Source organism: Neomonachus schauinslandi, chromosome 1 (genome assembly GCF_002201575.2).
Source record: "Neomonachus schauinslandi chromosome 1, ASM220157v2, whole genome shotgun sequence".
Lineage (NCBI taxonomy): Eukaryota > Metazoa > Chordata > Mammalia > Carnivora > Phocidae > Neomonachus > Neomonachus schauinslandi.
The window spans coordinates 199,009,227-199,080,957 of record NC_058403.1 but is presented as its reverse complement, the minus strand read 5'-3'; the positions used below and the strand labels follow the sequence as shown (position 1 = coordinate 199,080,957).

The 71,731-nt window shown below is 45.5% G+C and overlaps 2 protein-coding genes across 2 annotated transcripts; one reads left to right on the top strand and one right to left on the bottom strand.

The window, feature by feature from the left end:
• Window positions 1-15,968: 15,968 nt before the first annotated feature.
• RTP3 (receptor transporter protein 3) lies at window positions 15,969-20,337 on the top strand. Its single transcript, XM_021686985.1, has 4 exons — window positions 15,969-16,034; window positions 16,894-17,054; window positions 19,518-19,960; window positions 20,057-20,337. Exons 1-4 carry the CDS (start codon window positions 15,969-15,971, stop codon window positions 20,335-20,337), a joined length of 951 nt encoding a protein of 316 aa, XP_021542660.1.
• Window positions 20,338-25,318: 4,981 nt separating this feature from the next.
• Window positions 25,319-49,586, bottom strand: LRRC2 (leucine rich repeat containing 2). Its single transcript, XM_021687073.1, has 8 exons — window positions 49,462-49,586; window positions 40,896-41,103; window positions 39,040-39,196; window positions 38,152-38,288; window positions 34,212-34,357; window positions 32,426-32,581; window positions 27,749-27,885; window positions 25,319-25,368 (listed from the first exon to the last, which is right to left on the bottom strand). The coding sequence occupies exons 1-8, from the start codon at window positions 49,584-49,586 to the stop codon at window positions 25,319-25,321; spliced, it is 1,116 nt and encodes a 371-aa protein (XP_021542748.1).
• Between the last annotated feature and the right edge of the window lie 22,145 nt (window positions 49,587-71,731).

Below are 71,731 nucleotides of genomic sequence, written 5' to 3'. Positions count from 1 at the left end.
TTCAGTGTGGCTATGTCACACGTTTGTACAAAGGTTGTGTCAATCATAAGGTAGAGCCGGGATGCACCCTTCAGCATCCTTCAGAGTGAGCAAGATTACTTTAGAGTAAGCTTTCTCGGTAGAGGGCGCTGGAGGGACGTGACAGGAGGAAGGAGCCATGATGCTGTTTGCAGTGTGAGGCCGGGGAAGGGCGCGATGGATGTGAGGAAGGGCATCCAGGCTCCAACTTGACAGCCTGGGTCTGGTGCTAATGCTTTCAGCAGCCCTCTAACACAAAGCCTGAAGCCCCGTGCAGCCTGCGTGCCCTGCTGGCCTGCTGTGCGCTGGCGCCCAGACTCCCTCTCCAAGGCTCCGCGTGGCCTGCACACAGTGGCCTGTGGCCCCAAGGGTCATACGCTCACCTGCAGCCCTGTGTACAAGCCTCCATGTGGCCATGCACTCAGAAGGCCTCTTGTCCCCGCTGGTGCCCAGGGAACACTGGGCTGACCACACCTTCTCCAAGGAGACCTGAGCCCTTCCAAGTGTGTCCTTCCTTGAGCTCTCCTTTGGCTCTGCAGCACCATATAGAGTGGCCTTACACCTCTAGTCTTGTAGTCTAGTTCATATTTCTGTATCAGCCCCTCTGCTACCCTAGGAGCACTCCCGCTGGGAGAGAAGTTTGGCCTCAGACTCAAAGGAATGTGTCCTAATTTAATAAAGCAGCCTAATGATGGCACCTTGGGACCAAAGCCAGTGGGATGAGAAATGCAGACTCGGGCTGGTGGTCTGGGCCCCTGGGCTGGTGGCAGGAGCAGCCGGGCTGGGTAACCTCCCACTCCCAAACCCCAGCCTTAAGCGTTCACTTGGAGCTCAGCCATGGGGGCACTGAGCAGGGATCCCTCCTGGGTGCCTCTTCCTGGATTGACATGTGTTGGTGAGAGTGTGTCTGATGTTCCCGGACCAGGTGAGCTTCTCTTTGGCAGGCTGGTCTCAGGGACAGGCTAAGCACAGCCTCCACCATCACGGGGCAGGACCCAAAAGGAAACCAGGCTCAGAGAGAACCCAGTGTCACAAATAAGCTTTCTCTCACTTGAGTCCCTTGTGTTCTCTGTTCCCTATGCTAGCCATGGCACCCTTTGCTCAGAGATGCTCTTGCAGCATTTGGAAGGGTGCGTGCTCCCTCCCAAGCCCGAGATGGAAACACTGCCCAGGGCCATAGCAGGGGCAACTCGTGACCCCAACACAGCCATGGGCTCTCCAAAGACCCTGAAGAAAGGCCTGAGTCAGGGCAAGGGGACCAGGGACCTGCCAAAAAGCATAGGTTTGAGTCCTCAAAGAGACTCTGTAATCCCTCCCTCATCTGATGTCTTTGTACTTTTAATCTATTATAAAATACTTGGGACACATATGAACACGAAAAGATTGAATAATCAGACTACTTGCAGCTTAAGAAACGGAATATCATCAATAGAGACAATGCCCCCACGGGCCCCTCCTTGATTGCCTCAACCCTCCCTTATATTTATGAATCTTCTTATGCTTAAGTGTAGGTGAGTGATTGCCTATGTGGCATAGAGTACCGTGCTATGGTTCTGTTCTTCATATAAGTGGTATCATACTATATTATTCTTCAGCAACCTGAATTCTTTGCTCAACACTATGATTGGGAGATACGTCCATGTTGATATAGGTAGCTCTGGTTCAAAGTTCAGCAAGCCTCTTCCTGTAAAGAGCCAGATAATATATATTACAGGCTTTATGAAGCCAGAGGCAAAATGGAGGGTATTATGTATTTATATGTAACAAGAAGGAAGCCAAATTTCCACAAAACTTTTATCGATGAAATTCAAAATATAATAATAATTGAATAAAAATTGTAATATAGGTCTAATAACAAGAAGACTGAAATTCTTTTTGATTAACATCCAAGTTAATGTTCCCTATCTATTGCAACTCTTCATCTTTATAGACTATTCTTGGTTCTTCGGTTGTACAAAAACAGGTGATGGGCCAGAGTTGGCTGCAGGTGATAGTTTGCTGACCCCTACTCTAGTTCATTCATTTGTACTGCTGTATAAAATTCCATTGGATGGGGGCACCTGGGTGGCTCAGTCAGTTAAGCGTCTGCCTTCAGCTCAGGTCATGATCTCAGAGTCCCGGGATCGAGCCCCGCGTCGGGCTCCCTGCTCAGTGGGGAGTCTGTTTCTTCCTCTCCCTCTGTTCCTCCCCCTCCTCGTGCTCGCTCTCAAATAGATAAATAAAATCTTTTTAAAAATAAATAAATATGGAGCGCCTGGGTGGCTCAGTCAGTTAAGTGTCTGCCGTCGGCTCAGGTCATGATCCTGGAGTCCTGGGATAGAGCCCCAAGTAGGGCTCTCTGCTCAGTAGGGAGTCTGCTTCTCCCTCTCCCTCTGCCTCTCCTGCCCCGGCTTGTTCTCTCTCTTTCTCTCTCTCAAATAAATGGATAAGTCTTCAAAAAAAATTAAATAAATACATATATCACACATACATAAAAATGCCATTGGATGACTCTAAAAAAATTCATTTATTTATTCACAGGGGATGGAGTTCCAGTTGTTTTGATATTAAAATGATATTTTTATAAATAATCTAGTTCATATCTGTGCACTGCATATATAAGTGATTTCTGGGTAGTATACATAGAAGTAGAATTGCCAATCGTTGAATAGGGCATGTGGATCTTTAATACTGAACTGCTCTCCAAGGTGCGTGTACTAATTTCCACAAAGATCGGCAGTGTATATATATACCTGATGGGCCACGTGCTTATAAACACTTGGTATATCAATGTTTCAGGTTTTGCAAATCTGGCTGGCATGTGATGCTTTGACTTTAATTTTCATTTCTGGATTACAGGTGAGGTTGAATATTTTTACAATTGTTCATTGATCTTTCATACTTTCTCATCTGTAAATTGCCTATTCATACCATTTGCCCACTTTTTTATTGAGTTGTTTATATTTTTCTCATTGATTTGTGGAAGTTCTTCATATATCGATTAACTCCTTTGTTCAAATGTGTTGACAATGCCTTCTTCCATTTTGTGGATTTTTCCCATTTTTAAGAGTATCTTTTGAGGAAAAAAGTTTTGTTAAATGTATAGCTCTTTTTTGTGTGTCTTGTTTAAGTATGTACTTGAAAAAATTTTGAAATTTTCTCTTCATATTTAGGTTCTTAATTATAGGAAATTAAGGGATTTGAATTTATTGGGTAGCACACTGTCCTGGAAAAATGGATTGATGGCTCCACCTTTTCCTAATAATCTTCAGGGCTGTCTCTCTCATATCATATCTCTAGGTATGGGTGGGGCCACTTCTGGGGTTGTTTATTCTGTTTAATTAGGTAACTTGTACACATTGCTTTGATTTACTAGTTGTGTGTGTGTGTGTGTTTTAAGATTTTATTTATTTATGACAGAGAGAGAGACAGCGAGAGAGGGAACACAAGCAGGGGGAGTGGGAGAGGGAGAAGCAGACTTCCCGCTGAGCAGAGAGCCCGATGTGGGGCTCGATCCCAGGATCCTGGGGGATCACGACCTGAGCCAAAGGCAGACGCTTAACGACTGAGCCACCCAGGAGCCCATAGTTTTGTGTGTTTTAATTAAATGTTGATACCTAGTAGAGAGAATTCCTACCCCAACTAGATCTTCTTTAAAATGGTCTTATAGTTATTTTGGCTCTTGCTTCTATACAAATTTTAGAATCAAACTTGTGAAGTTCTATGAAAAGTCCTGTAGGAGTTTTTATTGAAACTGCATTGAGCTTTTAGATTAATTTGGAAAATACTGACATTTTTATACAGATATATCTGACCTGTGCACATGGTATAGTTCTCCTGGGGGGGGGGGGGGGGGGATATTAGGGTCTTTTTAAAATGTCTTTTATAAAATTATAGGATTTTTCCATAAAATTTTTCAACATCTTTTGTTAGATTATTCCTAGTTCCCTTAATTTTTATTGTTATTGCTATTGTAAATGTCACTTAAAAATTTTTTGTTTGTTTTCTAATTGTTTGTTGTTGGTGTATAGAAATGCACATAATTTTGGTCTCTGCATCCTGTATGTAGAAACCTTGTTGAACTCTTAATAATTCTCATCATTTACCTATAGATTCCTTGGGGATTTTTTCCCCTACCTATGTAAACAATCATACTGTCTGTGAATAATTGCAGTTTTTCTTTCTCCCTTCCCAATCCCTATAGCCATTTTGTTAACAACTTTTGGGCTGCATTACAATGTTGTATTACAACACTGAATAGAGGTTCCCATGTTAAATGGCAGTGTACTTGTCTCATTTCTGAATTTTTAAGGGTAAACTTCTATTGTTTCTCCTTGTGGAATGATTTTGCTGTAGGGTTTTATTAGATACTCTATCAAACAAAGTAATTCCCTTCTATTCCTAGTTTGCTAAGATTTGATTTTTTTTTCTTTTTATCTTCCATGGATGTTGGATTTTACCTAATACGGTTTTTTTTTTTTTTAAGATTTTATTTATTTATTTGAGAGAGAGAGAAAGCATGAGGTGGGGAGGGCCAGAGGGAGAAGCAGACTCCTCGCTGAGCAAGGAGCCTGATGCGGGACTCGATCCCGGGACTCCAGGATCATGACCTGAGCCGAAGGCAGTCGCTTAACCAACTGAGCCACCCAGGCGCCCCCTAGTACTGTTTTTTATTGGTTTTTTTATTTACTTTTATTTTTTTAAGATTTTATTTATTTATTTGAGAGAGAGAGCACAAGCCAGGGGGTGGACAGCAGAGGGTGAGGGAGAAGCAGGCTCCCCGCTGAGTAGGGAGGCCGACCTGGGGCTTGATCCCAGGTCCCCAGGATTATGTGACCTGAACTGAAGGCAGATGCTTAACCAGCTGAGCCACCCAGGCACCCCTATTTGTTTTTTTTTAATCTATTTTGAAGATTGTATGTTAATATAGTGAGTTACAATAATAACTTTCTGTTAAGACACTCTTGCATTCATAGCATAAATTCAACTTGGTCAAGATACATTTTAAAATACATTGCTAGATTGCCTTTGCTGGGTTTTTTTGTTATTCTATGTGTTGGGTTTTTTTTTAACATATATGTTAAGTTCTTAGATGACGTTGGCCTACAATTTGTCTTCCTGATTGTTTTTTTGAATCAAGGTTATACTGTGCTAATAAAATGAGTTATCAAGCATGACTTCTTTTTCTATACATGTAAAAATATTGTGTAAGGTTAGAATTATCTTTTCCTTGAATGTTTTATAGCACTCACCTAGAAAACAAACCTAGATCACAACCTAGACCCAGTTTTTATAGCTTTCTTTAATAATTACAGGTATATTAAGATGTTAATTATGTTTCATAATTTTAACAAGTTATTCATTGCCTCTATTTCTCTTATTTTATTTATTTTAGGTAATATTAATTTATTTTATTTAAATTTATCATAAAGATCTCCAAAGTAGGAAGATGAAACATATATTTGTCCCACATGTAACTGAAAAAGAATCAATATGGAAAATATATTTTTAAAATCCCAACAAACCAATAAAAAAAGATAAACAACTCAGTTTTTAAAATGAGGAAAAGACGTGACCAAGTACTTCAGAAATGAGAATATCTAAATTGTCGATCAACATTATGAAAAGATACTCGATTTCAACAATAATCAGGAAAACATAAATTTAAATCATAGTGAAATATTTTTACATTACCACTAGAAAGGTTAAATTTTAAAATAATGACAATATCAAGTATTGGTGAGTAATGGAGTAATTGAAGTGCTCATAAACTTTCCCAAACTGGGATATCTCCTGAGGGTTAATATATGCATACTCTATGACCACACATTTCCATTTTTAGTTATACACCCAACAAAAAGGCACATAAAGGCACAAAAAAAATATGGCTAAATATATGGAAAGTTTCATTATCATAAGCAAAAACTGGAAACAACTCACACAGGTAACAACAGTAGTGTGGATAAAAACATTGTAGTTTTCATTCAATGGAATATACAGGATTGAAAATCAATAAATTACTGTAGCATGAAACAGCATGGATGAATCTCACATATATACTATTGGGTAAAAGAAGTGTTAAAACATAAACTGAAGCACATTAAAATTTTTCAAGAATTTATTTCAGCATACACCAGTTGGTGTCAGGCAGCCCCAGACCAAAAGTGGCTAGGTGTGCTCCACCCACAGGAGCTAGGGAACAAGTTTTTATAGAGAAGAAACTCAGAAGCTAAGCGAGGAAATCATTTGATTGGCTATAGCTTATACAGTAGCCTTATTTGGGAAAGTCTGGTTTGGCTGTGATTGGTTGTTCTTAAGTTTCATTTTCTCGGGTTCCAACGCATTGATTCTGACCTAGGTTTCAGTTTGCTTACATAAGCTACCAAGGCATTAGAACCACCTCCATCTAATGGCCTTATTTAATTAACAGAAGCAAAACAAAAAAATACATATAGGTTGATTCTGTTTACGTGACATTGTTAAAAGACAAATTTTAAAAATAGAGCTGCAGACACAGGTGGTAATTATTACACCAAAGTTAGAGGAGAGTGGTCACTTCTAGAGAAGAAGAGAGAGTTTTGATGAGAAGGGACACCTGGGGGGCTTCTAGAATGATGGTGTCAACCTTCAAAATTTAACAAAGAAGGTTACCAAGCAGCAAATGAGTTTATTCAGGAATAGCAGAAGAATCACAATTCAGGAGTTGCAAACTATGGTGAAAAGGCAAGTCCAGAGAACAAAGGAGGAGAATGTCCATTTAGAGGAGGAAAGAGGGATTTGGGGAGGGACTGGTTTGAACAAAAGTTCATTGGAGGGAAAGGAGAGCTGGAAGTGGTGGTGACCTCTCATTGGCTGCAGGCAAGCACAGCTCGCTCTTTCTGGGCGATGAAGAAATATTCCTTCGTGCTGGTCTACTAGGCTGTGAGGGGTGGTAGCGCATGAGCGCTCTCCCTTCCGGACACATTTTTTTTTTTTTTAAGTAGATTTCATGCCCAACGTGGAGCGCGAACTCATGACCCTGAGATCAAGAGTCCCCCATCTAGAACCCTCCTACACTGTTGGTGGGAATGCAAGCTGGTGCAGCCACTCTGGAAAACTGTATGGAGGTTCCTCAAAAAGTTGAAAATAGAGCTACCATATGATCCAGCAATTGCACTACTGGGTATTTACCCCAAAGATACAAAAGTAGGGATCCAAAGGGGTACGTGCACCCCGATGTTTATAGCAGCAATGTCCACAATAGCCAAACTGTGGAAAGAGCCAAGATGTCCATCGACAGATGAATGGATAAAGAAGATGTGGTATATATATAGAATGGAATATTATGCAGCCATCAAAAGGAATGAGATCTTGCCATTTGCAACGACATGGATGGAACTGGAGGGTATTATGTTGAGTGAAATAAGTCAAACAGAGAAAGACATGTATCATATGATCTCACTGATATGAGGAATTCCTAATTGCAGGAAACAAACTGAGGGTTGCTGGAGTGGGGGGTGGGGTGGGAAGGATGGGGTGACTGGGTGATAGACACTGGGGAGGGTATGTGCTCTGGTAAGCGCTGTGAATTGTGCAAGACTGTTGAATCTCAGATCTGTACCTCTGAAACAAATAATGCAATATATGTTAAGAAAAAAAAAAAGAGGAAGAAGAAGGTAGCGGGAGGGGAAGAATGAAGCAGGGGAAATCGGAGGGGTAGACGAACCATGAGAGACGATGGACTCTGAAAAACAAACAGGGTTCTAGAGGGGAGGGGGGTGGGAGGATGGGTTAGCCTGGTGATGGGTATTGAGGAGGGCACATTCTGCATGGAGCACTGGGTGTTATGCACAAACAATGAATCATGGAACACTTCATCTAAAACTAATGATGTAATGTATGGGGATTAACATAAGAATAAACAAAATTAAAAAAAAAAAAAAAGAGTCCCCCATCTACCGGACTGAGCCAGGCGCGCCCCACCCCCCCCACTGCTGACTCAATTTTGAATAAGATTTCCTTTATGCACTTTCACAATAGCAATATTCAATTTTTTGAACTTAGTAGTATTTATACAAGTATTTGCTTTATAATTACTCATTATGCTGGTATATATGTCTTATTCTTCTGTCTGTATATTGCATAAAACATTTAAGTCAAACTCTTAGAAGCCAGGCTAGACAGGTATGAATGGCATAAAGATATGTCCTCATACCTATTTTCTTAAAATACGGTCTAAACAAGGGGTACATTTTAGCTGTATTTAGGACAACAACAGTGACTGCAGGTTCACAAAGATTTAAAATAGGATGAACGAAATATGTCAGAGATGAAGGTAGACTGACTTTCCAGTAGCCAATAACAGTGGACTGGGGAGTGTGGTGGTGACCGGTGGCCCATCCCCAGTTCGCTAGTTCCATACCTAACGAAACACTGTAAAATACCTTTCACTCGCTCTGCGGTGTTTTATTCCTTCTCCAGCCAGCCAGGAACATGGTTAAATCCCCTTTATTTAACCCTAATAGTTCTCATTTTCATTTAAAAAATCGTGAAAAATTGGTTATTTTGTGGAATATTCATCTCTTCAGAACATTCGTTCTACTTCAAGACAATTGACTGGAACTGGAAATGCTCCGTTTGGGGCGAGAGTGGGATTAATATCAAGGAGCTATTTAAATCCTGGGCGTCACTCACTCCAGCCTGTAACCAGTGGGACTGCAGGGGGCCCGGGGCGCCCCCACTGCAGGTCACTTCATCGCTGCCTTCTCCTTTTTTCCCTTTTTCCCTTCGCCATGAAGCTGGAACTATATTTTGTGGGATGGGAGGACACAAACACTCAAACTTGAATAACTAGAAATACTACGTGTGAGGGTTTTGTTCCTTTACGGAGCTTCTGGGTCTAATCTCATCAGCGTACAGTTCAAACGGAAGGGTCCTGCTCTTCTCACTCGTCTGACCTTGGCCCTGTGGCCGAGCAGCACTTTCCCGCAGCTATCATTTTGGTCCCCGCCTCTCCGCCCCTCGCCCCGCCCCCGCCCCCGCCCCAGCACACTTCCGGCCCCGCCCAGCCGGCGCCCCCAAAACACTTCCGGCCCGACCCCAGCCGGCTCGCTTTCTCGCGAGACTTGTAGCTTCCCGCCCACCTCGTCCGCCCTTGTCCGCGGCCAGCCGGGATCTCTCCTGGAGTGACCGCGAGGGACGCGAAGTGCCCCCCCTCGCCCCGCCGCCCCAACGAAAGTAGTCAACATTTAGCAGTCCAAAGCCAGCACCAGGCCCCCCCCCCATTTAAATTTAAATTTCAGATGAGCAGGGATCAACTTTTAGTATAAGATACTAATTGTAGTGTAAAATTCGCTAAGAATCTTTGTTATTCATTGTTATTGAAATTGGAATTTAACTGAAGTTCAAATCCAAGTAAAACTGTGTTTCATCTGGCAACCCCACTTGGGATCCGTGAAACCAGAAGCCAGCGACCCGGCTGCCTTGCTGCTTGGTGCTCCACTGAGGGTGCCCTCTGTGCACCAGCCTTCCTAACACCCCTTTGTGGGTGCCTGTTGGGAGGCGGGGTGGGGCACCAATGTGAGAGTTTACTAAAAATGTGTATTTTTAAAACAATAACTATTCTCCCAACAAACAACAGCCCAGGGCCAGATGGCTTCCCAGGGGAGATCTACCAAACATTTAAAGAATTGATACCTAGGGGGCGCCTGGGTGCTCAGTCATTAAGCGTCTGCCTTTCTCTCAGGTCATGATCCCAGGGTCCTGGGATTGAGCCCTGCATTGCGCTCCGTGCTCCACAGGAAGTCTGCTTCTCCCTCTCTCACTCCCCCCTGCTTGTGTTCCTGCTCTCATGCTCTCTGTCAAATAAATAAAATCTTTAAAAATAAATAAATAAAAATAAAGAATTAATACCTATTCTTCTGAAACTGTTCCAAAAAAAAAAAGAAGAAGAAAGAAATGGAAGGAGAACTTCCAAACTCATTTTATGAGGCCACCATTACCTTGATCCCAAAACCAGACAAAGACCCCATCAAAAAGGAGAACTACAGACCAATATCCCTGATAAACATGGATGCAAAAATTCTCAGCAAAATACTAGCCAATAGGATCCAACAGTACATGAAAGGGATTATTCACCACGACCAAGTGGGATTTATTCCTGGGCTGCAAGTGTGGTTCAACATCTGCAAATCAATCAATGTGATACAATACATTAATAAAAGAAAGAACAAGAACCATGTGATACTCTCAATAGATGCAGAAAAAGCATTTGACAAAGTACAGCATCCTTTCTTGATTAAAAGTCTTCACAGTGTAGGGATAGAGGGTACATATCTCAATATCATAAAAGCTATCTACAAAAAGCCCACAGCGAATATCATTCTCAATGGGGAAAAACCGAGAGCTTTCCTCCTAAGGTCAGGAGCACGGCAGGGATGTCCACTATCACCACTGCTATTCAACACAGTACTAGAAGTACTAGCCACAGCAATCAGACAACAAAAAGAAATAAAAGACATCCGAATCAGCAAAGAGGAAGTCAAACTCTCACTCTTCGCAGATGATGTGATATTTTATGTGGAAAACCCAAAAGACTCCACCCCAAAACTGCTAGAACTCATACAGGAATTCAGTAAAGTGGCAGGATATAAAATCAATGCACAGAAATCCGTTGCATTTCTATATACCAACAACAAGACAGAAGAAAGAGAAATTAAGGAGTCGATCCCATTTACAATTGCACCCCAAACCATAAGATACCTAGGAATAAATCTAACCAAAGAGGCAAAGAATCTGTACTCAGAAAACTATAAAATACTCATGAAATAAATTGAGAAAGACACAAAGAAATGGAAAAACGTTCCATGCTCATGGATTAGAAGATCAAATATTGTGAACATGTCTGTGCTACCTAGAGCAATCTACACATTTAATGCAATCTCTATCAAAATACCATCAACTTTTTTCAAAGAAATGGAACAAATAATCCTAAAATTTGTCTGGAACCAGAAAAGACCCCGAATAGCCAGAGGAATGTTGAAAAAGAAAAGCAAAGCTGGCGGCATCACAATTCCGGACTTCCAGCTCTATTACAAAGCTGTAATCATCAAGACAGTGTGGTACTGGCACAAAAACAGACACATAGATCAATGGAACAGAATAGAGAGCCCAGAAATGGACCCTCAACTCTCTGGTCAACTAATCCTTGACAAAGCAGGAAAGAACGTCCAATGGAAAAAAGACAGTCTCTTCAACAAATGGTGTTGGGAAAATTGGACAGCCACATGCAGAAGAATGAAACGGGACCATTTCCTTACACCACACACAAAAATAGACTCAAAATGGATGAAAGACCTAAATGTGAGACACGAATCCATCTAAATCCTTGAGGAGAACACAGGCAGCAACCTCTTCGACCTCAGCCGCAGCAACTTCTTCCTAGATACATCGCCAAAGGCAAAGGAAGCAAGGACAAAAATGAACTATTGAGACTTCATCAAGATAAAAAGCTTTTGCACAGCAAAGGAAATAGTCAACAAAACCAAAAGATAACTGACAGAATGGGAGAAGATATTTGCAAATGACATAACAGATAAAAGGCTAGTATCCAAAATCTATAAAGAACTTATCAAACTCAACACCCAAAGAACAAATAATCTAATCAAGAAATGGGCAGAAGACATGAACAGACATTCCTGCAAAGAAAACATCCAAATGGCCAATAGACACATGAAAAAGTCCTCAGCATCACTCGGCATCAGGGAAGTACAAATCATGAGAGGGGACTGCATTTTCCTTTGTCTACCCAGTGGGTAGCAGCCTTCTGGTGGGTTTCCCTGCTTTGTCCTTGCAGCAGGCTTCTGTTGGGTCTCTCTGCTTTGTTCTTGACCCACCAGGCACGTCCATTCAGTCCTTAGCTCATTGCAGAGACAGCAGAGAGCCTGAGTGGACAGGTCAGACGGCAGAGATCACACAATGTGAAATCAGACCTTCTCATTCTCGTACCCAAAACTCTTCACTGGTTTCCCATCGCACTAGGAATAAAATCCTACAAGACCCTGCAGCCCTCAGCTGCATCTCCAACCTCATATACTCCTTTTCCGCTCACCTGATTCTGGCCACCCTGGTTTCCCTGCTTCTCCACGGACACACGAGACCCACTTCCACCTCTGGGCTTTCACACGGGCTGTCCCCTCTGATCTGAATGTGCCTCTACCCCGTATATGCTTGGCCCATTCCTTCACTTCAGACAGGTCTTGGTTCGAATGTCATCTCATGTGGCAGCCTTTGCTTGTTTATTGGGTCATTGTCGGTCTCCCCAGCTGAATAAAACATAAGCTCTGTGAGGGTACTCTTCGTTTTACTTGCCGCTGTAGCCCTAGTGTCTGGAGCACAGAAACTGACACTAATATTTTTTTAATAAATGGAGGAACATCCTAATGATGTCTGTTGGTGTCTTTTCCTCAACCACACAGTGAATGAGTGATTGAGGCTCCTAGTGGTGTCTGTCGGCACCTCATGGCATCACACAGATGATTTCTTTCCTGTTGGATTGATGCAGAGACTGCAGAAACATGACATCTCATTTTTTGGATCATCCTCCTCTTCCCAATTTCTACACAATGGAACATCACAGGACTGAGCCCGGGAACCTCTTCATTCTCTATATCAGCTTCATTCTCTATATCAGCTCTCACTGCTGGGAGAGACCCAGGAGCACCACAGGGGAAAGGGATGATAAGGGACTGCCAGAAGGGGCCAGACTGCCTTTGGCACAGGACTTGGAAAGCACTGAGCTGAGGATGGAGCGGACTTGTTTTCCTGGAATATATCCACCACTCCCCAGGGTCCAGGCAATTTGGTACATTGGAGTAAAAAGAAACTGCAGTCTGAAATGGCTGGATTTACAGTCCCGGTGCGTTCGATCAGTGATAACCACCCGTCCAGAAGGCTGGCTGGGAAAAGAATGACACTTCGATCTTTGGGTCACAGACAAGACAGGGGCTAGCAGACGGCCTGGAGATCTGGCAGGGTCTAATACTAGAGCTAACTGCACTAGTCATTAGCACTTTCTGAACAAAAACTGGGTAATAGGTGAGGGCAAGGCACAGAAGTGGTTTAGTTTCACCAAGCCACTTCTCCCCATGGAAGGATGGGAGGGAAGATAAACCACAGGGTAGACAAAGGAAAATGCAGCCCCCTCTCATGATTTGCAGTTATGGTCCATAAAGTTGCCAAGAACACTGAAATAGCAAAATACTGAACCATCGCTCCCCGGGGAAATGCAGACTTAGTTCCTGCCAGCCTCTAGGTCAGCTGAGCAATCCATAACCTTGTGTTGTTTCTGTTTAAAGACACCTTATGTAGTAAGTCATGTTCATGTATTAACATTGAACTTGCAGGCAGCAGCACTAGAACTCATGCCTGAATGAAGCTTATCGAACGCACATTCTCTCCGGAAGGCACATCCCAGCCTGCTCACCACTAGGCACCCTAGACCGAGCACTAGGCTTTGGGGCCACTTGAAACAACAAGATCGCCAACAAAAAACACAAAAAAATCTGACACACATTGCACAAATAGACCTGAAAAGGACACTTGTTTTCAGCACAGGAGCTGAAACGAGAAGGCAGAGTGTTGTCCAAGCTCAGCTGGGCCTGTCCCAAGCTTTCACACAAGGCCCTCCCCACCCCCTCCCCCCACCCCCCCCCCGCGGCACAGCCAGACCCCAGCCAGTGTTCAGAAAGAGTGACAGCAAGTGTCCCTGACCCTGTTGCGAGGAGAATGGCCTCTGGGTTAGAAGCTGGGTATGAGGAGGGCCGTGCGTGGCCATTGCCCACCAGGAAGGGAGGGAGAGAACCCTGGCCAGGTAGAGGCAGGGAGGAGAGCTTGTCTGTCTGCACGTAAATTCCCATTTCCAGAGTGCAGGGGTTTCTGTGAGAGTCACTGTTCCAAGTGAGGTCCTAGGAATTGTTTTTGTCAAGCTTCAGGGACCAGTGTTGGCTTCCTTCCAGGCCCTTCTCGGCACTAGGCATGCCTAGTAGCCCTCCACATAAAACGTGGCATTTCATCTTCAAAAGGCCTGAAATGACTTGTCCACTGTCACACAGCAGGTCAGAGCCCCAGACCAAAGACCCCCTGACCTCCAGCTCCATTCTGTCCCTTGTCCCCTCACCCCCTTTATAAATCTCCTCTGCAGGTGCAGTGAGGCCAGGAAGGAGCTTGCCCGGGAGGCTCCAGGAAACCCCTCCCTCCTCAGCCCACCCAAGCTTTCCTTTTCCTCCCTCCCTCCCCTTCCTCTCTCCCACCCCATCCACCCCCTCTCCTCCTCTGGGAGCCCACTGCCCAGACCGCCAGTGTCCGACCCAGCTGGTGGAGGCGACTGGGCAGCCCTAGAACCACTTCCCCCAAAACAGCGTCTGTAAGCTTTGCTGATCCCACCACAGCGCTGCGGGGGAGGGACACCCCTGGCTCTGGGTCTGTGATTGCCGACTAGGACCTGCCCACCTTGTCCTTCCCTTCAGCCTCCTGGAGTGGTGACCACAGTAACCCGGCCTTGGAATCACTTGAGGAATTTTTAAGAGCTCTGACGCCCAGACCAATTCAATGCGAACTCCATGGCTGGTCTGAGGAATACGAATCTCCAGCTATCTTCAGCCCTGCCGAGCTCCTGTGCTATTTCCTAGGCCTTGGCATCCCCGCCCCCACCCCAGAAACCCAGAATTCTCTGGAAGATCAGGTAAATGATGTTACTCATGATAGTTAGAGGGAACACATTTAGCCTATGTTAATTAATTAATTAATCTCTTAGAGCGGGGAGGGACAGGGGGCGAGGGAGGGAGAGAATCTGAAGCAGGCTCCATGGCCCAGGGCAGATTCCAATGGAGGGCTTGATCTCTCAACCCTGAGATCATGACATGAGCCGGAATCAAGAGTCTATCGCTTAACCCACTGAGCCACCCAAACGACCCTAGCCTATGTTAATTTAAATGTGACAAACCTTCTCACATTCTTTAATGCTTGCGTTCAAATACTTATATCATTTAAGAAGGCAGAGTCTTCCAATTAGAATATTCTTAGTAGAGCGAGGGGCTAAAAGTAACCTTTACATGACAAAGAAACACTGAGCTATCTGGGGATCTTCAAGGATCCCCTTGCACACTTGCTTTCGAGGGTTGGTTTTTTTCTTTAAGATTTTATTTATTTGTTTATTTTAGAGAGAGAGAGCGCAAGTGGGGGAAAGGGCAGGGGGGAGAGAATCTGAAGCTGACTCCGCGCTGAGCACGGAGCCTGACACGGGGTTGGATCTCAAAACCCTAAGATCATGACCTGAACCGAAACCAAAGAGTCCGAGGTTCAACGGACTGAGCCACCCAGGCGCCCTGCCAAGGGTGGTTTTAACAACGCAGAACTGCCTATGACATTTTCACACAAGATCTCATACCAGGCCAGAAAGTAAGACAGGCTCTTGTCTCAACACCCTCTGCTCTCCACTTGCTCTGAACCAGCTCTGCGATGCAGAAGAGCATTGGCATTTGCACAACCACGGGCGGGGAGGGAGCAAGCTTGCTCACCTGGCTGAGATTTCTTTCCAGGTGCAGCTAGGAGGCTGGTGCGGCCAGCTCAGGGGGGCGTGCAACATGGAGCATGCGCTGTTGGGCCCTGGAACCTGGGCAGGAGCGCTGGGAGCAAAGGCAGGGGCTCTCCTCCTTGGGGTGGCCGTGAGCACAGGGCGCAGGGCTGGGACAGCAGGAGTCTAAGAGGATGGCATGGAGCGAGGGGCTGTGGCTTAGGGTGTAGGGGCGGATATGGGCTTGGGGGAAGATCAGCTGGGCAGGGCTGAGGCTGGTAGAAGGCAGGGGTGGCCTGTGAGGGTCCAAATGCCATGCGAACATGCAGCGTGCGGGTGGGGGCTTCCACCTCTGGAAAGACGCCCCTGCCCCAGCTGCAGCATGGAGAGTGGCCCGAGAGGCACGGAGGCAGTTGGGGGGATGCCAGGGCAGCAGGCCGCCGAGGGTGGGGCTTTCCTCTTGGGCAGCAGTTGGTCAGGGGCGCAGGTCAGTGGCAGGCTGTCTGCGGAGGGGGTCGTGGCATGCAGACACCTAGAATCTTGCCCGCCCTCCCCGGGCCGTTGCCTGCCCCTGCTCTTCTCTCCTTCCTTTTCAAGCCTCTCCTCAAGGAAGTGGATTCAGGTGTGGCCACTGGCTGCTCACCCACATGGGGACTGACCTTGCAGCCTCATCCGGGCACTCGGGCTGTGTCAGCTTTGGTTTCTAATGGGTGGAGGACAAGGTTCAGGAGTCTCCTTGGACAGCTTGGGGGCTGTAAGATCCAGTCATACAGAGACCCGCCTGAACGGGAAACAGAGAGCCCAGGACAGGGACGCAGGGAGCAGGGAGGGCCCATGATGGCCCTGTCCTTCTTTGCATCTGCATCTCTCCTCCCCAGTCACGAGCACAGCAGCCCAGTGGATAAGGACTTCCAAGTGTTAGAGCAGAAAAAGCACCTGCAGCCTCTCTCCACCATTTCCAGAGGCTTCAGAGGTAAAGGATGTATTCCAGGTTAAAGGCAGGTAATCAGCAGAGCCAGACTGAGATCCACTCCTGAGACCCAATCCAGAGTCTGGAGCTTTCCCGTGGTCATATTTTGTTGGATGAAACCATGCATTCTGTGTCTTTGGAAATTCCCTGTGGAGGAGGCTAGCGCTGTCCTCTGAACTGGGAGCCAGATTCAACTGACCTTTGTCCCTGAGGCAAAGGCCTGGTCCATGGGCCCAGGTCAGGTACACAAAGGGAGAGCAGGTCCCAGTCCCTGTTCTTTAAAGCAGGAAACCTCATGTTCTGCTATAGACCCGTCAGAGTCTCCAGGAGATCCCGATGCATGCAGCTCACCACATAGCATACGACGAGTACATAGCATACGACAAGTCGGGACATGGAGCTATGGAAGCAAATGTTCCAGGAATTAATTCAGGAAGTGAAGCCATGGCACAAATGGACCCTGACAGTAGACAAAGACCTTCTTCCCAGCAGCCTGAAGCCAGGATGGTTACAGTACCAGCAGAGGGCTTTTGCCAGGTGAGTGGGGAAAGGGATGGTATGTATTCCAGAAAATTCGTTACTGTGTTCCTTGCTCCTTTTCTTGTTTTATCCCATGCTTGCGCATGGAAGACTACCGGAAGTACGGTACCCATCATGCAAGACGTTTTAGCTTTGGTAAAGGGTTTTTTTCTTTATCACAGTGAACCCCAAACAGTAGCAGGACTGGGCACTGGTGTGGGCTGCATAGGGGTTGGGGGGGAGCAGTGAGGAAGAGGGAAGGGGAGCAGCTGAAGGAGAGCTGGGTGGGCAAAGTTCCCGCCTCAGAGGACCTGGGGCTCACTATGGAGCCCAGGAGGGAGAGGTCCCGTGGGCTGAGGAGGCCCCTCCAGGAGAGGGCAGAGGTTAGGGTGGTTGAGCAACATGCAGCAGTCTTGCTCCCTCTGCTCTGTGCTGATGGATCCTTTTAAACTAAGACTCTTGGAAGTCATCCAAAGCCTTACCCTTTTTCCCAGGTGGGAAAGCAGAGCCCCAAGGGTCAGGGGGTGGGGCTGCCCTCCTGCACAGGGGGTGGGGGCCTGAGACTCTCTCCTGGGACTGGGGCAGGGCCTCGGTGCCTGCCCACTGCCCTCCTCTCTGGGGGAGGGTCTGGGCAGAGGAAGCAGAGGTCTCCTCTCCTTGTGGCCCATGGCTTTCCCGGGCCAGGAGCTGGCACCAGGAGCGTCCAAGCAAAATCTCAGTCCCCCCCTTCTTTTGTGAGAACCTTGAACTCTGAGCTGGCAATGAACAGAGCAATATGACCCAGAGGGAGGGCCAGGGGAAGCAGCTCAGGAGAGCAGAGCCCAGGGCCCTGTGCACCACCGACTCCGAATGACCCCAGTAAGGCCATCTCACTCATGGTGGTCAGAACCTCTTGGCCTCTTCCCTTCATTTCATGGCCATGTTCACCCTGTGAGGTGCGGCCAGAATCAAAACGCAAGAAGGAAACCTTGACTGGCTCATTTTTCCCAGCCCCCTCCAATTCACCATCCCAGATTAGTCGAGGCTTGGCTGCTAGAACAGATAAACCTCGAAATATCAATGATTTGACCCAACACGTGGTCCCCATGTCACCGAGGCAGAGGAAGAGTAGCTGGAGGGTTTTCCAAGAGCTTCTGTGCCCGATCTGGAAATAACACGTCACTGCCCACATCCCATTGGGCAACCAGTCATATTGCCCAACCTAACTGCGAGGGGGTTGGGAAGTGGGCGGGAGTGCATGGGTAATTTGTCCCTGCCATACTGTAGCTTCTGCCTCTCCCATAATCCCTGTCCTGGGTGCAGCCATGTTCTTGTGTGCCTTCTTCCCCTCTCTCCATCATATCCTGACATATATCTGTCCAAATATGTGAGCTCAGGAAATTGCCCTCTTCCCTGCAGAGATGAGGTGTCATTCCCTTGTACCCTGAGGCTAGGTGCACACAGAATATGAAGTTTTCCGGGCTACCTTGAGCAATGAATTGGGTTGGAGGGGGAGCAAAAGGAGAGAAAGCTGGACACAGTGATCTCCCTAAAATACTGGCAGATTGGGGGCCCCTGGGCAACAGGGCAAAGCAATGCTTTTCCTCCAGACACTAGACCTGCCCTGATCTGTGGCTCTACGACTTACTGTCTTAGTCTGTTTGGGTGGCAATAAAATAAATAAGATAAAATGAAATGAAATTTAAAAAAAAAAAATACACCAGACTGGGCAGCTTATGCACAACAGAAATGTATTGCTCATAGTTCTAGAGGCTGGAAATCCAAGATCAGGGTGCCAGCTAGTCTGGTGAAAGCCCTCTTCCGGGTTGTGGACTTCTCCTGTATCCTCACATCGTGGAAGGAGCTAGGGGGCTCTATGGGATCTCTTTGATAAGGGTACTAATCACATTCACATGGGCTCCACCCTCATGACCTAAGCACCTCCCAAAGGCCTTCTAACATCATCACCTTTGGAGGTTCGGATTCCGATATGTGAATTTGGGGGGAAACACAAACTTTCAGATGGTAGCACCTACCAACACCCACTTGTACCACCTGTGGATTTCAGTTCGGAGCTCTTGGGGGATGATTTAATAGCTGCTGTTGCCCCTGTAGCCTCTGACCCACTTCAATCTACGTTTGAAGAAGCCTTGGTTTGGGGTTAGGAGACCTGAGGTCTAGTCCTGCTTCTTACACCCACCAAGTCTCTGCACATGATGGGTTCCAGCACGCGCCGCATCTCTAGAACCATCGTGTAGGACTTAGAAGGTCCCTTCCAGCACCAACAGCTTGTGATCTGCTATTTTCATGACAGACACCTGTGGGTCACAGGGCACGTTGGTGGCACAGTGGAGACAGGGGCTCGCTAATTTCTTCCCCGACTAACCTCGACCCCAGTCAAGTCACGTCTCTCTGTGGTTGGGCGCCCCTTCCTCCCTCTGGCCCAGCCCACACCTCGGCCATCCTGGGCCAAGCTGAGGGTCTCGTCTTCTGTCCCCGCAGGTTCCAGTGCTCCCTGTGCTCTCGCAGTTGGGCCTCTGCTCAAGTTCAGGTCCTTTTCCACATGCACAAGAGTGGGGGGGAACCCAGGGGCAAGGTGAAGATGAGGGTCTTTGCCCAGAGATGTCAGAGGTGCAATCAGTCTCCATTCGAGGTTCCCGAGTTCACAAAAGAGAACATCTCAAGGATCCTGAACAACCTGGTGTTCCGAATTCTGAAGAAATGCTACAGAGAAGGATTTAGGTCCATGGAGACGATACCTACCATCAAGGAAATCTCTCTTGAAGGGCCGCATGACAGTAACAACTGCGAGGCATGTCTGTCGGGCTTTTGTGCTCAGAGTGGGTCAGGTGAGGCCCTGCAGTCACCAGTGTTGCCGTCACTTCCTGCCGTTAGCTCACCTGCCCTTGGGACCGCCATCCCCATGCCCTCTCCCACTAGGAGTGGCGCCCCAGTGGACACAGTGAAGGGGAACACCAGAGCGGACGCGGTGAAGGGGAACACCCCCGCAGACACGGGGAAGGGGAACACCAGAGCGGAAGCAGTGAGGGAGAACGCCATGGGAAACAAGGGAAAGGCTTTACCCCAACCCTGGTATACTGTGTCCACAAAGGCTGCGATCCTCCCCACCCACTGGAGCCCGAGACCAAACACCCACCACCACGTGGAGAGGAGAATCCAGGTCAGCACCTGGAGTGAGGTGCCCTGTTGCCACACAGTCCAGAATCTCAGGTGCAGGAACTTTAACGCTTGCTGCTGTTTTTTCATTCTGATCATTGTCGTGGTGATTATCGTAGAGACCATTCAGTGGACCTCCACATGATGCCAGGTTCAAAGTCATGTAGTACTGTCCCACGGATAGGAAATACGCAGAAGAGGTAAATCCAGAGACAGGAAGTAGCCTGGTGACTGCCTGGGGCTGCGGGGAAGGGCATTAATCGGTATGGGGCTTTTTGTGGGTAGAGGGTGGGTGGTGATGAAAATGTTTGGCACAAGTTGGAGGGGGTGGTTGTACAATACTGTGAATGCAGTAAATGCCATTGAATTGTTCATTTTAAAGTGGTTGATTTCATGTGATTTTTAAGGGTTAATGTTAATTTCAATTCAATGCAGTTTTGTGTAAAGGACGCTGACATTCTGCTCATTCTCGGGAAAACTGAGACCGAAGCCTTTATGGCTCACAGAACTATTTGGAAATCTCACGAGACCTGTGGATTCTCTCTCCCCACAGAAGCTTGCACAGACCCGGTGACGTCAGCCTGTGGAAGCATTTGCCATGGTTTTCATTAGGTTGAAAGCCTGGGTCTCAAAGCAGTGTTCTCCACAGCAGGGTCCGTGCAGCTCAGGGCTGCGGCAGGACCATTCACCCACGTCGGGGAGATAGCCTTCAAACTCTATTTCATGTTTCTTTGTACTTTACTATTTCTTGTTGCACAGTTTATAATGTGCGTTACTGTACTAGTAAAATGGTATTGTGACACAATGTGTAATTAAATAAATATACACCCATCTGGAGTGCGCACTCAGTTTCTCATTGACTTTTCACTTTTTCATTTTCAGAATTGAAACTCTATACCCATTAAACAACTTGCATTTTCTCCCTCCCCCTCCTCCCTACTAATGCCCATTCTTCTTTCTGTCTGTATGGATAGGACTACCCTGAGGACCTCATAGAGGTGGACTCATACAGTATTTGTCTTTTTGTCACTAGTTTATTTCACTTAGCATAATGTCCTCAAGTTTCATTCATGTTGTAGCGTGTGATGGGAGTTCCTTCCTTTTTAAGGCTGAAGAACATCCCATGGTATGTATATACCACGTTTTGTCTACCCATCTGTAGACATCTGGGAGGCTTCCAGCTCTTGGCTATTATGACTAGTACTGCTAGGAACACAGGTGTACCATTAGCTCTTTGAGACCCTACTTTCAACATACTCAGAAGTAGAATTGCTGGACCATATGGTGATTCTACTTTTAATTTTTGGAGGAACTGCCATGCTATTTTCCATAGCAATTGCATCATCTTATACTCCCACCAACAGGGACAAGGGTTCCAATTTCTCCATATCCTCACCAACAATTATTTTCTGGGTTTTTTTGTTTTAATAATAGCTACACCAAAGGGTGTGAGGTGATACCTCACTGTATCTTTGATTTGGATATCTAGAAAATGCAATTCTTTATGATGCACACTTCCTCTTTTGAGGCAATATCTGAAATAATATTTGTACATCTCAGCACAGATGGAAGTATTGGGAACACAAGAGAAATGTGTGGGTAAATTTTTCACAGATTTGCTATTCGTTTTCTAGTATTGGGCGCAGTCTGTCTATCTATTTAGCAAACTCCAGAAACTTAACATTTAATAGTGGACAAGATAGTTTCAAACACATGCCTAAGGAACAAGGGTGCACAGCAGCCCATAAGGAGCTGGAAGCCGAGTGACCAGTGAGGTAGGGAGGACACGCTGGGTTGTTAATATAAAAAGGGGTTCTTAGTAGAAGACAAGTCATAAAATGTTAAAGATAGAATCAGCCTTGGGCGCCTGGGTGGCTCAGTCGTTAAGCGGCTGCCTTCGGCTCGGGTCGTGATCCCAGAGTCTTGGGATCGAGTCCCACATCAGGCTCCCTGCTCAGCGGGAAGCCTGCTTCTCCCTCTCCCACTCCTCCTGCTGTGTTTCTGCTCTCGCTGTCTCTGTCTCTGTCAAATAAATAAATAAAATCTTTAAAAAAAAATCATTAAAAAAAAAAAAGAATCAGCCTTAGAAATGTCTTCTCCAGCTCTATTTTTTACAGGTAGGTAAAAGGTGAAGTGATTTTCCCAAGATTATACGGTGCGTTAGTAAAAGAGCTGGACTTGCAGTCCTGGCTCCCCAAGTCCCAGTGCCGATCAGCTTCCAGAAAAGACTGGAATGCGTGTGCATGCGTGCGTGCGTGCACATTTGCACAATAAAGAGATGGCAAATACAGGGAGATTAGAAACATCTGTTGATATCTCCAGACAGACTCTACAGTACTCAAAGATAGGCAAGGATGGGTGGAATGATTTGGAGTATGTCAATAAGGAAAACAAACTAGAAAATGGAATTTAGATCATTGGGACATTAAGGGAAGTGGATGTTGAACCATTTGTGAACTCAATGAAGACTGGAGTCAAGAACTTTAATTTCGGGAAAGAATTGGAAAGTTCTTTAAAATTCCAAGAAATGTTATTACATGATCAAAAGTTACTCTAATAACACATACTGCTACCGACAAGTAGGGTGGGAGAAGCTAGGCAAATTGGTGCCCCTATGAATCAGGACGTGGGAAATGAGAATCGCATAAACCTACACCCACCACAACACAACACCTCAAAGTAGGCTTCCTTCCCACTCAGGAGTAGTGAGAGATTCAAGAGATGGCATTGAGGTGAGAAGGAAGGGACACAAAGAAGGAAAGACAGTAAATGATTTCTGGAGGTTACTGTTTGCCATCATCATTAAGTTACCCTAAACTGGTGTTTGGCAAGCATGCCTAATGGTCATTCTAGAAAGCTCCAGTTAAGAAATGTGGTGTGGTCCTTGCTGGTAATTAAAATGTACTACTCGATGATTTCACCTGTGTCTCTGCCCCTTAAAAATCCAACGTCTGAAAAATGGGTATAATAATAAGCTTTTGGAACCAGAACATTTTTCTTCTAGGAATTACATTTTGTTCTTTTATTCATATTGCTTTAATGCTCATACATATATCCTGCTATGGAAATTCCTTTTCCAAATTATGAATCAGTCCATATGCATCATGTAAAATTTTCAAATCTCTATGATATTTCCACTGAGATGCCCTATAATCGTGCTGCATTTTTACATTTACATGAATAAATTAAATAATATCTCTACAAATGTTATATTCAAACAATATATTTGGTATGGGATATAATGTAACATGAAACAATTATGTATTATATACTTTGCAATACTTTTTCCTTTGTTTATATGTAGCACCAAAACCAGGTTTTTGCACAAAAGACTGGTTTTATTGAAACAAATTTTACATTATTCATGGACAATTTGTGTGAAAGCCCCTATTTGCCCCCTTTTAAGATTTATTTTCCATTTGGCTATATATAATGTATACCTTGGCATGAAATGAAATTTCAAAATCATTCAAGTAGTACAACTAATAAATTTCAATTCCATTTTTGAGGAGTTAAAAAGAAAAATGCAATTGTTTGAGGTTCAATTGAAGTGACTTCTCATTTTCCTACTCTTTTCATCTCTTAACCTACTTCTCAGAGTTTGTTTTTAACTTGAAGCAATCCTCCGCTGAAGCATTACCATATGGTTTTAGAATGTTCTGCCTTTTTTGCATCTGTTGAGGATAAAACACTGGGAATTATGATTAAATCTATCAAGACAAAATATGGAGGGTGTCAATAGGGGCCCCTCTGGGGACAGACTGTTCTTCAGATAAGAGAAAATAAAAATCACTCTTCCTTTCTTCCAAAAAACCCAACTGGCTAGACTTGTGTGTCCAATATGGCAGCCACCTGTGGCAATCTAAATTTAAATTTAATTAAAAATCCTTAATTAATTAAAAGTTCTTCACTTATACCAGTCATTATTCAAGTAGTCAAAACCACATGTGTCTGATGGTCACTACATTTGGACAGCACAGTTAAAGAACATTTCCATCACTGCAGAAAATTCTATTGGATGGCACTGAACTAGACCATGTAGGAGTCGATTCATATAGGAGTATACGTAAATATATGCACTTTTTCCTTCTTAGTCATAAAAGCTACTTGTTAAAGCTTATCTTCAACTCACAGTCTTGTTTCCTTTAGCTCAAAATAGTGGTATAAAAATAGACATTTGTACAATTTCTCCAAATCATATGATGTGGTATAAGAGTCCAAAGCCTTATCATGAATCCCATCCTTGCCAACAAAAAAACAGTCTCATGAGCTCCCTGTGGACTGCAGCATTGTGGCCTGGGCAGAGTTTTCCTGTAGCACCTGTCAGGAAAGCTTTCCTAGGCACTCCTCATCCGTAATGGACAAGTAGTCATCCCTGCTACCTTGTAAAGCCACCTTGGAGGAGGAGGAGTCCCTAAGGGTACTGCCTCTACTCCCTGCTCTAAGATGCATCCTGGGACCCCCGAGGTACCCACTCAGAACAGGAGGACCATCCATGCAGGCCACGTAAGGCTTCCCAGGACCAGCCAGGACCACTATGCCTCTGTGAGGACTCCCAGCGCACCATCTGAGTATCCTGTGCCCAATGCATGGGCAGACAATCCAGCTCTTCTTCCTACCTTCAATGCCCAAATTATACCTAAAGTCTTACAAAATACAATTAAAATATATGAAAACAGCAGTTTGTATAAACCCAAGGAAAGCTTTTCTTAGTAAAAGAAATAATTCATTAAAACTCTTGCAAAATAAAATAAAATCTCATTTGGCTAGCCCCATATAAATGCTCTTTTTACAATCCTTTTATCCCTGGATTCCTAAAAACAGTGTAATCAACTTCAGATTTTGGTCTCTAAGTTATAATTTAAAAAAATAACACATTTTCTAAAATATTAAATGTGCATTCTTTGGAAACAAGTATATGCAAATGAACTTTTATATATAAACCCACTTATCAATTCTCCAGTCCACGGAGAGAACTATTTGCAAATGTGAAATCTGAAAATCATTTTTCCTAACTATGACTGTGGTTTCTAGACTTTGTCCTTAAGCGCAAACCATTATTCCACAACACCAAGATTTATAGCTCCACAGCACAGGGAGATTCTGCAGTCTTCTAATGGATGGCATCAAAGCTGAAGGCTAAAAGATACTTTGGTGGTATAGCTGGGAACAGATTCTGTAACAAAAGAAACAAAGATACTCAACCATTACCCATTTTATCACAAAGTGTAGCTACAAAACATGGCTCATGTTAACACACAAAATACTACCACTTCCTATGTTAAACTATGGAGATAAATGGATTTATCTATCACCATTAAGCCAGCTTTCACAAATGTTTAGTCATGCTTTAGAAATATTTAGATCTGGGGCGCCTGGGTGGCTCAGTTGGTTAAGCGACTGCCTTTGGCTCAGGTCATGATCCTGGAGTCCCGGGATGGAGTCCCGCATCGGACTCCCTGCTCAGCAGGGAGTCTGCTTCTCCCTCTGACCCGCCCCCCTCTCATGCTCTCTCTCTCTGTCTCATTCTCTCTCTCTCAAATAAATAAATAAAATCTTTAAAAAAAAAAAAGAAATATTTAGATCTAAGATAGAATTATTAACCCTCATTCTTTTGCAATCATTCCAACAAAGTGACACAGCTACATCAGGATCTGAGAAACTGTATGACCCTAAAATAATAAAAATTGACAAAACAGAAATAGATGGCCAAGGACCTGAGACAGCAGGTAAGACCCCAGGTGGAAGGGAAAATGGTTTATAAGCAAAGTTTGGGCTATTCCTAAACCAAGCATGATCTTAGTAAGGACCCCTTTACTCAGTCTTGCTCTTCTCACTGTTTACTGCCCACTCTCCCTTCACAGCCAAATTTTGTCAAAGGATGGTCTATAACAATGGCTCTCAAGGTGAGGCTCCCAGGTCCAAGGTGTCAACATCACCTGGGACCTTGTTAGAAATGCACATTCTAGGTCCTACCCCAGAGCTGCTGAGTCAAAATCTCTGAGGGCGGGGACTGCAGGTGATTCTTAGGGTCACTAACACTTGAGAACCAGCAAAGGGTTTCACTTGCTCATCATTCCTGAATCACATGAGTTTGGAGGTCCACGTGACTCACTAAAGCTACTTTTTTTTCCCCTTAGCTATGGACGCTGGTCAAAACCAGCTGAGTATTTGGAAATATCATATGAACCAATATAAATACATGAAAGACAGAATTATTATAATTATTTAGAAATAAGTGAATGAGTTCAAAAGCTATCATCACTAAAGTTAACCTTACAGAGCAAATTATTTTATCACTGACCAACAGATCCAAAGCTAACTACCTATTTTCTCTAATTCTCTCTTGCATTTTTAAACAATAGCTCTAAAATGTAATTATGAATAAATCTATAAAATACAACAATAAAGGTTTTCACAAGAGGAAACTTATACAACCCAAAGATAAATTTTGACAAGATAAATGGTTCTATTTGTTTCATGTTTCATATAAATTTCTCATTTATTTCATACTATTTCAGCATTCAAGATTGGGGATAGCCGAATGGATTGGAGGTAACTGCATAGGTAACTGCTTAATTTAGTTGAAAAAAAATTTTTAATTTGCCAAATAAATGGTATTTTTCATTGATGTCATGAAACCCCTGAATATCTGAATGTGACCAATCATCCTTAGTCTAGAATGTACAACCATAGCCAGGAAGGAGGTGGTTAGAAGAAAAAAGGGTGCTTATGGCTTCTTCCTGTGTTTGTGTGCTTACAGCAGAAGGAAGGGCTTCTATCTTCCAGAACACTGGGAACAGCCCCTGGGGAAATAGCTTCCCGCCCTTTCCTGAGGTCCTGTGACCTCCCCCTGCTCCTGGGTATTATCACCACCCTGTGGGAAACCAAAGCTAAAGGGATCTAGGTACTAGTCTGCCACCTTGTGTTTTTCCTTTTGTGATTTTTATATAAGTGGACCTTGATTTATGTAAGAAACAACTTTTTCTAAAGTTGAATTTAAATGGATTTTGAAATGGAATCTTATTTTCCCATTAACCGGGATACTCTTTTGTCAATGTCATTTTGTTAAAAACTCATGTACAGTTAGTAATGCAACGTCCCAAGTGTATGTTTCCAGGCCTCTCTGTCAAATAGTTGGTGATGTATCAAGTATTCAAGTACACTAGAAAAATTTGATATTAAAAAAAATTATATGTATATATATTTGGTACTTGGAAAAATAATCAATTAACCAATTAACTTTTTATCATTGTGATTCATGTCAATAAATGTGTTGCATGAGTACATGGAATTCCGTATATTTATTTAAAAGAATTTTTTTTAAAGATTTTATTTATTTATTTATTTATTTATTTATTTATTTGAAGAGAGAGAGCCGGGAGAGGGGCAGAGGGAGAGAGATAAGCAGACTCCGCACTAAAGCGTGGAGCCCAGTTGCAGGGCTTGATCTCAGGACCCCAAGATCATGATCTGAGCGGAAATCAAGAGTCGGGTGCTTAACTGACTGAGCCACCCAGGTGCCCCTAAAATAATTTTAAATAAGATTAACGTACCTCTTTCTTTAACATCTTCGATATAAGCTTTCAAAAATTCTTTATCAAAGCATTGACGATCTCGTTCACTTTCCATCACTTCAACACCATCTTGACACGGGGTATTATCAAGAGGATTATCCATAAGGCTTACAAATCTATTCAAGAAAATATGGACAATATCACATTTTCACCTGTACATATTTAACCACAGAATTCGTCTCATAAGAAGTCAACCTCTGGGGTGCCTGGGTGGCTCAGTCGTTAAGCGTCTGCCTTCGGCTCAGGTCATGATCCCAGCGTCCTGGGATCGAGCCCCGCATCGGGCTCCCTGCTCGGTGGGAAGCCTGCTTCTCCCTCTCCCTCTCCCCCCGCTTGTGTTCCTGCTCTCACTATCTCTCTCTGTCAAATAAATAAATAAAATCTTAAAAAAAAAAAAAAAGAAGTCAACCTCTGTGGTATTAAATCTCAAGTTCTTACTCATCCTTGAAGGTCACAGATGACCGCATAATATTAGCATCACCAGTGGAACTGGTCCATGGGATAATCCAACAGGATTATGGAATCAGTCCTGCTCAGAGGTCTGCTGAGGGAATGAGAGCCACTCAGCCACAAACGGAGGACAGCGGGCAGGAGGCCCTGAGGTGGACACACCAACACTTGCTCTTCAGAGCAAGTCAGACCCTTCACACTGGATCGTGTCCTACTATGTTTGATATTACTCCCAATGAATGATATCAAACTCTAAGATGAGGTGGGGTTAAATTATAAAGAAGTCAGATGGTCAATATCCTTGCAACGGAAAAGATGGATACTCCTACCAAAAAAAAGAAGCTCAAGGACAGAAACTAAAATGACATTTGATCTCCTGTCCTCACCATTTTGAAAGATGTTTTGGTGTGAAAGGCAATGTAATTATTTCAATTCAAACTTGGAAATCCCTCGAATAGTCTCTGGCTGCAAGTGTGGGCCCTTGCTGGCTTGGGTGGTATCGTTCTTATTGGTTTGTGGAAGCTCTATACACGTGGAAGATAAAGCCCACCTGTCCTATTTTTGTAACATATATTTCCCAGTTCTTTTTCCTTGTAATTTTATTTAATGTCTAAATGCGGAGAAAGCAAAAAGTTCTAAATTCTTTGTGGATAGATCCATGCAACTTTTCTTTTGCAAGCTCTTTTTTTTTTTTAAGATTTTATTTATTTGAGAGAGAGAGAGAAAGAGCATAAGTGAGGGGGGAGGGGCAGAGGGAGAGGGGACCCGATGCAGGGCTCGATCTCAGGACTGTGAGACTATGACTGAGCCGAAAACAGCAGCCTAACCGACTGAGCCACCCCTAAGCCCCCTTTGCAAGCTCTTTCATTGAGTTAATTTTTATCATCTGTCCCTATCCAAAAAAAAGAAAAGAAAATGCCTATATTTCATCATGCTTCAATGTTTTATCAGAATAATCACTGTACATATTTTAAAATTTGAATAGTGCAAGGATACTTTTTTATTTAAAACCATAGTCTCTCACCCGACCTCTGTGTCTCAGATCCCCAGAGTCAGTCTCTTTCATCGGTCAATCATTATTTTTACTTAACCTACTGGAACTCTCTTTTACACAGGACCAGTACTTCGATGTTATTTAATCAAGCGGAGGTCTTCCTTCCCTTCTCTTCAGTTCCCCAACCCTCCCACCTCCCAATTTTTATGATCTATACTTTCACTTTTTCAACATTCCACTATGAAAATTTTCCAACATTCAGAAAAGTCAAAAAAATGCTGCAGTGAACACACCCATCCCTACCACCTAGGTTCCGTATTTAAGATTTTACTGCACCTGCTTTATCACACACCCACCCGTGTATCCACCCCTCAATCTACTCATCGAGCCATCTTATTTTTTGATGCATTCAAAGCACATCACAGACATCACGTACTTTCACTTTTACACCGTTAACACCAACACCATCTGCATTCTGATCTGAAACCATATTTAACTTTTCTTTTTTTTTTTTTAAGGTTTTTATTTATTTGACTGGGAGAGACACAGCGAGAGAGGGAACACAAGCAGCGGGAGTGGGAGAGGGGGAAGCGGGCTTCCCGCGGAGCAGGGAGCCCGATATGGGGCTCGATCCCAGGACCCCGGGACCGTGACCTGAGCCGGAGGCAGATGCTTAACGACTGAGCCACCCGGGGACCCAATATTTAACTTTTCTATCTTGCCTGCAGTTTGATTCTAAAATTGAAAAATTCATGTTTTTGTGACAGTCATCTGGAAAGGCTCGATGATGCCTTCATGTTTGAGGCTGAGACCACAAAATGTTGGCTGGGCACCCGCACGTGCAGACCATGCTCGCCCAGGCTCCAGCCCACCGTGGGTGACCACGTGGGCAAGGAGCTGCCAGTCCCCTGGGGAGTCTCCAAACAGAAAACTCCGGGGTTTTTCCCCCAGGGCGACCCTAGACGAAACCTCAGGCTTTTTGGTCAGGTGCTGAGTGGTCTGCCCAATGGAATCGAAGAGGAGATTGGAAGGCGGGGGATCGTCTGCGTACATGAAATTGTCCTTTCATTTTTTAGCACCCTGCCTCAATCTGCACCAACCCGGCGGACCTGGAATTTCTGACCACATGCTTCTTCAGAGTTCTCCAGGGGTCAATGGGCTCAATTTCTTGGTTTGGTCTCTGAACTTGAGCCTATTCCATTCTATTTTTATCAGTCACCACTGTTCCATCTGCTGTATGTCTCCCAAAGCGTGTTGACATCTCTCATTCTGTGAAGGCCTTCCCCTGCTTTCTCTGTCATGGGAGGGCTTATAGGTTTTTTTTTTTTTTTCTTCCTCATCTCAGTGGGATCTCAAGAAGGATAGGTGTTAAACACATGGTTAATCCACACATCATTAACATGGCATTTCTTATTCTTTTTATAGTTTCCTTTTAATGCTTAATCTGTGGCTTAATCTAGATGTCTCCCTATATGACACACAGCATATATATGGCTATAGGCCATAAGCTTTCTGACGCTGTAGAGTGAAGAACAGGCTTTGTCTTCCCTAATTAGCCAACTTCCCTAATGGTGTTTTAAGTCACTCAGACCTTCCGCACTGGTTTATGAAAATCCCTATACCATAGATTAGGCTCCCTTTCAGTACTACCTACTCTGTTCTGATCATTCATCTACAAATCATTGCCTAGCACCACCTCATTTTGATTCTTATACCTTTTAAACACATTATGACTCTCAGTAAGGCAAATTCTGTCCTGTTACTCTTGTTTTCCAAAATTATTGTCGCTGTTCTTAGCTTTCTGCCTTTCAGATATCCCTTCCAATCAGTTGTTCAAGTTCCAAAAAAGAAATCCCACTGGAGTCATGGTTGAAATCACATTACACTGAAGTATAATCTTTGGAAGAAATCACATCTTTATCTCCTTTTCATCCAGGAAAGACACAGTATGTCTTTCCAAATACTCAAGACCTCTTTGATAGTGTGTGGGAACACTTTCTCATTTTCTTCACATAAGAGAGCTATTTTACTAGCATCTTTTCTAGATTTCTTTTTTAGATTTTTATATTTTTGGCTAATACAATTATTGCCATCATTCTTTCCATTATTTTTCTATAGGTTATTTCTAAGAACCGGTAAGACATAGAGGTCTTAATGAAAACTTATACCTAGTGTCTTTATTAAACTTTTATTAATTCAAAGAGCTTCCATCTGATTCTTTTAGATTTCCAAGTCCTACAATGACATCATTTGAAATGACTTTGGTTACCTGCACACAGGTCAGTTTTCCCCTCACCAGGAGTTCCCTTCCTATCTTTGGTTGTGAAGTTGCTGCTCCTGGTTGCCTGAGTGTGGAAGGGGCTCCAAGGAGGTGGGGGGTCCTGCTACCCCTCCCACCAGGGGGCCTCTTCCCATCCAGAAGACATTCCTAGGACAGCCAAGGGCAAGGGAAGACCCATTCCAGTGGAAGGAGTATGGTGGGCCGGTGGGGAGAAGATGTCATATCCCTGTTCATCTTGTGCTTAACACAGGAATGAATTTAGTCTCTCTCTTTGCAATAGTTCACTTCTCTATTTCTGTCTGCTATGCATCTTACTGCCAGGATCGGAAGATGAGGAAGATTTATGCCAAGTGAGCATTTACCACGGAAAGAACTGGACATCTCTGGGAAATCGCCCCTTAATCGCCAAATAGCAAACACCTGGTATTCAAGGCAGATGGGTCCCCGGACACAGGGAGGAAGTGGCTCTCACTGGAGCAACCTCGTGTCAAGGTGGCCTGGAGTCAGCTTCAGGGGAGGGTGGAGCTGGGGCTTTTCAAGTCCATTTCCAAGGTAAGAAAGACTGTTCAAATGTCTCCCACCAGATTAGAATCTGTACCACATTTGCAGGGATGGTTTTTCTTAGTTTGGGGTGGTTTACAGGTTCCTTTAAGGAAACCAGAGAAGGGTAAGACAACCAGGGAGCCCTGGTCGTGCGCTTTGTCACGCTTCAAACAAAGCAGCGTTTGTCCAGAAATCCTCCGAGATCTACTTCCTCGTGCCACTGGCCAAAAACTTCAAAATCCTGTAAAAAGGCATTGAAACTTCTGTGAACTGGGATCAGGTCCTCCGAGTCCAAGAACCATCCAATATGGTTCCTGAGACAGGTGGGCATCCAGGCTCCAGGTGCCCCTTAACTTGCGCGTGAATGTCTCTACAGGGATCTACTCACTTTAAAGGTGTGGATGAGTCACACAGGGCCGTCGGGAGCTCCACCAAATGGTCCCCACTGACAACTAGCAAGGTGAGCTTCTTTAGGTTAAGCAAGGCATAAGGAAGATAGGTCAGCTTGTTCTTATACAAGAGAAAGGTCTGCAGTTCTTCTAGCCTAAGAAGAAGTAAAAGGGATTAGAACTAAAAAGGATTAACTTCAGGGGGAGGGGGGGGGGGGGCGGAAACCAAGTGAATGGCAAAGAAATTCTGGTATGAAATCCCTACATAGTTTATTTTATGTATGTGACCCTATGAGAATAAACGGACTTTAAAATTTAAATAAAGTCATGCCAGGTGACACTATTTGGGTTTTTTAAGTTTTCACTGGGTTAATTGCCAAGCAAAGACAAATATAACAGCAGGATAAGCAAACGGCGCATTACACACTAGTCTGGGAGGGGGCCTGACCAATCAGTACACCTCTCCAAGTGTCTGCCACATTCCCCGGGGCCAGCAGGGGATGGGAAAGGAACCGTACTGGAGTTGGGGCCTGGAATGAACAGATTTGAGCAACATGTTTCCTGGGGGTATATCTTGAAAGCCCAATATTCCTCTCCCATCATATTTTCTAACTTTAAAATGGAAAGAAACCTGCAAAATGAAAAGGAAATGAGCAAAATGCGCTCCAGATATGTTTTATTTGTTTTCCGTTTTATTCTGACTCGGGGGACACCCCCCCCAGTTTTTTCTTGCATGCATTTGCAAAATCTTGACTGATCCCACAAATATTTCACCAAGTTCCCCTCGTGTTTCAAACTAAAACAATTCCCACTTAGTTTCACAAAGCCGGAAAGCACCAATACGCATCATAAGTACCAGGAGTAGAAAAAGGTCATGTGAGTGACCTTCAGTACTAAGTCAGTTTTGGCTTCTGTATCACGACAGCTTGCTTATTATGCTCTATCTTTATAAAGAAGACTGTGGATCCCAGGAGGCCAGATACTTTGTTTCATTCACCATTTTAAACTCTGGGCCTGCCATTCAGGAGCCTAATATCATTGGTGGGATGAATGAATGAAATAAATGAGTGAATGAATGGATCTTACATGACTCGGTATATATATATATATATATATATATATATATATATATTGTGTGTGTGTGTGTGTGTGTGTGTGTGAGCTCTATGCTCAATGTGGGGCTTGAACTCACGACCCCACAATCAGGAGTCGTGTGCTCTACTGAATAAGCCAGCCAGGCGGCCCGGTGTAATTATTTTCTAAACATGAAATACAAGGATATAATTGGAAAAACCTTCCTAATCATATCGATTTTGTTTGAAAGATTATGTGTGATAAGTCAATAAATGAAACAAAAAAAAATTATCCTCACCAATACTCTAAACACAGAGTAATATGTTCCTCGTCCGTAAATAACATACATATAAAGACATAGAGTGATATGTTCCTATTCCATATATAATAAAAATACTTTGCTACTTCTGTGGAGTAAAGAAAGTTAATGATGTCATTCTGTTGACGACTCAAGCAAATTAAAGGTCACCAAGACAACGGAGATGTGTTCAAATGCACACACATATGCACGCACATGTATGAGGCTGACTGGAAAGTGTCTTATCATATAAAGAATGAAAGAATGAAACTCATTTCCCAGAAACAATAAGCTCTTGGAAAAGTCACTGATTTCAAAGACCATTCGTGTGTTATGCATGTTTAAAACGTTAACGGTGTCTAAGGCGTTAGTAAGTAATTCATACACCTCACCTTCAGAATGCGAGTAGCTACCTGTCTATATCTTGGGGCAGGTCACTCAGACTATTGTTGCTGATATCCAACCACTGCAAATTACACATCCTCAGGACACAGATCGGGACACTGGCAAACTTGTTTGCTGAGATATCTACGAATGTAACTTGCTTCAAGTTACTTAACTAGAAAGGAATAACAACATATTCTAATTACTTTTGTAAGAGAGGGTATGTTCAACTAATAATTTTCAGGTGCTATTTCTTCCCAAAGCCCTTCTAAGAATATAGGCAACACAGATCAGCAGAGTATGTATCTTGGAGCGCTGATGCAGGGCAGGCTGAGATCAACAGCACGCAGGGGCCGCCCTCCAGGAGTTCACACTTTTAAAAATAAGCAATGCCATTTTATGTAGCAAGAACTAATGTGAAGTTTTCAACTTGGAGCATTCGGTAACACAGACATAAGGGGCTAATGTGCCGACGTCACGGTGGGGTAAGGGAAGGGGTCAGGAAAGATTTCACGGAGAATAGAGTTTTTGCACTGGGTCCTGAGGTTTCTCAACAGGTGGAAAGATAGGGAAGTGAACTCCAGATGGGAAACAGCATGTGCAAAGTCACAGAAAACAAAAAGCGCAAGCCTTAAAAAAACAGAATGACTTGAAGACAGCCACAAGGAGTTTTGGCAAATCTTAAAAAGACTCACATTTGAACTTGTGAAGGGCTATGGCAAAAGATCAGAAATCTCTACTCTTTATGTCTCATTTCCGTAATTTGTGTTTTTAACATGGTAACTGGATATGCAGGGAAATATTTTTTTTATTTCAAATGCAAATCTACGAATATTGAATGACATAGGAAAAGTGTCTCATGTATGGATTTTTTTGTAAGTTGGGTTGTGGCTGTGTGACAATATAGACAAATAGAAGGAGCTACCTTTTACTGACTTATTTTTAGAGTCCACAAATAACATTTAGGCTGCCTCTCAGGACACATTTTCCAAACTTATGAAATATGCAATATGGAGCCAGTTGGGCCAACAGAAGGAATGACTGAAATGTAGAAAAGAAAGAAGCAGTAGGCTTATGCCTCTCTTTACCTTAATATCATACCTAATCCCATATTGCCACATTTGCTTTAGTGACCCACAGGTCAAACTCACCCCCTTGAATGGGCACATTCTAGTTTTGCTCTTGTTTTGAATTTATGAAAATGAATGTGAAGACAGTAATGTGACAGTGAATAAGCAGTCAAAAAAAGATGTTTGGGGTGCCCATAATTCAGTCTAAAGTCTCTGGCTGTGTTGCAGAGATTCTCAGACCAGCAGAAAAACCAAGACTGAATTACCATCAGCCTCTCATCTTTCTTCTTTTTACAATAAATGTAGAAGGTGCATTTTTTTTTCAGCCTGTAAAAGAATAAGTTCTTTCCTTTTTTTTTTTAAAGATTTATTTATCTGACAGAGAGAGAGAGAGAGCACAAGCAGGGGGAGTGGCAGGCAGAGGGAGAGAGAGAAGCCATGGGGCTTAATCCTAGGACCCCGGGATCATGACCTGAGCTGAAGGCAGATGCTTAACCGACTGAGACACCCAGGCGCCCCAAGTTCTTTCCTTTAAATATCCTCAATAAATTAAGACTTCTGTGAAAATTAGAATAAGGAAAATCACAGTGGCATCAAACTAGCAAGGAGAGCAAATGCCTGGATATAGTCATTCCCCACTAGCTACTTTCATCAAGGGCAAAGCAAAACACTCAAACTCTTTTGAAAGGTACTTATATTCGCCTGACAATTCCGGGGCTGTCCAGATAAAAATCTGACATTCAGTCCAAATAAATACAACACTCATTTATACAGAAGTTTCATTATCTTTACCTTTGTCTCAAAATTCCTGGTAGTTCCCTCCATGGGTCATTCATTCTACTTGAGGTCTGTTTGAACTTGAATTCAGGATTGTGTCAATTATTTGTGTGAGAAGCATCCTCATGAAGACAGGCACAATGATGCGAATACACTGAACCCTACCAAACCATACACTTAAAAATGGTCACAATGGTAAATGTAATGTTTTTAACCAAAGGGAAAAAAACAGTGTTTTAATGCCAGCATTTGGATATGGCATCCAGGCAAACAGTGCTTTCCTGAGTCTGTAGAGGCGAGAACCTGGTGTGCTGTGTGCTTCCTTTGGATACATACAAGTTGGACACATGAGGCTGAGACATGACCTGTCTTCAGCTACATAGTTTCTATTTATCCTGAATCAGCCATACTTTGAACAGGTGGCTGAAATTTATGGCCAGTGAGAGTCAGTGAGCTGTTATAAGAGAGCCAACTGGGGAAGTATAACAAGTACAGTGCATTTACAGAATCCCATTCAAAGCAAAGAGCCTAAAAATCTATATCCCGAGTACATTTTGCTCCCACGTATGTCAATATAGGTGAATCAGCAGGACATTACTGTTTGCCAGCAAAAAAAAAAAAACAAACAAACCCAAATGGTGGTTGCCTAGGGCTGCTTAATATACCAACTCATGCGGATTAACTGTAAACAGGTGAGACAGAATTTTGAGGGAATGATAAAAATATCCTAGAAGTGAATTACGGTGAATTGTACACTTATGGTTAAATCTGAAGGTCTATAATTATATCTCAATAAAGGGGGGAAACAGAGAAGGGACAGAGAGGCGAGCCTAGAAGGCTGTTGTCCCAGTCCTGATGATAACACCCCTTGGACAAGGGTGTTGGTGACCAGTTCCTGGGTGGTGGTCAGATACAGAACCTATTCTGAAGGGCATTTTCAACAGGACTTACTTACAGAGTGAATACAGGGCATGGGAGCAAGAGAGGTCAAGATGACTTGGATTGTTTCCAGCCTGGACAACCAAGAGAAGACTGAGCCAATTTCTAAACTGGGGAAGCCTGGGGGCGCCTGGGTGGCTCAGTCAGTTAAGCATCTGCCTTCAGCTCAGGTCATGATCCCAGAACCCGGATGGAGCCCTGCATCAGGCTCCCTACTCAGCGGGGAGTCTACTTCTCCCTCTCCCACTCCCCCTGCTAGTGTGCACGCTCTTTCTCTCTCTGTCAAATAAATAAGTAAAATCTTTAAAAATTAATTAATTAATTAAAATAAATAAACTGAAGAGGCCTGGGGAATGAGCAGTCTCATGCATGGAGTCATGCCCCTGGGTGGATGCCCTCACCTGGACTGTCGGGCATTTCCTGAGGCAACAGTGGACGCGGCCACTTCCTCCCACCCAGAAGTTTCCAGGCAAGGAGAGTAACACCCCATCTAGGACTCTAATCAGCAGCAAGGACCTTGTTAGCACCACACCAGGAACACTGTTTCCAGTCTGTTCATTACCAGCAGGATTATGAGATCTCTATCTCCCTTCAGCAGAAGAAGCCTGTTGAGTTTTGTTTGGCAACACTCTTTCCTCTCAGCTGCTCCATCTCATCAGAATGTGATTTTAAATCATTTCTCCAGTGAATACAGACCAAAAATCATTAATGAATATTGCTTAAATTAATAGACTTTTAAAATCTTATCTGTTAAGACTACTTTAGTTATCTGCAAGTTTTTATGAATATATAAACTTTTAAAAAAATTTTACCCCATTTATTTCCAACGGTTTCCAATTTATTTTACCACTGTGGATTAAATAAATCCAGATCTGCATTACAGACAACAGGCATCATACATTGAACAGGCATTAAATAAAAATATCTTATATGAAAACAGGACATTTTTGCCTAGTTTTGTTTGTTTTTGATAGCTTTTCTGAACTTAAATTCAGCTCCTGGCCTAGTATAAGAACATTTTAAAAGACCTTCTAATCGCTGGTATAGTGATTGAAATGTCAAGAAAGTATGATATAATAAAGATGGATTTCATCTTGTAAACTGTCTTCCCTGCATTATAGATCATCCCATGTCATAAACCAAATACAAGTAAATCATAGTGCCAATATGACTGCTTTCTTACTTCGAAGGGGAGCTCGGTTAATTCTAGGTTTCCAGAACAATCCAGTTTCTCTAGATTTTCACAGTCTCCCAGTTCTGGAGGAATGCTCCTCAGATGGTTGAAACTCACATTGAGTTCTTTCAGGTTCTTCAAACGACCTGTCATCAGAACAAATGAACATCCATGGGGAAGATCCTTTAAGGTCTTTTAATAACAAACACAAGACAAAGATATAAAACATTTGTATAAATGATGATGGGGGAGACATGAAACATAATTTTGTATTTGTTTTTTAAGCACTTGATTAAATGTCAGCTCATCTTTTATCCTGAGCATGTCAGTCCTTGATCATAGCATTTTTTGCTTACTCTCTAGTTAATCCTTCATGGAACTATAGGCAGCCCCCAGACCTTCACCCCTCCCACCCCAAGAGCAAGAGAAGCAGTAATGATCACTGTAGCCTTCGTTTTAAGGTACTGCAGCTGAACAGAAAAATGATGGAGAATTATAAACTGTTGATCAAAATGACATAATAGGGCTACACTAAACTCATACAGGAACAAACTGGTCGTATTTTATGTTTGCAATGAACATGTCATTGCATGCTTAACTTTCCAAAACTAAAAGAAAATAAACAAAAAGTTCCTAAACACAGCGTTGCTCACTCATGAGACTTCTAGTTTCTGAGCCATTGGCAAATGTCTGCCTATGCTGAGTTCTGCAGGTGGGATCCTGCTATCACTGCCCCAAGGGGACCTGGCGAACTAACCAGCAGCTCTGGGAACACAGGAAACAGCCCCGTCCAGCAGCGTCCTGGGCCAGGAGGGAAAGGAAGCGCCAAGCCACCACCTGCCCACCAGCAGCCTGCTTGCCAGACAAGAACACTGAGGCTCCTGCTGGAGAACATACCGATTTCAGCTGGAAGACAGGAGATTTGGTTTTTTGGCAGATCCAGAATTCTCATGGCTTGGAACAGCTCGATATAAGTAGGAATGATTTGAATCAGGGTATTATTGATGTGCCATTCTTTCAGGTGTGTCTGCTCCTTCAACGAATCCGGGAGCTCCTAAAACAGAATGAATGACATCAGTCACAACTAGTTCCTCAAGGTGTCGGAGCTGAGTGGCAGCGTGCGCAGAGCCAAGTACAACCGGGCATTTACGTAAAAGGCAAGAAGCGAGAGAGCATGGGGGAGAGCATCAGGCCTAACCTTAGCCCGCTCCACAGCCCCTCCAAGAAGCCACTTTAAGACTCTGGGGTTGTCATCAATTTCACAGAGTAGCCCAATTACAAAACTGCCGTTCATTCGTGATATTAAGATCAAATGCCCAGTGAACACAGACAACCAGGCTCACACCCATAGCCACACTGATTTACATCTCAAAACACACTGATTTAACATCTCAAAACAAAATCTGTCCATGCACTGGATTTTTAAATTTGTGCTACGTTTCCCCTCCCTAGGTAGTTGCTTGATAAAGATCTAATAGTTGCTGTGCCAAATTTCTCACTGTTTTTCTATCATAGGAAAGAGCACCAGAAAGACAGCAGGGAGACCTGAATGCTGGGCCAGGCTCTGCCTTTTTCCAGGCGCACCACTTCCCTCGGGCTTCATTTGTGAAGCGACAGAGGAACTCAGCAGAATCCAAGGCCGCCCCTGGCTCAAGGGCTCTGGGATACAGTTGGAAAGGTGCTGAGAAGTGCTTATGGATGGAGGTTCTCCAGGTGGGCTGGGTAACCCCTGTGGGGTAAGTGCTTAGACCAGGACCACGTTTGACAATGGCACATGAGAATGATTTACCAGCGGTATTTAACTAGAACTGCAGAAGAGCACCCACTGATCTCAGTGATGGGGATGCAGGAGAAAAAAGACTAGAGGTTGTACAGTAATAATCTCTCCCAGTTTCAGAGGGCAGTGCAGCCAACAAGTCAGTGTCCTAGAATATTGGCTCCTTTAGAACCCACAACAGCCCTTAGAGGAAGCCAAGGCAGGCCTTAGCACTGGAGAAGATAAAATATATGAAAGTGGAGTAAATTGCCCCCAGATCACATGGCCAATAAAGGACAACCCCCAGGATCCCCCCCCCCCAAAATTTCAGTCTCTGGGCCCAGAGTGCCTTCAGCCATAAGTTGGGGGGATAAAAAGAGATGGAGGGCAGGTTCCAGAGAACCCTGTGCCCCAGAAAGGGACCATCGTCCCAGTTTGCTTGCCATGGCACACTCAGGTGCTGCTTCCACCAGAAAACGTCAGATCATGGGCAAGCCCTGGAGATGCCTCCCCAAGCAAAGTAGCAGGTCAGGGACCCTGGGAGCAGGAGGCCACCTGTAAACACCTGAGGAAAGGGGAGGGGGGGCATCTTTGTCCTGGCCTCAGAATCTCAGGAGGAAAAGCAGTTAAAGGGTCTGTCCCACTGGGGGATGTTACCTAAAAGACTCAGTTTATTTAAAAAAAAAAAAAAGGTGGGGGGCAAAGAGTGATTTTAAAGGTCTGGGGGAGAGACCACAGGAGTAAATATTTTAAAGGCTGTGCCATCCTGGGGAGGGCCACTGGGGTCGCAGCCCCTGCCAGCTTGGGAGGGATCCTGCTGCCCTCCCCAGGACTACATGGTCTTGCATGGAGGAAGGGACGAGAGAATCTGGTTCAGAGCAGGCAACTGGCTCCTCCCAATCCATGGGAAAGCTCCACTTTGGGCCAAGGCCAAGGCCAATCAATGCCTGGAGCAGAGCCCAGCAGCGCGCATCGGGCACCCCCTTGCTGCACTCACCGTCCACTGCTCCCCCGAAAGTTCAAACACAAATGGACTGCTCCGTTTGTCTCTCTCCTTGGAAAGTGAACTCTGCCTTGCAAGAGTGTTCCTTTCGATCTTTTCCAGAAGTCTCACGTTGGTGTCTACAATGCCATTCTTGCAGTACGCAGCCTGGGGGATGCCTTTCCTCCTGCACTCGGCCACGAAGTTCCACTCCTCCTTTATCCTAAATGGACAGCAGAGGCCGAAGTCACGTTCCTGGGGAACCGCCCTCACCTGCCCAGAGTAGCCGGCAGGCCACCTGGGCACAGGCACAGCCCTTCCCCAGGCCGGCGATTTCCCCGCAGCGGCAGGAGACTCAAGCACCCCCCCCACACACCCACCCAAACCTCAGCCCTCCTCCCTGCACCTCTTCTCTCGGTCCCTCTGCTGTGGGAATGTAAGGGGCATCTTAAACCCTCAGAGTTGTGAATTATCAGCAACTTTGACTAAAAAAGTAGAGAAGGAGAATCAGGGCCAGCAAGAGACCCCTGATTCAGAGCCTGGACCACACTGTTAAAGGAATCACAGGTGTTGAAACATTCTAGTAAGTGCTTATAGACTGTCTTTCCACCAGTCAAGAGTTAGGAGTGTTAGCAAAGCTTGGTAGCAGCACTAGAGAGGGATGGAATTCCTGCCTAAAATTTCTACCAAAGCTACCTATGCATTTTATTAATTATAGTTTCCTTTGATATTATGTGGTGCTAGCCCAAGTTGTTTTGTTTTGTTTTGTTTTGTTTTGTTTTGTTTTTAAATGCATGGCCACAGGAATATGCTAATCTTTTAAGGGCATCTGGTTTGAAATATATAGGCAGCCCCAGTTTATAACATACCTGACTGATCTTTACAAACTCTGCAGAGATTAAAGTGAACTTGTAGAAAACTGATAGCAACACAAATAATTCTTGACTACAACACGAAATCAATTCTGTCCGGTGGAGGGACAACCCTCCCCCACCTCTGAGGACAGTTTGTTCTGTTTGCAAGTTCATTTCAATGTTCCTGATAGCTAAATGTGTCTGTCCTTTGGATTCTCCTTTGAACTGGCTGTAACACCTCACTGCTTGTCCTCTTGTTCATAATGAGAAAAACAGAAATTTTTTAAGATTTTATTTATTTATCTGAGAGAGAGAGAGAGAGATCGAGCACAAGAGGGGGTAGGGTCAGAGGGAGAAGACTCCCTGCTGAGCAGGGAGCCCCGATCTCAGTCCCCAGACTCCGGGATCATGACCTGAGCCAAAGGCAGTTGCTTAACCAACTGAGCCACCCAAGCGCCCCAAGAGAAAACCAGAATTTTGAACACACATTCCTTTTATATCTGCAGAGTCATCACTGCACCTTTTTGAGCGTTAACCTTTAGCACAGGTTGGTGGCCCTTTGAGAAGTCTGGCAGGGGTGTGGCGAGGTGGGGAGAGAAAGCCCAGACCTCTTCCCCTCATCCCTTGTTGCGATGGGACCGCCAGGGCTCAGAGAGTTGTGATCACCTTCTCCTTTATGTAGCTTCAACTGCTTTCAGTTCTGCCTCGTTTTTGTTTCACCTCCCCACCCCCCCCCCCCCCACCCTTGTGATGGGCAAATCGTAGGGAATGAGTAAGCAGGGGAACCAGAGGGGCAAAGCTGCCGGGGCAGCGTGCAGACGGTGTGGAGCCAACAAGAGACCCCTGATTCAGAGCCTGGACCACGCTGTTAAAGGAATCACAGGTGTTGAAACATTCTAGTAAGTGCTTATAGACTGTCTTTCCACCAGTCAAGAGTTAGGAGTGTTAGCAAAGCTTGGTAGCAGCACTAGAGTGTGGTCAATGTCAGTAATTCCTCAGGAGAGCTGCAATGCCAGGGTGGGTGCCTGGGGACACAGCCGGACCCTGCCAGTCACCAACCCTCTAGATCCCCACGGATTTTATAAAGATGATATGTATACGGTATGCTCCAGACGTTCCACTCCTAGGTATTTCTGTAAGACAGGGGAAAGTGACTATCCATACAAAGACCTGGGCATATGTTCATATTAGCTTTATAGCCAAAACCTGAAAACAACCCAGATGCACCTTCATAGGTGAATGGATGGACACACTGTAGCTTATCCACACGTGGACGACTACTCGGCAGTAAAAAGAAATGAACTCTTGATACACACTACCTCGTGAATGAATCTCGGTGTCATCAGGCTGAACGAAAGAATCCAGACCAAAAACAAAAAATTATTGCATTTATATAAAATGATTTGTAAGACTCTAATAAATGCAAAATCATCTACAGCGACAGGAAGGAGTGACTGCCCAGGCACCGAGGACAGGGGATGAGAAGAAAGAACCACCTAGGGCGCCTGGGTGGCTCAGTTGGTTAAGCGACTGCCTTCGGCTCAGGTCATGATCCTGGAGTCCCGGGATCGAGTCCCGCATCGGGCTCCCTGCTCGGCAGGGAGTCTGCTTCTCCCTCTGACCCTCCTCCCTCTCATGCTCTCTGTCTCTCATTCTCTCTCTCTCAAATAAATAAATAAAATCTTTAAAAAAAAAAAAAAAAGAAAGAAAGAACCACCTAGAGTGAGGAAGAGGCTTCTAAGATGACGAATATGATCCTATCTTGATTGTGCAAATATGCAAATATGATCCTATCTTGATTGTGTTTTACAGAGGTATATGTACATCAAACTTTTCAAATTGTATCCTTTAAATACGTGTAGTTTCCTGTGTGTCAGTTACGCCCCTCAGTAAGGCTTTCATAAAAAACATTTCGTGGTCCCATTTTCATCACTCCTGCATCCCTCCTCAATCCCCCTGCCCCTCTCTTGCCCTTTTGTGTGCACCTGGACAAACCTCAGTTTAGCTGGCATCCATCTCCCCTGCCCCACCCCTGGCTCCGCACCTGCACCCACCCAGGAGTGAGTGTGGAGGAAAATTCACTGCCTTGCAAACTGGCCTCGCTTTGAATGGTGACCCCTGACCCCAAGCCCCTCACTGCGGTCCAGCAGCCCTGCCACACTCCCAAGCTTGACCCTTTGCCCCAGGCCCTAGGTGACTCTTGCACATTTTCTCCCTTTCAAGCAAACCTCCATCAGCGCCTACCCCATCCTCTGTCCCAGAGCTCCTGGTTCAGGGAGGGAAGAAATGAAAGAGAAGAGAACACGTGGAACTCCCAGCACCACATCCACGCCACCTGCTCACATGTGTTCCTGTCAACTCTGCCTGTGCTTAGGCTGGTCTGTAAGAACTCTCCCAGATCCTCCCTGTGGTTACACCGCCTCCCGAGCTAAACCCAGCCTCTCACCTGCTCAAGGACTTCCTGTAGCCAACCCAACGAAAGAGCTGTGCTGACTCACATCCACAATTCTCCATTCCCACCCCCCTCTTCTCTGTTGAACCCCCTTTTTTGGAACATCCCCCTTCTTTGGAACTGTTCTCAGCATCCCCCTTCTTTGGAACTGGTCTCAAGGTCATCATGACCTCCACTTTGCTAGACCCAGTGGCCAAATCCAGTCTTCATCTTCTCTGACCCATCTGCAGCATTTGGCACAGCCCTTCCCCCCAACCCCCCATGAAGCCTGATTGCCACTTGGCTCCCAGGACCCCTCTCTCTGCCAATTCCACTCCTACCTCTCTAGTCGCTGGGCTGACCTCCCCTCAACTTCCCAACCTCCAAATCTCCAAGGTCCCAACACCCAGCCCTTGGGCCTCTGCCCTTCTCATTCTTTGGATATCTCCCAGTGCCGTGGCCTTAAATAGATCTGTATGCTGATGGTGCCCAATTATAGCTCTCTAGCCAAGACTGCCTCACTGAATCCAGACTCCTTGCTTCCCCTGTATCTCCAGCTGAATGTCAAAAAGAGGACCCAAAATTAACATGTTCCAACCCAAACTCCTAATCCTCACCCTAAAACCTGCCTCTTCCCCATCCCAGGCCAACCCATGCTTTAGTGTTTGCATTGCTCTTGTGTCTGCCTGGGACATTCGTTCCTGAATTTCTGCAGGGCTGGCTCCCGAGGTCTATGTGCACACTTTTTGCTCTTCCAAAATGACTTTGGGTATCATTGGAGTTTCAAGCTTGCCATTAAGCTGGGAGAAACAGGAGCATTTTAAAAAAGTATTTTGCTGATGGCCCTGGTTAGCCCAGCTACCACCCTACCCAGATCCTAGTCACAGTGAGCTGAGCTTGGGTAGGCACTCAGCAATCAAGGAGGTAGGGCTTCAGGATCTACCTATGACGTCTCCATGTAATGTCATAAAAGTGATAAGTTTAAAAATTCCAGCACATGGAGAGAGATGAATTTAATACTGGGAGAAAGTGGTAGGATTGGCTTGGGATTGTTACTTTTCATTATTAGCGCTTCTGTATAATTTAAATATTTGAATGCCATGTGATAAAAATAAATGTAAATACCTAGGGCCACCTGGGCAATTCGGTTAGTTAAGCATCCGAATCTTGATTTTGGCTCAGGTCATGATGTCAGGGTCCTGGGATCGAGCCCTGCATCCAGTTCTGCACTGGGCGTGGAGCCTGCTTAAGATTCTCTCTCTCCCGGGATGCCTGGGTGGCTCAGTCAGTTAAGCGGCTGCCTTCGGCCCAGGTCATGATCCCAGCGTCCTGGGATCGAGTCCCACGTCAGGCTCCTTGCTCAGCAGGTAACCTGCTTCTCCCTCTCTCTCCCTCTGCTTGTGCTCTCTCTGTCAAATAAATAAAACCTTTAAAAAAAAAAAAAAAAGACTCTCTCTCTCCCTTCTCTCCCCCAGCCCCTCCCTCTGCTCATGTACTCTCTCCCTCTCTTAAATAAAAAATAAATATTTAAAAATAAATAAATGAATGAATGTAAATACCTGCCTTTGGATCTAGATCTGATTGTAGCAGTCAAGGATGTGGGGCAGACCCTGGGTCTAAGACATGCGGATTGAAGGAATAAAAGAAATCCCCCCAAAATGGCAACAGCCAACAGCATGGCCACTGTTCACCAAGCCTTGTGTTCACCAAGCACTTTTCAGGTTAACGCCTCTTCTACCCTCATTTCTTAGACCGAACCCGAAGGGCTACCCTGCCAATGTAATGGAACAATGCCCGTTAAGCCCTACAGAATACATCCTTCCTATATCACAAATGACAAACCAACATAAATGACTCACATATTTTGGTGCAGCCAAAATACAATGGAAAAAAAAGGGTATTAGACACATCTCATTAAAAAGAAGCATATAACAAATCTTTTTTGGATTTCTTTTTAAATGCTTTCTATCCCATTCCCTCTGAAACCTCATGAGAATATAAGCTATTTTTTGGTGAGAGTCAAGATGAGACTATGAACTCTTTTTTTTCAATTCCATTCTCTTCCTTGAGACTAATTAAAATAAGTAAACTGTCGGGGCGCCTGGGTGGCTCAGCCGTTAAGAGTCTGCCTTTGGTTCAGGTCATGATCCCAGGGTCCTGGGATCGAGCCCCGCATCGGGCTCCCTGCTCAGGGGGAAGCCTGCTTCTCCCTCTCCCACTCCCCCTGCTTCTGTTCCTGCTCTCGCTAACTCTCTCTCTGTCAAATAAATAAATAAAATCTAAAAAAATAATAATAATAAGTAAACTGTCTAGCATAACATAGAGTTGTCAAATTGCTATGTTATACACCTGAAACTAACGCAACATAGTGTGTCAGCCACATTTCAATAAGAAAAGGGGGGAGATCAAAATAAACAAATAAATAAATAAACAGTCTTTGTCTTTATACTTTATCACCCGTATAGTTGAATCATCGTCCTCTTGAATCAATTTTAGTAGAACTTCAAATACAAGACAGATAGACATGTAAAATGATGCCATTACAGTTCCGCTAATTAAATCAGTAAATGTGCAAATAAAATGCTCTTCCCTTAAGAAAAGAATCCACAATCCTAGCCTGGATGGCAAAGAGCCTCCCTGGATGAGAAAGTCCTCACTCAGAGCCTTACAGCGGTTCTTCTATTTCCCCTACTCAGAGACTGAGTGTCATTCAGATAGAGTGCTAGTCTGTATTGTATCTCTGCTTATAACTTTTTTTTAAGATTTTATTTATTTATTTGACAGAGAGAGACCCACAGCGAGAGAGGGAACACAAGCAGGGCGAGTGGGAGAGGGAGAAGCAGGCTCCCTGCTGAGCAAGGAGCCCGATGCGGGGCTTGATCCCAGGACCCTGGGATCATGACCTGAGCCGAAGGCAGACGCTTAACGACTGAGCCACTCAGGTGTCCCCCCCGGCTAATAACTTTTAAGTTTTAATATACGCTTCATGAAACAAATACAGTCTTACAAAATGAAGTACCATGAAGTGAGGTCACAGAGCAACCTAGAGTGTTTTGCCTGTTTTCATAAAATTAAATTAACCAGATAATTGCTTGTTCTGATAAGGATTTCACCAGCTTTTCAATATATTGATTTCCCTACAGAAAACAGATCTTGAGAAACTAACGGTTAACCTTCAAACAGTATTAACAATCACAGTATGAATCGTAGTATGGAAACTCAGAGACACCTGCAAAAAACGTAAATTTACTACATTCATTTTTTGCAGGGAAGCTAATCAGCTTGCTCCCTGAACCCCCACATTCCTTCCTCCACCATCCCGACTTCCTCCTCACCTGCCCAGCCAATATGATGGCTGTTTTTCTTATCTTGAGCTAGAAAAGCCTAACAAGGGTTGCCTGGGTGGCTCAGTCGTTAAGCGTCTGCCTTCGGCTCAGGTCATGATCCCAGGGTCCTGGGATCGAGCCCCACATCGGGCTCCCTGCTCGGCGGGAGCCTGCTTCTGCCTCTCCCACTCCCCCTGCTTGTGTTCCCTCTCTCTCTGTGTCTCTCTCTGTCAAATAAATAAAATATTAAAAAAAAATAGAAAAGCCTAACAAATCCCTAAGAAGTTTTCTGTCTTAGGGCAAGATAAGACGCGGCACAAGCCCAATTCAGGGCCGACCCGGCGTACGGGAGGTATGGGAAGCTGTCCACAAAGCCATTTAGCACCACAATGCAAGACAGAGGCCAGGAGGCAAAAACCACTCCAAAGCAGCTGAGAGAACAGTTTGTGGACCCTGGCTCTCCGCAGATGCCTCCAGCTCCAAGAACCCTCGGGGTGGGGGTGGGGGAGGGTTACATCAGCTACACACTTTCCCCAAACCCCCCAGGGCTTGGGTCCCCCTTCAGCAAGTTGTCCTACCCTAGAATAACCCTAGATGCTAGGAGTGGGGAGGAGGTCTGAGCAGAGCTGAGAGCCACTTTGGGCTCACGGGGTCCGGGGACCTGTGTAATTCGTGCTAGTGGAGATCACTCAGACCCATACCAGAGGCGTTGCCCGGTCTGAGGTTCCAATTCTTAAATTCAAGTTTCACATCATATTGGATAACCTCAGATTAGTGCAAGTGGAAAGAACGTCCCAACTATCTGTGATTGCAACATTGTGCAGGGGAAAGAGCTTGGTCAAATCCTCCACTTACCAGCTGTGTCAGCTCGGGCAAGTCACTTAGGTCTCAACTTCCTTGTCTGCAAGTTGGGGATAAGGATAACCACCTGGAACGGCTGTGATGCTTACAGTAACAGCTTAATAATTATCAAGCATGATCAGAACAGGTATTGGTTTGATCCAAATAGTTCATAAAAATGGAGAACTAAGAATAGAGAGACATTCACACCTTACACATTTGGTTTTTAACTTAAAGCACAGAAAAATATCAACCTTTGCCAACTTGAGATGGGGTCAGGGACCTCCTCCGAGAATGGGTCCGCCAATCAGAATCCCATTCTGCCTTCCTTATGTAAACCACACCCTCCGCACATCATGCAAGAGCTCCAGTTTTGATTCCTTCATAGGGAATAAAAAGTAGACATGCAAAGCCACCAGAATGTGCAACCTCTCCAACTTGCCATACTTTTTCGGATTCGTGCAGTGCTGAGTCAATTGTGTGGCTCACGGTTATCCCAAATGCAGTTTTTCCAAAGCGCTCAGCTTCATTTCATATACGTGTAACTCTCTTTTACTCCTATTTCATGAGTTTACATGAGCGTAGTCGAATTACCTCCTCTCAATCCCCAAGATCACGACTGGAGACCTGAAACCAAGAGTCGGACGCCCAACCGACTGAGCCACCCAGGCACTCCTCTCAATCCAACTAAAAATGGTGTCAGTACAGTGAGTCTTACCCAGCATTCAGCTTAACAGGTGAGGGTGGGAATGCAGGACAGCGAGTGCCCTTGAGGTGCCCTAGGGCATGGTCTGCCCAAATGTGGAAAGCATCAGAGGGCCTCGTGAGGCCAGCTGAGCGGCGTTCCACAGAGTGTACTGTAGAGAGTTTACTGTATCATGGCATCTACCCCAGGCCTGGTACAGTGCCTGGAATGCATGTGGGTCCATACACCATTGGGGGTGGGGGTGGGGGTCACTGTTATGGGAATCAGACATTTGCTCTGGGCAACAGTGGGATGCCTCTGAAGCCCAATGAGCAAGAGTCACTGAGAAATCCCAAAAGAAGAGCATCCCCCTCCACACCACGACTGCAGCCTGCCTAGTCCCCATTCGCTAAAGAAGCTACAGGCAAGTACAGAAAACACATACTTTTCCAATGCACTTTTCTCGAGCCTTTCTGCCTCCTTCTTCTGCCAAGCTTTGTGCTTCTTGACACGTGTTTCCCACAAGGCTCTGATGACAGAAATGTCGAACACGACCACTTTGTGTCCCATTTTGGGAGCAGGAAATTACCTATTTAAGAAACATACATATGTCAGCTTCACACACACATGGAAGAAAATAGATTTAGCATGAACTTTATTTTTTCTTTAAGATTTTATTTATTTATTTGAGAGAGAGTGCGCATGAGCCAGCGCTGGGGGGCAGGGGGCAGAGAACAGAGGGGGAGGGAGAAGGATGAGCAGACTCCCTGATGAGCACGGAGCCCACAACACACACGGGGCTCGATCCCAGGACCCCAAGATCACGACTGGAGACCTGAAACCAAGAGTCGGACGCCCAACCGACTGAGCCACCCAGGCACCCCAGTTTTAGCAAGAACTTTAAAACGAAACAAGAATGAATCCATCGTCTTAAGTAATGATGAGATGCCCTGTTAATTCCAAGATGGCAGTTTGCTAATGTTCTTAAAGCCTGATAGTACTCTGGGTGGGTCAAGTCCAACACACACTCTGTGATTCCTCCTCTACAAGGTCACACTTGTGTCCCTACCTCTCAGCTGAATTGTGGGTTCCCAAAGCCCCCTGGGACCTCCGCAAGTCTCATGGTTCCAGGTCTCCAGTTGTGCTCTTGGGGTCCTTGGATCGAGCCCACGTTCTACTGAATTTTCTAGCCTCTCATCTTCCCAATAGGGCTGTACCATACTCAAGGGTACGTTTGTGAGTTAATCAGAACATACACACACACACACACACAAAAACCCCACACATACACACACTCCTGGTGACCTGAGGCTACACAGCAGTCACCATTAAGCGACAAAACCAATCCTTGCACCAAGCGCGTGAGCACTTTCCCAGCCAGGACTGACCACACCACAGAGCATGGGGGACTGTCCTGTGAGAGTCCCCTGCAACATGAAACCTCACAAGCTGCTGGTCTCTGTTTATGTGGTTTTCCAAGTGCAAGGAAAGTCAAAGTCAGGTACATCTTGGCCCTTCATCGAAGCGAGACCCAGCACAGTGCCTAGCACACAGCAGACCCTCCATAAATACTTGTGGAATCAACAAATGAAAACTGAATAAAAGGTTTGCATCCAGATTGCTCCCCTCTCAGGCCGCTCAACGAGCTTTCTCTCTTCTTTTTTATGTTCCCATCTTGCATCTTGTTTTTACTATTTGCCTTAAGTGATTATTTGCTCACTGCAAAAATAAATAAATAATTAGGACATAAAAGTACATTTTAATGTTCATTCCACTAACCTACACTGATCTCCCTTATCTAAAAATAACTTCCTAGTTATCGTTTTAAATTTCCCCTACTTAAGAGCCCTGAAATCTGGCTCCATCCTTTTCCTGATTCGCACACACACACACAGCGTGTCAGTTGGCAGATCACAGGGCTGTTGAATACTCTCTGCTCCAGTTCCAGACGCTTCTAAATGGCAGTCAGTGGGGATACAAAATCAAATATTTAATCTTCTGACTCAGCTGTGTATTCTATGAATGGCTTGCCAGGCTTAGTGGGAGAGCTGGCTTCTGTTTGTGCAGTGGAATGCTGGAGAGCCCTCGTTTTCGTCTAACGAGCTGAAAATGCTGGCCCTGATTTACTTCCGTCTTTCCCTTCATTTCTGACATCTGGGACTGTCTTTTGTCTCCCTTAAAATTCTTTTACCTAAAGGAGATTTCTGACAAAGGTGTAAGGGGTGCGTCTAGTAGTTTTGATTTGCATTTCCCTGACAGCTAATGATGTTGACTGAACATCTTTTTATGTGCTTATCGACCTTTTTTTTTAAAGATTTTATTTATTTTTTTAAAGGCATTTTTAAATTTTATTTTTTTATTTTTTTTAAGATTTTATTTATTTATTTGACAGAGAGAGAGACAGCGAGAGAGGGAACACAAGCAGGGGGAGTGGGAGAGGGAGAAGCAGGCCTCCCGCGGAGCAGGGAGCCCGATGCGGGGCTCGATCCCAGGACCCCAGGATCATGACCTGAGCCAAGGGCAGATGCTTAATGACTGAGCCACCCAGGTGCCCCAGACCATTTTTATACCTTCTTGGGAGAAATGTCTGTTCAGATCCTTTGCCAAATTTTAAATTGGGCCATTTGCCTTTTTATTGTTGACTTGTAATAATTCTTTATATATCCTAAGCACAGGTCCTTCGTCAAATAAATGATTTGCAGGGGCGCCTGGGTGGCTCAGATGGTTAAGCGTCTGCCTTCAGCTCAGGTCATGATCCCAGGGTTCTGGGATCGAGTCCCGCATCGGGCTCCCTGCTAGGCGGGGAGCCTGCTTCTCCCCCTGCCTCTGCCTCTCTCTCTCTCTCTCTGACTTTCATGAATAAATAAATAAAACATTTAAAATAAATAAATAAATAAATAAATGATTTGCAAAACTTTTTCAACTCCTTCCTTTTACTTTTAACCTAAGTGTGTGGTTATATTTGATTTTGTAGACAGAACCCTTTTTTTTTTTTAAGTAGGCTCCACGCCCAACGTGGAGCTTGAACTCAGAACCCTGAGATCAGCAGTCGCATCTCACACTGACTGATCCAGCCAGGCGCCCCTGTTGACAGAATCTTGTTGGATCATTTATTTCACACACTCCAACAATGTCTTTTAATTGGTGTATTTGGGCAATTTACATTTAACATAATTACTGATACTTTGCATTTAGGTCTAAATTCACTTATTACCTATATTCTGCTTCACTCCTCTTTTGTTTTCCTCTTTACACGTTCAAGTCTTCCTTTGCGTTTATCTGAACATTTTTTTAGTATTCAATTTATTTTCTCTATTGTGTTTTGGACTATGTTTCTCCGTGTAGTCTTTTCTTTTTCATGGTTGCCCTAGGGAGAATAAGCTTCCAGCTTAACTTCTCATAGTCCATCAGAAACAATATTTTAAGCACTTGGAGTGAGACGTGGAAACCTTACTACCACCGAGGTCCCCTAGGCTCTCGCCTCCGTGCTGAACCATGCACTGAACCTGTCAGTGTTCTATTTTGGGCTTCCCAATCATGAAATGTTTTGAAAGAACTCACGAGGAGGATGCTAGCCCATCACGTCTACCCTGGTATGGATCATATCTGTGGCTCCTCCTTCATTCCTGTTGTCCCATGTCCCCTCTGGTAGCATATCCCTTCTGCCTAAACAACTCCCCTTAATAGTCCCCTCAGGCAGAGGACATCGGCTGACAAATGCTCTGTTCCCCTTCGCCTGAATATCTTTTTTTCACCTTCACTCCTTTTTTTTCTTTTCTTTTTTCCTTTTTTTTTTTCACCTTCACTCCTGAAGATTGTTTTTGCTGGATAGAGAATCCCGAGTTCATTCTTTTTGCTCAGCACTTTATAGACACTGCCTGTTTCTTCTGGCCTCCATGGTTTCCCACGAGAAATGTGCAGTTGTTGGAACCATAAGTCTCATCGAGGTGACGCATCATGGTTCTCTCACGACTTGTTGAGAACTGTTCCTTGTCTTTGGTTTTCCTGTTTAATTATGACGAATCTGGGCATGGATTTCTTTGGGTTTATCCTGTGTGGGATTTGCCAGCTTCTCTGGTCGGGAGGTTCCTGAGTCTGCTCACTTTTTTAGAAGTCTCTTTTCCTCTCTTTTTTCAGATTGGTAATATTCAGCAATCCATCTTCAAATGTCCCACCCCTTCCCTAGATCATCTCCGTTATGTTTATGAATCTATCCAGGGAGTGCTTTTATTTCAATGATTGTCTATTTTATTTCTAAAGTTGCCCTTTGGTTCTTTATACCTTCTACTTGTTGCTGATCCTTTTATCTTTCCATTCACACCCGAGGGCAGAGGGAGAGGACCCCAGAAAGGACAAACTTGGAAGGTCTTCCAACCTCGTTTGAGAAGTTGCGGCTCAGCCCAGCAGACAGCAGGGAAGTCCTCTGGTTTGGTCAGGCTGGTCTGGCTCACTGGGCAACTCATAGCGCCCACCCCCCACCCCCCGCCCAGAGCGCCGATGGAAGGCCATGTGACCAGCCACCAGGGTTGTGGACATATGCAGTGGGGGTCCAGGGTCGCAGGAAGCCTTCAGAGCACAGGGGCTCCATGAGGGCTCTGTTTTCCAGGTGGAAAGGACTGCAGAAAAGTTCTTGTTAGCCAGGGCTGTCCGGTTGCAAAGGACCAGGTTCTGGGTCAAGGGCTGGGGCCGGTTCCAGTAGCCCTGCCCCCACCGGCCCCCTCCCGCCCACACCAGAAAAGGCAGGGGACCTCCTCCCACCGTGCTGTCCCTCCAGGGCTCTCCCCTGAGAAAGTCTAACGTGGAGTTCGCTTTAAAGGACTAGTACTTCAAGGAACAGTGCTGTGTGTCAGACAGTACAGATGTTGAAGGCTACGTTCAGAGCTGAGAGGCAGTACGTTGATGACTGACAGAGTAGGTGAGCTGTGTGGTTCAGCTCAGACCTCACATTCTTTCCCCCGCAGACTGTCCTCCGACGGCTCAGTGCCGTTCAGCTGCCCATGTCACCCCCCAGTGGCCGTCTGGGATGGAGGCCTTGGTCCACCCTGGCCTTCAGCTCAAACAGCAGAAGGCATGCTGATTAGGGTCAGATTCCCAGGCGCAGCTCAGGGATGAGCCCAGGAGCTCTAAACGACTTTATGGTTGTTCTCCGAGCTCTTCCCTCTCCTCAGTTCCCTGGCTTCTTCTAGATTTCTGGGGCTCCTTTTTACAGTCCTCTGGCCAGAGAACTGGGACTTTAATCCCCCTGCTTTGCTATGCACGCTCTTTTGGGGGCCAAGTAGCAGGAAGGCCTGGGGAGAGAAAAAGCAATGAGAGTTTTCTCCATCCTCTGGGGCCTGCAACTCCTTCAATCCAAAAGGAAAGACCCCTTTCTCAAAGTTTTGAGTGACTGAGGCCCTCCACTATCAACCTGCCCCCGCCATGCCCCTGCCCCTCCTGTTACTACTAAACCCTTTGGGGGCTGAAGCATGACAGGATGGAGAAAAGAAGAACAGGGATTTGCCTGCACTCTCTGAGCATAAGGGGGCCCCTTTTCCACCTGTGGAGCAATATTAGGCACCCTTGTGCCCAATTCTGGATTCTAGGCTGCTTTGAGTCCAGGCTGCGCAAAACTGCAGGCGAAAATGGGAAACATACCACGGGCTCTCTGTACTTGGAATTCTGGTGTCTTGCCCTTACTCTCTTGCAACCAGTTACTTTTCAGAGTCTTCATATTCCCGCTCCATGTATTCCTTCTGGGTTTCAGAGCTGCATTCAGTGGGACAGACATGGTAGAGTGTGCCTAACTCTGTCTCACCCAGAACCAAAAACCACTGCATTTAATTTGTCTTTTACCACATTCCTTACTCTGTCATTTTCAGCTCAGGAGCTCCTAAGCTGCAAAGGTCTTAAGGTTTTGGCTTTTGACCAAAAAAAAAAAAAAAGCTTCCATAAAGGCCTGCCAAGCATCAGCCTGAAGACAAGAGAGCACAGTCCCCGGCCTGAAATGGAGAAAAATTAGAAGGAGAGAAAGAACCAGGACGACTTAAATGCTTTGAGGCCACCTCTACACATAATCCAAGTCTACACATAAAAGCAAAGCAAAAAGCCAAAGTAAAGGGAGCTTTCTGAGCTGCGTGGACAGCCCAGGCAGCCCAGGGTACTTAAAGCTGGAAAGACTGCTCTCTGTTCAGGGTGTGTGTGCTCTCGATCAACCAGCGTGGCTCAGCCTCTGCTGTTGAGTTACTGTCATTTTCTTAGACCAGCAAATCCTTGGGGAGTAGCCAGATCTGTCCATTAACTGCCCATGCGTTAAACACACACACACACACACACACACACACACACACCATTGCTTATTAGTTTCTATGCATTCGTTTGGAAAAATGTAATTCAGGTGTGTATCCTAGAGGAATGGTCTCTTCTTGATGCCTTTAGGTTCTATTTTTAAATACTTCCAAATCAATTTTAATGTCAGTATTTTGGTGGGAAAGAGCATATCCTGTCTGTCATCTAACCATGTTCCCCATTTCCCTTATATCTTGCAAAGCAGAGAAGGAGGTTCTATTCTTCAATTAAGAGGGTTTTGAATGTGCCAGAATTTAAATCAAGGTCTTACCTGTGAGATGTTCTGTTTGCAAATGTGTGTGACAAAATGCAGAGGCTTTAAGAGCAGTGAGAGATAACCACATTTGCTAGAGGCTTGCATGTACTGTCCAGAAAGCCTGGGAAGCTAAGAAATAACCAACCCGTGAATGCCAGGTCCAACCCAGCCCCTGGTGTCCTGTGCAGGACAGGGCTGAATCTAGACCTCCCTAGACAACTGGGCAGGTTCGAGATCAACCCTGGAGATGGTAGCTCTGTGGGTGGGTGTCAGATCAGAAGAGTGGTTTTATAATAGGAGCCGATGAGTCATTCCAGGACAGGCAGGAGATGCTCCATCCAGGAACAAAGCCACACTGGGGAGCAGGGACCAGTCACTCAGCAGTTTCAGGAATGAAAGACGATTCCCTGGCAAATTTACAAAGCTCATCTCTTCTTTGTAGCATGAGCTCTAGTCAACACAACCTTTCAGGCAAATACGTAAAATGCAATTTCCTAAGCATTAGGTTTCTCCAGAACTATAGAAAGAGCACCATGATATACTATCCCAAAGCAGTAAAGAGAAATTCACCTTTCCAGGATGTGGTGTAAGAGACCATCAATTCAAATAAAGCACTATCCTCCTAGAGAAAACACAACATCCGAGCAGACTCTCCTGAGGCACCATAAGAAATGCAGAGCATTAGCCTGAGCCCTCAGTGGATTTTGCAGCAAAGATTCATGGACCCAAGGGGACATCTGATTCCAGTTGCCTGCTGGAGATCTATCTGGCTTTGCATTACAGAACAAGCACCAGAACACGCATCCCTAGCTTTGGGCCCAACGGTCCACAGCCAGGGAGCATCTTCCAGGGAAGAAAACACACAGGACTAGAAGAGAGGAGAGGATGACAACAACATCGCTCATGGCAACAGAAAGGACACTGGGCCAGAGTGCCCTGAGGCTCATTTTTCCTCCCGTGCTTGGTGTTCTGGGTCCTGAGTGAACACGTCAACAAGCAGAGACTCTCAAAGGTTGGATTCACAGTGGAAAGGAAAATTCCTCCTGGGAAAACCTTTTGCTTCACTACAGGGGTCAGTAAATTTTCTCAGTAAAGGGCAAGATAGTAAATATTGGAGGCTTCCCAGTCCAACTGGCAAAATGGAAGATATTCTGTAGGTACTTACATCACAAAAGAGAAAACTCCTGGCCTGCCCCTCCCTGCTGACTTGCCCTGGGCCTGCCAGAGCCGTGAGCATGCTTCCACGCTTTGTGCTCGGTTGCCACCTGCTAGAGACATTCTCAGGACAAGAGCGACTGGCCCGAGAGGGAAAGGCCCAGCAGGCCAGCATGCAGAGGGACTGGGAATGGGGATCTGCTGTAGTCAGGTTCACTCTCTGTTCTGGGACACCCAGATGCCGGTGTGTCCTTCTCTCTTCCTGCCGGCTCAAGTTGGGTAGCTGGCTGGAGGCTAAGTGGCCTTGCTAAGTCACCAACTCCTGAGCAGAGATTCCACTGCCTGGTGCCTGGCCATTGCCAACAGCAGAGTCTCCAACATATAGAGAGCAACCAGCATGGGCCTTGGGCAGTAGCAAGATACAGCTGGTCAGATAGACAGACACTGAGAGTGGAGGGGAATGGCAGGGCGGGGGGGTGGGGCGCTCCAGCTTGGTCTCCATGGTTCACAGTGCTAGCCCCCTCCAGCGGTGCCCACGTGCTTTACAAAAACATGTGCCGATCCCATGTGTGAACAATAAACTTTAGTGAACAATAAACTAGATTTTGCTTTGTGGATCTGATGGCTTTAACTAGTATCCACAAATTCCTTGACATTCTTTCCTTTAAGAGGGTAGAACTTAATTCCTCCCCCTTGAGCATGGGTTGGATTCAGTGACTCACTTCTAATGAATAAAATGTGGTGAGAAAGATGGCATGCGGCTTCTGAGACCAAGTCCCACCAGGTGCTCCTCTCTCTGTCTCTTGGGGCATGCACTCCGGGGGAAGCCAGCCACTGTGTCATGAGGATGCTCAAGCAGCCCTATGGAGAAGCTTCATATGGAGAGGAGCAGAGGCCTCCCGCCAGCAGCCACGTGAGCAGAAGCTGTCTAAAAGCAGATCCTCCAGCCCCTGTTGAGCCTTCAGATGGTAGCAGCCCCAGAAGACATCTCAGCTGCAACTTCACAACAGACCCTAAGCCAGGACCTCTCAGCTAAGCCATTCCCAACCCTCAGAGACCATGACATAATATGTTTGGTGTATTAAGCTGTAAGTGTTGGGGTGATTTGTTATGCAGCAATAAATCATTAATACAGTAGACAGTAAAATAAGAATCAGTCTCAATTTATAGTGATATCTGGTGTCTATAACTTGCTGCCTCCTTGACAGAGCCACCTGGATGTCTCACACCTATCTCAAAGAAACATAATTTCTTCCAAAGTTCCTCACTTAGAATCTAACCATTCCTGGCTGCCTTAATTCCTCACTTTGACTCTGTCATTACTTGGAGGTCACTCCTTTATGCCTTCTGCTTCCTCACCCCGCCCGCCATGTGGGCATGAGCACCTATACAAACACACACATTCGTTTGCACATCCAGTGTATCACCTAAGTCTTAGAGGGCATGCATTTCTCACCACCAGTTCATGTCACAGCTGGCCTCAGTCGCGCAGAAGCCTCACAGCTGGTGTCCTGACTTCCCACTCACCCACATCCAATCCATTTGTCGCACAACGGTGAGAGAATGACATCATCCTGCCGCCTGGTTCAAGAGCTCCAGAGACTTCCCTCTGGGGTGAGGGGGAGATCCCAGCTCTCCCCAGGACCCAGTGAGACTCTGGCATGATCTGCCCTCGACCGCTCTCCTCCTCGGTGCCTCACCCACCCCGCGCTTCTTCGTACCTCAGACCCTGCACACACTGTGCCCTCTGCCTAGACACTCTTCCCCCATCTGCCTGGCTTCCCCAGACCCCACACCCCCGAACTCACCTTCAGTGTTCTCTCCTCAGCACGGCCTTCACGGCCTCTTCATCTAAGGTAGATCCTACTGTTATTTTATCTCTCAGACTGTTGCTAATTTATTTCACAGCACACAATATGAGTTGAACGATTTGCTTGTTGGTTTAATTATAATTTGACTGTGGACTGCACTGAGAAGGGCCAGCCACCCAAGAAGCCCCAGACGTGGGCTCAGAGTCAGCCACGGACCCTGAGCGGCCACCAGGGGACAGAGGGTGACAGACAGCAGCCTTGGAGTACAGGCAGCCAGGCTTCTGCTTCTGGACCTCAGTACAGAAACCCTGCGTGTTGAGCCAGTTTACTTGCTGTGTGTCCCTGTTCTTTGATTCCTGGGAACCCCAAATAACTGACATTAGGGGCACTCATCAAATGGGGAAGGATGAATGTGCCTGCCCCTAAGCTCTCCATCTGGGGAGGAGAACAGATGCTCACAGAGATACATTTCAGTGCTGCGTGTGGATTCGATAATGGGGGCGGACAGATGCTGTGGAGTCAGAAGAGGAGGGAGGGACGGCCTCAAGTGCGTGTGGGGAGGGGGGCTCGAGGCAGTCCCACAGGGACCCCGAGGAAGGGGAAAGGGACCGTCCATGCAGGTTTGCTTGGATAATTGTTCACACCTCCTCCACAACCCAGGTACATCAGAATCCCTTTCACAGAGCTATCCACCGTCCGAGCCAGAGGGCATGACTGGAAAAACATGTCCCCTGGCACCAGAGTACTCGTTCCCACTCAGAAGACGAGTGCCAGGGTTCCAGGCGGGAGGAGCACTTTCTGGTCACCTCATCCTCCCCCTTCTGGTCAAGCGGCAGACTGGGCAGAGGGGCGTGGGAGGCTGGGTACAGGGCTCACATCTCTGAGGGTCTGAAGTACGAAGGGTCTGGGGGAGGAGACCCAACAAAGCCCACAATACAGGGGTCCGGCCATTCTGGGTGCCCCCTCGGCCAGGCTGGGAGACAGACAGCAGCAAGGGGGAGGTGTGTCTAGGCAGAACGCACAGTGTGTGCACAGTCTGAGGGACGGAGCTGAGGTCCGGGGGGTCACCCGAACATCCATGGGGAGAGAGGCCTAGCCCCATTGTCCCCACCTGCTCTTCAGAACCCCCAGGGCCCCTCTTTCCTCTGCACAGACCGGCTCCAGGCTTTCCACAGCATTCTTCCCAGTGTGGCCGCCATGTGAATAAGACCCACCATCAGCCATGCTGGAACTAAGGGAGTGACTATGACCATGGGGATTCCTGGTGACACCAGTGTACAGAGGGAGCAAAGACATGGCCAACAAGGGGCTTTCGTGACGCACAAATCCCATTCGATCCTCACATAAAGCCACTGCCTGGACCCCAGAGTTGGAACACAGAGTGAGTTTTCCGATAGAAACAGTAGGGTTATTAAAGGCTAAATACTCAAGTGAGGTCTGTATAGTCACGATATTGCAGCCAAATTCCAAATTAAATTACATTTTCTCTCACTAGGTCAGTTTCCCTGGGAACACCCATTGTTTTCATGGTAATTTGTTAAACTAGAAAATCCTGGCTGGGAGGCAGAGGCTCAGGGAAGGGATTAGGAGGACCTTCTCAGGGTCAGCCTGCCTGCCCGGGCTGGAGTCCCGCCTCCTCCACTTAGAGCTGCATGTCCCTGAGATGGTCACCTAACCTCTCTGCACCCCAGTGTACTTATCTGAACACGATGGGACAGCAGCACTCCACTCAGAGAACTGGTGACAAGGTCACGTGTGATCATTTGTGTCAAGTGCTTAAGACCGTACTTGGCACCTAGTAAACTCCAAAAATGTCAGTTATTGAAAGAAAAGAAGAAAAGAAATGAAGACAGACATTGTCACCAGTGAAAGGTTAGATATGAATACCTGAGGATTCTTCTGCTCCGGGCGTGGTTAGCGGAGGTTCTCTGCCAGATCGCCCCAGCCCCTGAGTTACCGGAGAGGATTTGGCAGAAAAGAGTCACCGGCACTCAGCTGAGCTGCTTACAAAGCCAGATGATTCTCCCCTGGGTCTCTGATCACTTTCCCAACGTCACCCTCTCCCCAGGAGGGTGAGACGGTCCCAGGAGGAAAGACTTCCCCCGCAGATGTCAATCATCCCTTCCAGGCCACCCAAGACACAAAGTTGATTTATCTCCCCTAGACAACACTTTGGACCAGAAAGTTTTGAGCTCAGCCTTGGGCACCAGGGCAGTTTACTGGGGAAAACCCCACTAACCAGGAGCAGGAATCTTGGGGAACCCCTGCCACAGCAGCAGCCTTGCTGGGGACCACCTGCCCTGGCCACATTCTCTCCTTCTCCACTCAATTCCAGTTCTTGCCCTAAAATGCAGATAAATGCATGAGCCTCAGCCCTGTGTCTCACTGGGGGTGTTTACCCCTGTCCTGCCATGGGACAGTGGGAAGATATAAACAAGGAGGCGCTGCCCCCCATCCTCCCGGCAGATGCCACAAGCCCCCTCGCTCCCAGCGCCCGCCCCCACGATCTCCCCCCAGTCTCAGGAGCAGACGCTCACTTGCCCCTGCCACGTCCCCACCCCCACGACGGCCACCTACCCGTGACTGCACGGCAGCCCCAGCCCCTGCCTGCTGCCTGCCCAGTGGAATCCGGGTTGCGGAGACTGTTTACACCCACGGCCACCACACACTGGAGCTTCCTGGCCTGTGCACTAATGGGCTATATTTGTCGGCTGATAATATGATCTGTAGGCCATGTGCTGATAAACTATCTATCTATTCTATGTGACTCAGCCCGGCATGAGACAAAACACATTTCAGAGGGGAGGGCTTGGCACGGGGCAAACGACGAGCTGGCCAGTGTGAGCCCTACAACCCGGGATTACCATACCTCCCTTTTCACACAGGCCGTCCTGAAGCGAGTCAAGTAAAGTAGGCCAGAGAGGGGAAAGAGCCCTGTGTTCTCTGCATTCCGAGCTAAGAACCACACGAAAAGCAGGATCAGAACGCCATACGACCCAGCGAATGTAAAACTGTTTTCAATGTTTGAAGCTACAGCTATCACACGTCTGGATTTCACCTTGTTTTTCTTTTAAAGTTCCTAAAACATATGAGAATTTAGGTTCTCTTTAGTGATTTTACTAACTGGGCAAAGATGCTTTGCTGAGATCCAACATTGTGACAATTTGACAATCAGTTAATCAGGAATTGCTCCCACCTTACTGCATCCCCCACCCGCCATGTCCCCCACCCAGCCCCCAACCCTGCCTGTTCCAAGAGGGTCCCTACAACCACCCCACTTCCGGGCAACAGACTCCTCATACACCTTCATCCTAAACAGAAAAACACCCTTTGTCTAATATAGACATAATAACGCTAACTACAAAATAGTTGGATTTTGAAGGGACTATGTTCTATGTGTTGACATTTATAATTAAATTATCATTTTATTGATGCAATCCCTATCCAAATACCAACAGCATTTTTCACAGAACTAGAACAAACCATCCTAAAATGTATATGGAACGACAAAAGACCCCAAATAGCCAAAGCAATTTTGAAAAAAGAAGAGCAAAGCTGGAGGCATCACAATTCCAGACCTCAAGTTACATTACAAACCTGTAGTAATCAAAACAGTATGGTGCTGGGACAAAAGCAGACACGTAGATCAACGGAACAGAAGAGAAAACCCAGAAATAAACCCACAATTATATGGCCAATTAATTTTCAACAAAGCAGGAAAGAACAGGCAATGGGAAAAAGACAGTCTCTTCAACAAATGGTGTTGGGAAAACTGATCAGCTACATATGATCAAAGAATGAATGAGCAAAAGAATGAAACTGGACCACTTTCTCACACCATACACAAAAATAAACTCAAAATGGATTAAAGACCTAAATGTGAGACCTGAAACCATAAAAATCCTAGAAGAGAGAGGCGTGTGGGTGGCTCAGTCGTTAAGCGTCTGCCTTCGGCTCAGGTCATGATCCCGGGGTCCTGGGATCGAGCCCCACATCGGGCTCCCTGCTCGGCGGGAAGCCCGATTCCCCCTCTCCCACTCCCCCTGCTTGTGTTCCCTCTCTCGCTGTGTCTCTCTCTGTCAAATAAATAAATAAAATCTTTAAAAAAAAATCCTAGAAGAGAACACAGACAGTAATGTCTCTCAGAGCAGCCATGGCAAAGTTTTTCTAGATAGGTCTCCTGAGGCAAGGGAAACAAAAGCAAAAATAAACTATTGGGACTTCATCAAAATAAAAAGCTTCTACACAGTGAAGGAAATGATCAAAAAACTAAAAGGCAACCTACAGAATGGGAGAAGATATTTGCAAATGACATATCCGATAAAGGCTTAGTACCCAAAATATATAAAGAACTGATACAATTCAACACCCCAAAAAACAATCCAATTAAAAATGGGCAGAAGACTAGAACAGATATTTTTCCAAAGAAGACATCCAGATGGCCAACAGACACATGAAAAGATGCTCAACATCAGTTATCATCAGGGAAATGCAAATCAAAACTACAATGAGATATCACATCTGTCAGAATGGCTAAAATAAAAAACACAAGAAACAACAAATGTTGGTGAGAATGTGTAGAAAAAGGAACCCTCGTGCACTGTTGGTGGGAATGCAAAGTTGTGCAGTCACCGTGCAAAATAGTATGGAGTTAAAAATAGAACTACCCTACAATTCAGTATTCACACTACTGGGTATTTACCAAAAAAAGACAAAACCACTAATTCAAAGGGAAATATGCACTCCTATGTTCATAGCAGCATTATTTACAATAGCCAAGATATGGAAGCAGCCCAAGTGTCCATTTTATTCAGCCATAAATAAGAACGAAATCTTGCCATTTGCAATGACATGGAAAGAGCTAGAGAGTATAATGCTAAGCGAAATAAGTCAGTCAAATACCATATGATTTCACTCATATGTGGAATTTAAGAAACAAGACAAACAAGCAAAGGAAAAAAAGAGAGAAACAAACCAAGAAACAGACTCTTAACTATAGAGAACAAACTGCTGGTTACCAGGGGAAGGTGGGTGGGGGATGGGTGAAATACGTGATGGGGATTAAGGAGCACACTTGTTGGGATGAACACTGGGTGATGTATGGAAGTGTTGAATCACTATATTGTACACCTGAAACTAATATAACACTGCAAGTTACCTATATTGGAATTAAATTTTTTTTAAATAAGGTTTTTTATTTTAATAGACAAAAAAATTTTTTTAATAAATTATCATTTTAAATTGTATGCCAAGTTGATGGGAATCAAATAAAACTCTGTGACAATATTAAATCCTACCTCTAAAGTGTTGGATGTGCTTTTTATTACTTAGAATTTGAATAGTATTTTTCTCTTTTGCTACACAATGTAAGTTTCCTATTTAGTAATTGTTTCCTTTGGTTTTTGTTTTGTTTTGTTTATGGTGTTCTGAACCAAAGAATATAAATTGAAAAGCTAGTTTCAGGTCAAACACTACTTACATACTTTTTCAATTTATAAGAGGGCTAACTATTCAAAAGTTCAATCATATTTAAGGGGAAAATATTTTCCCCCACCAATACATTCAAATACAATGGGCATCCTTTATGATGCCAGGGTTAGAGAAGCAGGTCATTGTTCAGCCCAGGCTCCTCAGCCTGCAATGTGCACCCAGATAGGATTGAGAAATTTAGCAAATAAAAATACTTTCAGTTACATTTGAATTCCAGATAAACCATAAGTAATTTTTAAATATAAGTATGTTTCCAACACTGCATGAGTCATACTTAAAAATTATTTGTGGTTTATCTGGAATTTCAATATTCCTGGGTGTCCTGTATTTTATCTGGCAACCCCCCACCCAAACCACCTAGGATCTTAGTGAGTGCAGAATCTGACGCAGGAGGCCAGCGAGGGGCTTGGAGTCTGTCTCTCTAACAAGCTCCAGGTGATGCCGAAGCTCCAGGTCCGGGGACCCCAACACAAAGGGTCCTAAGGACCTGGAATTAGCTCAGTCTGAGACAGTGGTACCCGGGTGGCCTGGGTGGACCCCTCTCTCCCTAGGAGGTTCTGACTCCGTCTGGGGTGAGGTCCAGTGATCATAGTTCAGCATGTTCCACAGTGGCTTCTGATTCACAGGCAGGGATGTGGATCAAGAAGTATTTTAAAATACACAATGTACTTACGTTAATACAGGGAACTGTTATTACTCTATTAAACGCACTGTGTGCAGATGCTGCATCTCTTGGCTGTGTCTGGAAAGAATTTCCAGGGGCACCTGGCTGGCTCAGTCAGCAGAACATGGGACTCTTGATCTCAGGGTTGTAAGTTTGAGCCCCTCCTTGGATGTAGATTACTTAATAAAATCTTTTAAAAAAAGAAAAGAAAGAAAAAAGAGAAAGAACGGAAGGAAGGAAGGAAGGAAGGAAGGAAGGAAGGAAGGAAGGAAGGAAGGAAGGAAGGAAGATGCCTGGGTGGCTCAGTTGGTTAAGTGTCTGCCTCCCGCTCAGGTCATGATCCCAGGGTCCTGGGATTCAGTCCCACATCAGGCTCCCTGCTCAGCGGGGAGTCTGCTTCTCCCTCTCCCCCCTGCTCATACTCTCTCTCTCGCTAATAAATAAATAAAATCTTAAAAAGAAAGAACGAACTTGGAGTTTCTGAGTTCCCGAGGGGCAGAAGGTAGAACTGTGCCCTGTGGTCTTCACCCCCAGGGTCCCCTTACAGTCCCCAACTCTTAACACAGTCTTATTATTACCAACCTCAGCTGCTTCCTCACAGCTGGGCACTTTCTTATGCACTTCAGCAGCAGCTGGCCTTGGAGCCTCTCACCAAGTGCAGTCCGCAGCTTCGGCGTCTCCCCGGGGACCCCCAGGTTTGCCTCCGATCTGAGGGGGCCCCACACACAAAGCCGCCCAGACGTCCACGGGGCCCAGTGCTCTCCTCACAGCCATTCTGAGCCTAGGACGCCCGTGGGAACGCTGAGTCACACACACTGCAAAGCCTTCTTCCAAGTAAATCCCTGGTGTCACACGCCTGTCGTCACTGTGATATAATGATAGAAGAATGAAAAACCCAAAACGTTAGAATCCGATTCAGTTCCCAAATGCTTCCTGCTGAAGAAGGAACGCCTGGTGAGGGCCCCTGCTTCACCGCTTGGCAGGTGCCGCTAAAAGCCCCCGAGGAAGGCTGCCCTGCCCCCATCTTACAGTAACTTACATTAACTACATGACCCAATGATACTATTTGGGATACACTGGGTGCAATCAAAATATATCACGAAAGTTAATTTTACCCGATTCTCTGTACTTTGCTAACGTGACCAGCCAGAACATTTAAACTCACACAGGGGGCTGGCATGGCATTTCTATTGGGCTGCACTCCCTGAGGGACTGAGCCTAGACGTGGGTGACCCCAGTGGGCCATCCTGACGGCTGCTCCCCTCGCCACCAAGATGGGCCACAGAGAGGGTTAAGAAGCCAGGCTCAGAATGTGGCACCCTCTCGAAGACTTTCATGTAGTTTTTCTCTGGGAGGAGGCCAAGCCTCTTCCCAAATACAGTTATTCAACTGCAGGAGGCCAGAACGCTGATCTGTGCCAGGTCCGCCGCTAAGAATAGTGTCATCCGTATCCTGGACGCAGACCACACATCCCTGTGGTCCCCAGGCAGTCTGGACGTGGTGCTCACCGGCGCCCCCTGGAGGACGGTTTTGCCGATGACGGGGCTCTATTAAGAAACCCAGGGTTGCATTGGTCATTCCCACTCAGCCAAACTGTAATGATCAAGAATGCCAATCTTAAAATTCCCATTGGAAGCTCTTCCTGTGGGCTGGTGCAATTGGAGATGGAGCTGCTTTTGTTTAATTTTTTCGTGTTTTTTTCTTTTAATTTTGGTACTATCCTTATGATTAAAATGAAACACACACACACACACACACAGTCAAAACCAAACAAAAAACCAAAAAACGCACACCCCACGAATCATTGCTCACACTTTTTGAGTGCCCACTATATGCCAGGCACAGTTCTGGGTGCTCGATGACATGTCTAACCTTGGAAAATACCAGAAACAAAACAGGAAATAAAAGGTACCACTGTCCTTAACGTAGCAGAAATGACAGTCAGCATTTTCTGTTATCTCGTCACACGCTGGCCACCACACCGACAGAGAGGCATTCGTCCATTTGTTTCACTGAGCAGGCTACGAGGCCCAAGGATTCCCTGTTCTCAGGTGAGCATGGGAACACCAGTGACCTCCCTGAGATACTGTGCTGCGTCCAGAAGCCTGTTGACGCTTTCTTTATACATGGATCTCCTTTTTTCGAAGTCCTTAGGAAACTAGAAACTGCACGTTGCACTCAGAGCCAATCACTACTCCCTCCTCCTGCTGAATTCCGGAGAACCTGCAGGTTCCTCCTGCCCTGCCCTCCCACCCACCTCTCCAGCCGCGCGGCGGAGCATCACTCAAGGCCCAGGCGTTTCTTGGCTGCTCTATTACAACAGTCGCTCCCAGCTTCTGTACCTCTGTCGCCACAGATCTTCCCAAACACGCAGACCTGCTCAGGTCACTCTCCTGCTGGATTCTTCATAGTGCTGCATTAAAGGCAAAATTGTGTGCCCGGTCTCTAGGGCCCGCCCCCTGGGGGCCTCCAGGTCTCACCTGCCCCTAGCATCACCACTGCCTGCCCCATCACCCTTCTCCAGCTCAAACACACCCTTCCCGTTCCCTCCTTCTGCCAGGCCCAGTTATGCTTTTGTACCTGTTCCCCTCTCTGACTCCGCCTCTGGAAAAGTGACCCCTTACTTCTTTTGCCACCTCATCAGCAGCAGCACAGACTCGCTGAAACACACTTAATTACATGTCCATTTCCCCTTGACTGTAAGGGTCTGAGGATAGGAACCATCCTTCCTTTAAATCTTGGTAGTCATCCCACCTAGCCCGTTACCTGGCACACGGTAGGAGTAAGGAAGGAATGAATGTCTGAGGGTTGTTTGACCTGCCTCAGGAGGGAAAGAGATATATAGAAAGGCAGTGACAGGGCGCCTGGGTGGCTCAGTCGTGTGAGCCTCTGCCTTCAACTCAGGTCATGATCTCAGGGTCCTGGGACTGAGCCCCAAGTCGGGCTCCCTGCTCAGCGGGGAACCTGCTTCTCCCTCTCCCTCTGCCTCTCCCCCTGCTTGTGCTCTCCCTCTGTCAAATAAATAAATAAAATCTTTTTTTTTAAAGGTGGTGACATTTGTCTAATGCCTGAATGTGCTAGAATTATAGTGGGTGTTTATCTAATAAAGATATAAGAAATCTTATAAAATATAAGAAGCCTATGGTAGAGCATCTCTGTGGGCAGATGTTCATATTCCCATTGTAGGAGGATAATGCAGGATAATGAAGCTGAGGCTTAGTAACCTCTTTAAAGCAAGTTAAATGTGCCCAGGGGTATGCACTCACCTTCCCCCTTCCACCCGCCTTCAACATATTTGTTGAGAAATCCCAGGAAGCATGGCCTTGGGTGTTGGGGTGGCTCAGTCAGTTAATTGCCTGCCTTCAGCCCAGGTCTTGATCCCAGGGTCCTGAGATCGAGCCCCATGTTGGGCTCCCTGCCCAGCGGGGAGTCTGCTTCTCCCTCTCCCTTTGCCCCTCCCCCCTGCTATGCTCTCTCTCTCTCTCTCTCTCTCTCTCTCTCTGTCAAATAAATAAATAAAATCTTAAAAAAAAAAAAAAACAAAGAGCACCCACAAATAATGCTTCATAAACAATGTCCACATCAATGACAAATAGAGCTCTGGAGAAAACCCGCTCAGGAAAACCTGAATGGCTTATCTAGAGATGAAATAAGACAATGGATTTCCAACCTGGTGATTTTCGTAAGTGGATAAGGAGAAAGGTAAATACATACCCAGAAATTGAAATGGAAAAAAAAATGACATTTTTTCCCTGTTATTAAAATCTTGAATTCACTACAGCCTTGCTCTAGCCCGAAGGATCCAGTGCTGGATGAGCTAGTCTGCTCAGGATCCTGTCTTTCTGATTAATCCCCCTTGAGGCCTTACACCATCAGATTTATCAGCAGCCTGCCTGTTCACATACTGTCTCCATCCATTCGGGCTGCTATAATAAAGTACTGTACACGCATGGCTTATGAACAACAGAAATCTGTTTCTCACGGCTCTGGAAGCTGGAAGTCCAAGATCAAGTTGCCGGCATGGTTGAGCGGGGGGGGGGGGGGGCCCTCTTCCAGGTGGCTGACTTCTCATTGTTGACCTTGCATCTAGTACCCTGGTGAAATGTACTTACTATGTAAGTTGGCTGGGGCTGCCATAGCAAATACCACAGACCTAGGGGCTTCAACAACAGACATTTCTTTTCTCACAGTTCGGGAGGCTAGAGGTCCAAGATCAAGGTGTCAGCAGGTTTGGTTTCTTCTGAGGCCTCTCTTCTTGGCTTGCAAGTGGGTTTCTTCTTCCTGGGTCCTCATATGGTCTTTCCTGTGTATGCACACACCTCAGTCCTAATCTCCTCTCCTTATGAGGACACCCATCATATTGGATTAGGGCCCACCCACATGAGTTCATTTTAGCTTAACTACTTCATCAAAGGCCCTATCTCCAACAGTCATTTCTGAGGTTCTAGGGGTTAGGACTTCAACATATAAATTTCAGGACACACCAATTAAGCTCAGAACACTTCTCAAGTCCCATAGTTTATCTTTAGAGTCTTTTGGATTGTTTACATGTAGAATCTTGTTGTTGGTGAATATACTGTGTGTGTGTTCTACAAGAAGAGACAAAGAGGCTAACCAAACAGAATAAAGCAATAGAATAAGACATTAAAAACAAAACAAAACAAAACCTCTCACACCACATGAACAAATGATTCCTGATGAAAAATGCCATTGTAGAGCAGTAATGTAAGAATGATCTTTCCAGTAAAGCGGTGCTGAATCTTTGTGTAGATTCAATGCAATGGGCACCACACAGCAGTGAATAAGAGCAAACTTCTACAAACAACATGGATGGCTCCCCCAGCATAACGTTGAGCAGAAAGAAGCAGACATACACACACACTCGGGATTAGATAAAGTTCCAAACCTTGGAGAAACCAATCTATGGGATTTGAAATGAGAAAAGTAGTGAGCTTTGGGGAAGTGGGAGGTGGACTTCTGGGGTTCTAGTAATATTCTTACTCTTGACCTGGGTAGTGGTTACATGGTACTTTGGAATAATTTATTAACCTACAACCCTTGCTATTTGTAATTTTTATGAGTGCATAAACTTAAAATTTAACTTCAATAAAAAAAAAAGTTCCAAAGTGTTTGCATTCATTCTATATTGCTGGGTAACAAATTCTCACAAACTCAGTAGGTTAACACAACATCATCCACTGATTATCACGGTGGTGGCCGCAGCTCAGAAGGGCAGCCTGGGGGCTGTCTCCAGAATGGGGCACACTTCAAAGTTTCCCGGGGGCCGTTTGCATACAGGAAGCCTCACTGTAATTGATTTCTGATACGATTTGGGATTTGCATTTCAGCCTTGGACTTCCACTTGCTCTTAATCCATTTCAAAACCACCAAGAGCTGTGAAGAATGCCCGGATGCAATCACATACAAAATCCATTTAAGAAGCACTTTTAAGTGAGATTCTCCAGGTCTTGTGAAACCAGCTCTCTGCTGGAGCCATGACTTGGTCAGCAGGGCCTCAGGAAGTGACCGCTCCCTCACCATCAGCAGAGTTTTGATAAAAGTAAAATGGCACTTGGCATAGATTTCTGGGCTTGTCTTACGGCAGAAGGAGGGGGTGGTTAGGGAGCGGGAGCCCCAGTCTCAGAGATCCCATCTCCCCCACTGTGCTCAGCACAGAGTAGCCAGTCAGTAAATATTTGTTGAATTTGATTAGAAGAACAGTTTTGGTGGGAAAGAACTCCAAACCATAGCCACGTCTAAAAGTCTCAATCAGACTTTTCCAGTAAGTACATCAAGATTATCTTGTCTTCTGTACGGTGAACTCTCCTGAAGAAGTTACCCAGCATGGGCGAGGTTTATAGCACGTAAGATTTCTTTTTCTCTCCTGGATTGTTGGGGGTTGGGGCATTCTTTGTTGTATCTTCTGGCTCTCGATAGGGAAAGCAAGTTGTTTTCCTGTGGTGCCTCTCAAAGACCTTGCCCTCGTCCCACCCCCACTTTGAGAAACGGAGGCTAAGACGACATTTCCATCAGCCAGAGATGGGGCAGATGGGGTCAGATTAGTACTGGCAGACACAGGACGGGAGGCTGGGGAAGCTGAAATTCTGGCACACCAGGTTTCTGGACCTCCTAGTCTGTGGGGAGAAGGCATAGGGGGAAGGGTTGGTGAAAGACAGGAAAACAAGCAGTTTACAAAACAGTGTTGATAAGATAAGGTGAACTCCAGCAGTGGGTGCCAGGCCAGGGCTCTGGGCTAACCAGAAGCCAGGGAAGGGCTTCCCAGAGCAAATGGCAAGAAAGAAGCCAGTTCAAGTTCCCTCCAAGAACTACCTGCCAGCTCATGGAGAAAGAAATACAAGATCCAATAAACCCTGGGCAACAGTATAAATCCAAATAATGAGATACTCTTTTTACATACAGAATTAGTGAAAATTAAGAGGCTTTTTGCAGCCAGCTGGTTAGGAGAGGGATGTGGGGTGGGGGAGCAGAAGTGGGGGATATGTAGAGACTGGTGCAGCCTTCTTGGAAAATGATTTGGACGTGTCCACCCTTCAACCACGCAATTCCAGTGCTAGGAATTTGCTGGCTGGGAAAACTTTCTCCCTCTCAGCAATAAGGCTGTTTCCCTTTCTTGTCTTTGTGTGTCCACTGGAGTCCCACTTTTCATTTCCTTCAAGAACTTCGCCTTTGCATTCACAGCTTGGCTGTTTGGCTCCGGAGGCTTCGCTCGCAGCCTGTCCCGGCTTTGGACGTGCCTGCCTCACTAAGCTTCATCATTTCTAGCTTTTGTGGGTTTTTTGTTTTTTTGTTTTTTTAAAGATTGTATTTATTTATTTGACAGAGAGAGACACAGCGAGAGAGAGAGAGGGAACACAAGCAGGGGGAGTGGGGGAGGGAGAAGCAGGCTGCCCACGGAGCAGGGAGCCCGACTCGGGGCTCGATCCCAGGACCCTGGAATCATGACCTGAGCTGAAGGCAGACGCTTAACGAACGACTGAGCCACCCAGGCGCCCCC

Coding starts and splice junctions, on each gene's coding strand:
- LRRC2 (XM_021687073.1), bottom strand. CDS start 49,586: ATGGGACACAAAGTGGTCGTGTTCGACATTTCTGTCATCAGAGCCTTG. Junction 39,197..40,895: donor TTTCGGGGGAGCAGTGGACG/GTGAGTGCAGCA, acceptor ATTCTGTTTTAG/GAGCTCCCGGATTCGTTGAA. Junction 38,289..39,039: donor CTGTCTTCCAGCTGAAATCG/GTATGTTCTCCA, acceptor TTCTGATGACAG/GTCGTTTGAAGAACCTGAAA.
- RTP3 (XM_021686985.1), top strand. CDS start 15,969: ATGCCAGGGCAGCAGGCCGCCGAGGGTGGGGCTTTCCTCTTGGGCAGC. Junction 16,035..16,893: donor GCAGTTGGTCAGGGGCGCAG/GTCAGTGGCAGG, acceptor ACGAGTACATAG/CATACGACAAGTCGGGACAT. Junction 19,961..20,056: donor GCCCTCTCCCACTAGGAGTG/GCGCCCCAGTGG, acceptor CCAGAGCGGAAG/CAGTGAGGGAGAACGCCATG.